At 31.5% G+C, this 60948-nt stretch overlaps 2 protein-coding genes, 2 long non-coding RNA genes and 2 pseudogenes across 5 annotated transcripts; 4 read left to right on the top strand and 2 right to left on the bottom strand.

The window, feature by feature from the left end:
* Positions 1-5697: 5697 nt before the first annotated feature.
* LOC119370477 (uncharacterized) lies at positions 5698-9410 on the top strand (annotated as a pseudogene). Its single transcript, XR_016322112.1, has 5 exons — positions 5698-6052; positions 6141-6296; positions 6462-6527; positions 7167-7319; positions 7434-9410. The product of XR_016322112.1 is annotated as an uncharacterized LOC119370477 (transcript).
* Positions 9411-12504: 3094 nt separating this feature from the next.
* On the top strand, positions 12505-13976 carry LOC149494361 (uncharacterized). The gene is made up of 2 exons (XM_089725476.1): positions 12505-13537; positions 13891-13976. The coding sequence occupies exons 1-2, from the start codon at positions 12505-12507 to the stop codon at positions 13974-13976; spliced, it is 1119 nt and encodes a 372-aa protein (XP_089581602.1).
* A 1040-nt stretch (positions 13977-15016) lies between these two features.
* On the bottom strand, positions 15017-17017 carry LOC149494360 (uncharacterized). The gene is made up of 3 exons (XR_016322029.1): positions 16640-17017; positions 15942-16011; positions 15017-15236 (listed from the first exon to the last, which is right to left on the bottom strand). It is a non-coding gene; the product is annotated as an uncharacterized LOC149494360 (long non-coding RNA).
* A 5475-nt stretch (positions 17018-22492) lies between these two features.
* On the top strand, positions 22493-24023 carry LOC149494359 (uncharacterized). Its single transcript, XM_089724959.1, has one exon. It carries the CDS (start codon positions 22659-22661, stop codon positions 24021-24023), a length of 1365 nt encoding a protein of 454 aa, XP_089581085.1. The 5' UTR covers positions 22493-22658.
* Positions 24024-40546: 16523 nt separating this feature from the next.
* Positions 40547-43067, top strand: LOC149494358 (cuscuta receptor 1-like; annotated as a pseudogene).
* A 6827-nt stretch (positions 43068-49894) lies between these two features.
* On the bottom strand, positions 49895-51806 carry LOC119370500 (uncharacterized). Its single transcript, XR_005178006.2, has 3 exons — positions 51389-51806; positions 50358-50474; positions 49895-50156 (listed from the first exon to the last, which is right to left on the bottom strand). It is a non-coding gene; the product is annotated as an uncharacterized LOC119370500 (long non-coding RNA).
* Between the last annotated feature and the right edge of the window lie 9142 nt (positions 51807-60948).

Here is a 60948-nt window from a genome sequence, read left to right as displayed (position 1 = left end):
TATATTATACAGGGATTTCTTTCGATCCAACCCATAAAAGAAACTGAAAAGTTCCTATTCATGGGAAACAGAATGAAGGCACGAATAGAAGGAATTGGGACTTATAGATTGATCCTGGACACTGGTTATTATCTGGATCTTGAAAAGTGTCTCTACGTTCCTAAATGTGCCAGAAATCTAGTTTCTGTAGGGAGGTTGGATAATTTTGGTTTCAGTTTTAAGATTTGTAATGGTGTTTTTTCATTATACAAACTTAAGTACTATTATGGTTCTGGTACTTTGATTGATAGTTTGTATCGTTTTAATCTTGATGCTGAATTTATTGAATCCTGTTTAATGTTGAACACAATATAGGTATTAAACGTAGTGCACATAATGAATGTTCTGCTTTCTTGTGGCATCAAAGGTTAGGTCACATATCCAAAGAAAGGATTTTGAGGTTAGTGAAAGGTGGAATCTTACCTCAATTGGATTTCACTGACTGGGATGTGTGTATAGATTGCATTAAAGGTAAGCAAACTAAGCACATATTAAAGAATCCAGCCACAAGAAGCAGTGAATTGCTTGAACTTATACACACTGATATATGTGGCCCTTTTGATGTTCCCTCTTGGGGTGGTGAAAAAATATTTTATTACCTTTATCGATGATTTCTCACGGTACGGTTATGTATATTTACTGCATGAAAAGACTCAATCAGTGGATGTCCTTGAGATATTCATTAATGAGGTAGAAAGGCAGTTAAATAGAAAAGTTAAAGTGGTGAGATCTGATAGAGGTGGTGAATATTATGGTAAATTTAATGAAAATGGACAATGTCCAGGTCCATTTGCAAAGTTCCTTGAAAGTCGTGGCATTTGTGGGCAATACACAATGCCAGGTACACCTCAACAGAATGGTGTAGCTGAAAGGCGGAATCGTACTCTTATGGAAATGGTTAGGAGTATGCTAAATAATTGTATTGTACGTTTATCATTATGGATGTATGCATTAAAGACTGCTGCATATTTACTTAATAGGGTTCCTAGTAAGGCAGTTCACTAAGACCCCTTATGAACTGTGGACGGGAAGGAAACCTAGTCTGAGGCATCTTCATGTTTGGGGTTGCCCAGCGGAAGTAAGGATATATAATCCACATGAAAAGAAGCTTGATGCTAGAACGGTTAGTGGATTTTCATAGGATATCCTGAAAAGTCAAAGGGTACAGATTTTATTGTCCTAATCATAGTACGAGAATTGTTGAGTCTGGTAATGCTCGGTTTATTGAAAATGGCCAAATTAGTGGGAGTAGTGAACCACGTAAGGTGAATGTGCAAGAGATTCAGATTGAAAATCCAACTCAGATGGATTTTCCTAATGTCTCTTCTTCGGTTGTTGTTCCACTTGTTGTATCACGGTTTAACAACATGGTTGAACAACAAAACAACATTCCAAACCCACAAAATGACCATATAAATGATGAACCAGCAAATAATGAACAATTCATGAATGATCAAGTGGTTTCATAAGAAATAGCATTACGAAGGTCACAAAGGCAAAGAAGACCAGCTATTTCTAGTGATTATGTGGTTTACTCACTTGAGCATGGATGTGAATTGAGCATTGATAAGGATCCAGTCTCTTTCCAGAAAGCCATGGAATGTGATAATTCTGAAAAGTGGTTTAATGCCATGAAGGAAGAAATGCAATCAATGAGTGACAATCAAGTCTGGGATTTAGTCGAGTTGCCTGAGGGGTCAAAACAAGTTGGTTGTAAATGGGTTTTTAAGACCAAACGGGACTCTAAGGGCGACATGAAAGATATAAGGCCAGACTTGTTGCTAAAGGTTACACTCAGAAGGATGGCATTGATTATAAAGAGACATTTTCTCCAATTTCCAAAAAGGACTCTTTAAGAATTATTTTGGCTTTGGTGGCTCATTATGATCTAGAGCTTCACCAAATGGATGTAAAGACAGCCTTTCTTAATGGTGACTTAGAGGAGGAAGTATATATGGACCAACCAGAGGGGTTTGTGGTCACAGGAAAGGAAAACTTAGTGTGTAAGTTAAAGAAGTCAATATATGGACTTAAGCAAGCTTCCCGTCAATGGTATCTTAATTTCAATAATACCATCACTTCATATGGTTTTATAGAAAACACTGTTGATCGGTGTATTTATATGAAGGTCAGTGGGAGCAAGCTCATTATGTTAGTCCTATATGTTGATGACATTCTTCTTGCTGCAAATGATGTTGGGTTGTTGCATGATGTAAAGGGTTTTCTCTTTAAGAACTTTGAAATGAAAGATATGGGAGAGGCATCCTTTGTGATTGGAATAGAAATATTCCGTGATAGATCACAAGGACTGTTAGGATTGTCTCAAAGAGCTTACATTGATAAGGTATTAGAGAGATTCAGAATGGAAAAATGCTCCGCAGGATTAGTTCCAATTCAGAAAGGAGATAGGTTCAGCGAAATGCAATGTCCTAAAAATGATTTGGAACGTAAAGAGATGGAGTCTATTCCATATGCGTCAGTGGTTGGGAGCTTAATGTATGTTCAGACATGTACTCGACCGGATATTAGTTTCGCCGTAGGAATGTTAGGGCGATATCAAAGTAATCCCGGGATGGACCATTGGAAAGCTGCAAAGAAAGTACTTAGATATTTACAAGGTACTAAGGATCATATACTCACTTATAGAAAGTCCAGCCATCTAAAAGTGGTGGGATACTCGGATTCAGACTATGCCGGTTGTGTAGATTCGAGAAAGTCTACATTTGGCTACTTGTTTCTTCTAGCTGGAGGAGCAGAATCATGGAAAAGTGGAAAGCAGTCTGTCATTGCTACTTCCACTATGGAGGCTGAATTTGTGGCATGCTTTGAGGCCACTGTTCATGCATTGTGGTTGCGGAACTTTATCTCAGGTCTAGGCATTGTCGACAGTATAGCTAGACCGTTGAGAATTTACTGTGATAATTCCGCAGCTGTCTTCTTCTCTAAGAATGATAGGTACTCTAAGGGTGCAAAGCACATGGATTTAAAGTACCTATCTGTGAAAGAAGAAGTGCAAAAACACAAAGTGTCAATTGAGCATATCGGTACTGATCTGATGATAGCGGATCTGCTAACTAAAGGCTTACCGCCCAAAATCTTCATTGGCCATGTTGATAGGATGGGCATTATAGATAAGTCCTTGTTAGCATGATGTTTAAACTTGTATATATATATATATATATATATATATATATATATATATATATACATATGGTTGTTTTGCTCATATTATTGTGACACTTGGGAATTCAATTAAAGATGTGTTTTGCTTATTTATGTGTTATCCACATTATAGATGTATACAATAATGGTTTGAGTGAGATAACAATAACAGTTGAGTGTAACAATGTATTGTTTGTTGAATAGTTTCTCCATTAAAGTTTTATGAATTGAAGTGATCTGTGATATATGGAAGGAATCATGTCGATTAATGACTTGTGACCGCCATAATCCGATCATCTTAATTCTAATTAAGGTAAACATGATAGATTCAAGAAATGCACATGGGCCAAATGGGAGATTGTTAGATTATTTAATAATCTATATGTGGCCCATGTGATTAAAGGGCTGGTTCTAATTAAGGTGGCCCAAGATGATGATTATTGGGCTTAATGGATAAAAGCTAGTTAGGGTTTTAATACCCTTCCTCTGCCTTATAAAAGACAAAGGAATCAACAGATTAGGGTTAACACAGAAACAAGAGAGTGTGACGGCTACCTCAAACACATACGGAGATAGTTTGTTTGAGAGAGCTCATAAAAGAAACTCCCGCAGCTGTTGATTATTCTCTGACCATTAAGAGAGCACTTACGGACAAAAGGCCAGAGTGAAGAAACGTAGATTTGCTGTTACGGTGACAATCGAATTGCCCCAACGAGGTAACCCATAACATAGATCTGCCGTTATGGATCAAGATACGCTTCCGATTATTGTATATTCTTGTCAAACAAATTCTATGAACAATAGATCTGGGCTATATTAAAGATTATTTAACAAGAAGATATATGCATTTATTGATTAATTGGGTCTAAAAAATGAAAAAGTATGGAAATAAATCAAATTAATGAAAAAAATTACCAATTAATATTTTTGTATATAAATCAATGGTACATCAATTTTATATATTAAAAAATTAACTATTCAAATTATTTATAATTATGTTTTTTTTTTAAAAACGCAATGAAAAACTCATATTAAGTTTTTTTATATAATTAAAAAAATTAATTTAAGAAATTTTTTAAATAAATAATTATTTAAGTTATGGCAAGAATGTAATTAAAGAATAATAAAAGGGTTAAGTGAAAAAGTGGATAAAATAATATAAGAAGAATATTAAAAATTTTATATTTTAAAAATTTATTATTAAACATAAGAAATGCATAAAATAATAAATCGTAATAGTCACCTATGACTAGTAGTGATGGTCGACTCTAGCTGGTAGCAATGATAGTGGCCGATGACTGGTGATGGTGACTACCGTTAATTAATAAATTAAAAAAGATTATAATAAGTTTACCAATATACTAAAAATGTTTTCCACCCTTGAAAATGAAATGTCATTTTCTTAAAATGGTAATTTTCCTTTGAGAAGGAAAATATTTTCTATTGACTAATTTTCCTGAGCAGCCCAAATATGAAAAAAATCTGAAAAATATTTTTTAGACAAATTATATCTCGAAAACAAATAGAGCCTTGATATTCCTTTTCATTTAAGACCTATTAAATATTTACTTTTTGCTACCACAGCTTAGATAATTATAGTAAACTTTTCATTGTTAATTAGCGGTAGCCCCATACTTAGGTATTTAGAGATTTACATGTTTTTCTATAGAAATAATGTGAATGGAAGACTTAAAATTAAAGGAAGACTTCTTTGTTATTATGACAACTATAAGTCAAGTAAACCAAATAATACTTTTGCTTGACCTATATCAACAATTGACATTGCAACCACTTAAATATTGACTACATTAACCAATCAGGTAGTGGTCTAGTTGGTCTTCTCACTTTTGTGAGGAGTAGGAGCTCTTGAGTTCAAGTCCTCTCAACCATAATAATTTTAACCAATTTGGTGGGTCAAGGGGATGGCTTGTTTTCACCAATTCGGTGAGTCAAGAGGAGTTGTGTTATTTCGGCTCATAAAAGCCTCCAATGAATTAAAAAAAAATATTGAATATAAAATTTATAAATTTATTTAATTAATTTACACCTTAAATTTACAATTTACAATTTCAAAATTTGTAAAAAAAAAATTTTTTCAAAATTTGTAAATTAATTTACAATTTACACCTTAAATTTGTAAAAAAAAATTTCAAAATCAAGAACTAACGAGAGAATAGAATTTCAAAATGGAGGCCTCTCATTGATTTCTCAAATTTTAATTTTTTTCAATTTATAAAGTATATAAAAAAATTAGAATGGTTAAATTTTAGGAGTCAAAAATATTAAAAAAAAGAGTTTTTATAGAATGGTTAATTTAACTTTCTGTAATTTTTTTAATTAAAATATAAAAATGTAATTGGATGGATGGAGGAAACTTCGCTGAAGGATTCCCCAACGTGCATTTACTTTGCAACACTTTTTTCACGTCATGGACCATTTTGCTACTCCTCTCTCTATATATAACAAGCTAGAGCGAGTTGAAGATAAGTATTAAAAATGGATATAATTAAGAGGTATTGTTGGATATTAGTGATTTTATTCTTCTTAAAAGAGAGTTGTGATGGCTGTTTAGAGGAAGAAAGAGTTGCACTCTTGCAAATAAAGTCTTCCTTCAATTCTTCTTTTTTTGATTATTCTTCTTGGAGGATAGATAGTGTTGCCTGTTGTAATTGGACAGGCATTGAGTGTGATGAAATTACTAGTCGAGTTACAAAACTCGACCTTTCATTCCAGAGGGATTGGTCTTTACGGAATGATTTTTACCTAAATGCCTCTTTGTTTCTTCCATTCCAACAATTGAAGTATCTTTATTTACTAGAAAATAGTATAGCTGGCTGCGTTAAGAATGAAGGTCCTTTTATCCCCATATATTTATTATAATTATGATTCAAAATAATTAAATTTATGTACATTTTTAAAATGCTCTTTCATATATGCAGGTTTTGAAAGGTTGTCAACACTTTCTAATTTGGAATTTCTTGATTTGGGAGAGAATCCATTTAACAATAGTATCTTATCATCGATGGGTGGTCTTTCATCTTTGAAATACTTATATCTATCTGGCAATAGATTGGAAGGAATAATTAATATGCCAGGTGATAACTTCACTTTTTTTTTTTTTTTTTCCATTTTGCCTCAAATTATTAACAAGAGGCAGCAGAATCGAAGGCTTTAATTATTAATTTGAAGGACTAACTTTTTCTTTTCGTCTCAAACTATTAACAATATATATGTACACTGACATGTGTTGAGATGTGCAGAATTAAATAATTTGATAGAATTGGATATGAGTGGCAATGAAATCAAAGGCTTCAATTCTTACCATGGTACAATATATTTTTGTTTTCTTATTTACTAATATCTAACAGTTTTGATCTCTTAATTAACAACTTTCTATTATTCCTCAAAAGTGTTTTGATCTGCTTTGGGTGTTTCTTTCCTCAGGACTCTATATGATTTCAAGTAATTTAATTTAAAATTTATGTAATTCTAGTTTTACTTTCTTATTAAGCCGAATTACGTACCTCAAGACTCTATATCTAAGTGAAAGTAATTTGTTTCTCAATGCTTATTAAATATTCATTTGGTGTTTCATAAAAATAATGTGAATGCAAGACTTAGTGTTACAACAACAAGTCCATAAACCAAATGATAAGATTGCTTGACCTAGACCACAAACAAACAAACAAATATAACAGTTTTTGAAAAACAACTTATAGTAAGGGTTGATGTGACACATCACACATCACATTTTGGAAGACTTTTTTTGTAAACGATTATCTTTATACGAATATTAAATTACGTAATTTTATGGTTCTAATATGAAAATTTTTGCAATATAAGGGTTGGCTTAGCTCGAATTTTGAGAGGAAATATTTTTTTTTCTAAAAAAAAAATAATCAAGAACTAACGAGAGAATAGAATTTCAAAATGAAGGCCTCTCATTGATTTCTCAAATTTTATAGGTTTACTTAATTTCAAAAATTTGGAGTATTTGGACTTGAGTGATTCTGCTATCAACAATAGCTTTGGTCTACAAGACATTGGAATGATGAGACATCTCAAAACTTTATTATTACCTGGTTGTGGACTTACTGGACCCATACCTACTGATCAAGGTATGTTCAGCAATATCTGGCTCTCCCTTGTATCATCTCTTTCAAATAAATTAGAATTGTAACTAACCAAAGGTTTTTTTTTTTCTTTTTTGTTGCAAAATTTCAAATATTCAGGTCTTTGCAAATTGAAGTTTCTGCAAGAGCTAGATATAAGTCACAATTATCTCAATGGTAGTTTGCCATGGTGTCTAGCAAATTTGACATCCCTCAAAAGATTCTCTCTCTCTAATAATAGCTTTATTGGAGACATTGCTTCATCTCCTCTTAGGAGATTAACATCCCTTGAATATCTAGATCTCTCTGATAATCTCTTCCAAATCCCAATCTCACTCTCTCTATTTTTCAACCATTCAAATCTCAATTTTTTGGATTGTCAACTGAACACCATATATGCCATAACAGAGGCTCATAATTTCACTCCAAAGTTTCAGTTAGAGATTCTCTACTTGTCTGGCCATGGATATGGTAGTGGAGAAATTCCCAAGTTCCTCTATCATTAGTATAATCTGCAATATGTTGATCTATCAAACAATAAAATAAGAGGAGAGTTTCCATTCTGGTTATTAGGCAACAACACAAAACTAAACGTACTTAATTTGGCCAACAATTCTCTTTTAGGGCCATTCCAGTTACCTATTCATTCTCCTCCGAATTTGCAAGTCTTGGATATTTCTGACAATAGTCTGTATGGATCCATCCCAAAAAAAATCGGGACACATTTGTCAAAATTAGTGGATTTAAACATGAGGGGAAATGATTTGATTGGGAATATTCCCCCTTCATTTGGAAACATGAGCTTTTTGGAAAGTTTGGACTTATCTGACAATAGATTGTCAGGAAGTATACCTGAGCAATTGATCGTAGGTTGTATCTCATTATATGAACTCAAACTTTCAAACAACACTTTGCAAGGACAGATATTTTCCAAAAATGTTAATTTGGAATCTCTTGAATGGTTACAATTAGATGGCAATTTATCTAATGCAACTTCATTGAGTATATTGGATGTCAGTGATAACCATCTCTCTGGAAGCATCCCAAAATGGATGGGAAATATGTCTTCTCTTGAAATTTTAGATCTTTCACTAAACAATATTTCTGGAAGCTTACCATCCAATTTTTGCCCTTCGAAAATAGAAGAAATTCACTTGTCAAAAAATAAACTGCAAGGATCTTTGAGTGATGTATTTAATGTTGACTCTCCATTACTTATGTTAGATCTTAGCCACAATAACTTAATAGGAAAAATTCCAATGAGGATTGCCAACAATTCTAATTTGAGGTACATTCAGTTAAGTAGCAATCATTTGGAGGGTGGAATTCCAACTCAGTTATGCAACTTATATAACTTAAGCTTGATTGATCTCTCTCATAATAATCTTTCTGGTCCTATTCTCCCTTGTCTGAGACTTAGTAGTGATTGGTCTAAACAACATGAATTTGAAAATGCTTCCTTTATCATTAGGGTTCTTCCTCGTGACTCACAACCTTTGGAGTTTACAAACAAGAATGGATTCTATTCTTATCAACCAAGCACACTCCAATATTTCTCGGGGACTGATCTTTCTTGTAATAATTTTTCTGGAGAGATTCCATTTGAAATTGGAGATCTTGATACAATTCAAATGTTAAATCTATCACACAATAGTTTGACCGGATCAATTCCACAAACATTTTCAAATTTGAGGCAAATCGAGAGCTTAGATCTTTCTTACAACAATTTGGAGGGGGAAATTCCTTCTCAAATTACTCAATTACATTTTTTAGAAGTTTTCAGTGTAGCACACAACAACTTATCTGGTAAGACACCTACAAGAGTTGCACAATTTGGAACATTTGATGAAGGCAGCTATGAGGGAAATCCTTTCCTCTGTGGATGGCCACTGCCAAAAGCTTGTTATGCAACAATACCTTCATCACCAAAGCTTGATATCCACCAATTGTTATTACTTTCTTGTTGACAATATTCCTTACTTATTTAAGTTTGGAGTTTCATAAGATTGTATATTATGTTTCTACATTGTCTATGGTTCATAATTCATAGTGTAACTCTTATGAATAATGAAATGTAAGGTAAATTATAAATTTAAATTGCATTTTTTTTTAGAATAACAAATTTAAACTATGTTTCTTTATTTTCTTTTAAACATATTGGAGAGGTAAATAGATTTTGCAAAAATAAAACTTATATTTTAAATATGACTAGTATTTAAAAATGTGTGGTGCATGTTTGTAAGTACTCATTATTAATTTAATAATTTTTTTACAATTTTTATTATTTACCAAGAATTATGTTCATTATTATTTTATTTTTTAAAAAATAAATTTAATATAATAATTAATAACAAATAACATTGATAATATATAATAATATTAATATTAAATAAAATTAATATATTAACAATTGATGATAATAATAAATCGTTCGATGAATGTTCGGGGTACACTTGATACCGAAATCCTCAATAATGAAAGTATATATATATATATATATATATATATATATATATATATATATATATATATATATATATATACTTCTACAATAGGACATAATTTAAAATTTTTAATTGGTACACTATTAAATTTAAATTTTCTATTTTATTAAATTTATAATTATTTTGTATGCTTTATTTTATTTATTAAAATAAGAAACCAGTGTAACCAATCAAATTGAATTACTTTTATTTTTTCAACTAATGATATCAAAAGCTTTAAAGATATTTTTGTCGATCCATAAATTTAGTATGAATATTTTTATCAATTCTAATATTTCTCTTCTTATTTCGACTTTTATATAATCCCTTTATTCCATTTTAATTGCAATATTTGATATTTTCAAAACAATTAAGAAAATGATTGGAATATATTGATTTTCTAAAAATATATAGTAGAATACCTAAATTGGCCTTCTTAAATTAAAAACTCTCCATCTTTTTTTAGATAAATAGGAGGCCCAATGGACCGAAATAATGTTGTGGGCTATTTCATCTCCCTGTTCACTTTTTTTTTTTTTTTTATGATTTTATAATTCAAATACCCTCTTAGCACTCGTAATTCTCTCTGCTTTTCTAAGGGTGGATTTTAATCAAACACTTGATGGGCAGAAAATTATAAAAATCCAAAAGATCTCTTTTAAATTTTTTGTGGTCTGTATTGTTGTGAGCTTCTGATTGAGTTGGAAGACCCTTAGAGGAATCATATCACTTGCTATTACATTTTGTATGTATAATGTCAATTTGATTTAAAATAGGAAAATGAGTAAACAAAGAAATATAGAGTAAATGTAAAATGTTTTAACCAGTGAACCAATTGTTGCTTAATGGAAGAAAGTTGCAGAAAACCAAATTCTGTTTGGATTTATTTTTAAATATAGTTTTAAAACTTTTTTTTATAATCACAAAATTTTCTTTTAACCGGAGAAGGTGTCCAGTTTATTTTTTAATTTATTTAAATTTCATAGAAAATGAAAACATAAAGGAAAAAGTTAAATTTTTGGATGGAAGGAAGTGTTCAATGGGACAATATTAATTTTATAAATTAAATTCCAATTTTATAAAGATTGTTCATTAAATTTCAATGTTAATTATTATTGAGAGGTGAAATGGGATATCCGATAAGGATCTCTTCTCCCTTAATTAAAGATATCAAGATCGAGCCCTCGATATAGAATTCCTTTAAGCACTTATGGAAAGAGATATGAATATGGATTGCATACTAAATGATTAAAAACCAAAAAGACTCAATTCCGGATTGATCTCTAAAGTTTAACTCTATTTAATCATTCATCTAAAATAATATTATTTTCACATTTAAGTGAGAGACTAAACATTAACTCAATACTAAATGAGAAACTAGGTAATATCATGAAAAAGGCATACATAAACTCAGTGTATGACCCATTTATATACCAAATCAATTACAAAGTCTTTTGGCTCAAATAAAATATTTCTGATCATACATTAAAAAAAAATAGTAATATTTTTTTAAAAATCATTTTTTGATTAGCTTGTATATTGGACCGCTCATATGCTGGGTGTAGACAAATATTTTTCTAGTATCACTATATTAAATCTAAAGGATTTATTTGGTAAACACATTGATTTATCCTTAAATTTTTAAATTTAAAGTAGTGTATTAAAAAAAAATAGAGAGAAAAGTAATTAATTTTGACAAAATATAGGGACAATATTATAATTTTCCCCATATTAAAGCACCAAGATTAGGGTAGTACTTTCATTTGAGCAAACTAGATAACTTATCATTTAAATTTAATTTTTATAGAAAAAAAGAATATACCAAACGTTTTGCATGTACTATACGAGATGCAGAGGAGAACCTCCTATACTCGTTAAGGACCAGCACCTTTATTCGTGAAGGACCAGACCCTGGGCCACCAATTTCGGTAAGGCAACTCTTTGAACACTTCTCAGACTTTATTTTAAATTCAGGAGTCTCCCAATGAGGCTTCCAGCTATTCGAAATATCATTAGGGATGTATTTAGGCTTTTTCTTTCACCGTTTACCAAGCATGCCCCTATAGCGTTTGTTAAGGATTAATTGTAAATAGAACTCTATTAGGAGTTAGATTCCTAATAGGTTTATAGTATCTTGTATGTGTATATATATGTGTCCCTATTGATGAATCAAATACAGAAAAATATTTTCCCACATTAAATCTACATGGTATCAGAGCATGTGGCTCTTTAAACTTGACTTTTGCCGTTTGCATAGAAAATTCCGGCGTTCCCTCAAAATCCGGTCACCGGATTTCCTGCGCGTGGTGGCTGTCAGTGTTGGTGACTGTTCTAGGGTCACTTTTTTGTCTCACCGCCCACTCCAAGAGTTGCTCCAGCTGCCGACCGGTCTTCCCCCAAAATCCGGTCACCGGATTCCCTGCGCGTGGGCCTCACGCGCCGATACAAAGTTCTGCTACAGTACCACGCGCCGGCGCGTGGCGGCGCGTCCGGCTGTTTCCGGCGATCTGAAATTGTTTTCTGGCTTCGTTTTTCTGTCAGCAGTCTACTCAGGTGGTTGTTTTTCCGATCCGGCGAAGTTTTGGTAGGGGCGTATTCAGTTCTATCAATTTGGCGTTTCAGGTTACCTTTCGCTCCTGTTTGCATTGAAAGATTTTTTTTGGTGTCTATTTCTGCTTTGCTGGTAGGGGATTTAGTTTTTATTAATAATGGAACCTCCACCTACAGATTCTAAAACTACTATTACTGAATTGATCCCAGCAACGAATAAGGTCACAGAACATAATTTGAAAGGAACTAATTATTTAGATTGGAGTAAGACAATTCGAATTTATTTGCGAAGTGTTGAAAAAGATGATCATCTAATTGATGATCCACCAACTGATGTCACTAGGCAACGTTGGCTCAGGGAAGATGCTAAGTTATTCCTATTGATTCGCAATTCTATTGACAGTGAAGTGGTTGGATTAATCAATCATTGTGAGTTTGTTAAAGAATTAATGGAATATCTTGAATTCTTGTATTCGGGAAAAGGTAATCTGTCTCGTATGTATGAGGTCTGCAAAGGATTTTATCGGGCTGACCAGCGAGATAAGCCCCTTACAGCTTATTTCATGGAATTTAAAAAGATTTACGAGGAACTTAATGTTTTATTGCCTTTTAGTCCCGATGTTAAGGTTCAACAAACGCAGCGAGAACAAATGGCTGTGATGAGTTTTCTTGCAGGTCTTGCTCCAGTTTTTGAAACTGCCAAATCACAAGTTCTTTCAGGCAGTGATGTTACTTCTCTTCAAGAGACTTTTGCTAGCTTGCTACGTACTGAAGGTTCTCATACACCTTCCCCTTCTGATAATAGTGCCCTTGTGAGTCGTAATCAGGTAGCTAGACAGCCAGGAAACAGAGGAAGAGGAGGAAATAACCGTAGTAATGGACCAATCACTCGGGAGACAAGCATTCTTATCTGTCATTACTGTCATGAACCTGGTCACACTAAACAGTATTGCAAGAAACTCATAAATAAGCCACCAAGGGTAAATATGGCACATCAAGATTATGCAGTTACTTCTTCTGACAACAATGTAACAATTTCTGCTGCGGAGTATGCTGAGCTCTCTAGATACCGTTCCTCTAAGTCTACTGATTCCTCAATTGCTGCTGCTGCCAACTCAGGTACTCCTTCTTGTCTTATGTCTACCTCATCAGAGTGGGTCATTGATTCTGGTTGCACCGATCACATGATAGGTAACCCTAGTCTCTTATCCTCATTAAAAGAACCTAAACAATTTAATCGTCATGTTACTCTAGCTGATGGGTCCACATCTCCTGTCAAGTGTATTGGCACCGCCAATCCCATTCCATCTCTTCCATTGTCTTCTGTTTTTTGTTTGCCTCGTTTTTCGTTTAATCTATTATCTGTTAGCAAAATTACTCGTATGCTGAATTGTTGTGTCAAATTTTATCCTACATATTGTGTGTTTCAGGATCTTTTGACGAAGCGGATTATTGGTAGAGGACGTGAGTCTGGTGGCCTTTATCTTCTAGATGAACACGTTTCATTATCTCTGGCTTGTGCTGGTGCTCTATCTCCTCTTGAGGTTCATTGTCGTTTGGGTCATCCGTCATTGTCTACTTTAAAGAAGTTGTGTCCGCAGTTTCAGTCTTTATCAAGTTTAGAATGTGAATCTTGTCAATTTGCCAAACATCATCTTTTACCTTTAGTTCCTCGAGTCAATAAACGGGTTTCATCCCCTTTTGAGTTAGTTCATTCTGATGTTTGGGGTCCATGTCCTGTTATTTCTAAAACTGGCTTTCGGTATTTTGTAACTTTTGTGGATGATTATTCTCGAGTTACTTGGTTATTTTTAATGAAAACTCGTTCTAAGATATTCTCTATTTTCTGTTCTTTTTGTGCTGAAATTAAAACTCAATTTAATACTTCTGTTCGCATATTGCACAGTGATAATGCTAAAGAATACTTTCAAACTTTTTTAAACAAAAAATAAATTCAGTTGAAAAAATTTTTTTAAAAAAATAATTATGTTCAAGTCTTTAAAAAAATAAATTTAATTGAAGTATTTTTTAATTTTTTAGGTGTATTTTTTAATTTTTTATGTTCAAATATATATATTTTTTAAACCGGTCTTCAAAATTTAAAATTTAAAATTATGCGATTCGCCGGAAAGCCGATCGGAACCGTCTGTTTTGTCACCGGATCGGAACCGGAACCGGACGGTTCCAAACCGGAACCGAAACCGGACCTTTTCGGTTCGGTTCTGGTTCCAGTTCTGGAACCAGAACTGCCAGTTCCGGAACCGTGGCCACCCCTAGATATAATGCATGATGGTCTATTGTATATGATCTCGGAGATATATGCATCAGATAGTATAGTGATGATTATAAATCTTATGTTGACCCTTGATGAGTTATGTCACGACCCGATACCATGAGCCAGACCGGCATTAGGGTCCGAGTAAGCTTAAGGCCTCCAAGGTCCGTAGTAAACCTAAACTACAAAATCCATACACGCCAAGCAAAGTCTTAAGAGCAGTAAACCCATATTAATTCCCATATATATATATATATATATATATATATATATATATATATATATATTCAATAATCACGTGATCTTGGCCCAATCTCAAACATCTCAAATAAAATGTAGTTCAGGCCTACTAGTATTATACCTCATTCATAATATGGGCTACTGGTTCATATGTGTCAGATAAATAATTAGGACATTCATAGATTAGCATACCTATTAATATAATATTGAAGATACATAAATCCTACAACTGCAGAGTTCAATAATAGCTAGAAGTAGTGAAGTTCTTACATATGACAATACATAAACTAGATAATTACAAAATTAGAAATTTACTTCTATAGCCCTACGGAGAAGATTGCAGAGCTTCAGTTGGATCGATAGGGATTCTACTTCCTGACAAGTTAAATAAAGAAGAGTGAGTTTTGCAACTCAGTGAATAATAATAAATAATGCATATTGCAGACATTCACGCATAATGCATCCTAAAATACTGAAGTGAACACACAACCAGTCAAGCATATGGCACAACATCAGCACTCACAGGTAATTTCACCTTCAAATAATCAAACAAGTGGAAATTAATCAGCGGCGCCACAGAAAACCCTGACGAGCCATCCTCTCACATGGCCCGCCCTCTCAAACGTGTGCACCAGGGAGCCGATCCCCATACATGGCCAACCGGTCTAATCCTCACTTGACCAGCCCTCTCTTTTTTTTATATGCTCTTTTCTTTTCCGTGCCAATAGGCAGCCACCTATGGTTTTTCCAATCATATATCATCAGATGCACACTGGGGCGTCAATCTCCCCATACATGGCCGACAGTATCGAAGACCGCTCTTACAGACCCATGGTAGCCCACTTTATCCCAATTCCACACAAACCAACCACAGCAAGTTCACAGCACAAATAATCAAACATAAAAGTATGATTATATATTAATATTAACATAATAATTATGATATAAATGCATATAATAATATATTAATAATAACATGATAATATAAAAATGAATATTAAGTTATCATTTATATACATTTCTTATAAAGTAAATGATATGCGTATGCAATGATGGTATGCACTATTTATCATTACTCACAGTGATAGAGAAAAGAAGGTGCTCTATCTGAAATTTTGACTTGAAGGAGCAGTAAATGGATCCAGACGATCTAAAGAATTTAAAAATACAAGGAAAGAATTACATCAGACAAAGGACTAATTTAAATAAGAAATTAAGGAATTAATCTAATAAACTATCTACATGTCTAACTGCAAAAACTAAACTAATTTCTACCAAAATTTTGGCAACACTCCCCTCAAAAATTGGACTATCCACATGTTTAAATATCAATAATTTTATCAAATATTTATTCAATCCACACAGCCCATCTGTCGGGCAACTAATAAAGCCAGATTTCCATCCTCCTTTAATAGTTACATCAATTGTTATAGATATACATATACCTACATAAGCATGAATGTATGAACAGCTCCCACTATTAATTCTTATTCAATATTCTTAATTTTCTATCAAGACAACAATATACATTCAATCTAATCTACCTTAAATCCACACTTTAATTCCATTAATATTATTATCAAAATTCCTCAATTAAATTTGTTTGGTGCTAATTTAAATTGGCTTTAATTAATTAAAGTCTTCTAATCGAATCAACACTTTTTAATATATTGGGTAATACCATAATTAAATTAAATTGACTAGCCACAAAATGCTAGAAATTAATTAATTTCTAGGAAGTAACCAAAATTAATTCCAATACCCAAGTACCACACTACCAGAATTTTGCTTGACCGGAGGCAGTGGTGGTGCTCGCCGGAACGAAGAGAGAGAAAGCTCAGAGCCACTGAAGTCGCTGAAGTTGATTGAAATAGAGCCGTTGCTCACCTGAGCTGCTGTGCTCACTAGAGTCGTGAGCAGGAGAGAGCGACGTCGAGCGGTGGTAGCTGGAGACGACGTGGTTGGCCGGCTATGGGCTGGTGTCACCGGAAAGTCGATGAGGAGTCCCGACTCTTCCTGCGACTACTGCTCTCGACAGAAGCGAACGGAGAGAGAGAAGGAACGATCGGAGATGCGCGGTGAGGAGGCGACGGCGGCAGGGAGATGGTGGCAGAGGGTGGGTCGCCGGTGATCGAAAAAATGAAAGGGGAGGGAGAGAGGAGTGAGGTCGGCGCTGGAAATAAGGGTTTTTCTAAAATGTGTTTGGGTGGGTTTTGGGGACTGATTTGGTTTGATCCAGGTTTGGTTTGGTCCAAATCATGATTCTTGTGTGGTTTTCGATATCCAATCGGTTTTTATTCAGGTTTTCAATTAATTACGGGGTTGATTGAACTATATAAATTAAATATTTGCATTTAACTGGTCAAATAAATTCGTAGGGTGTTAATTTATTAAAATTTTAAATGAAAAATTTTGAAGATAAAATTTCGGGTTGTTTCAAGTTATTATGGGATCATTTATTAAAAATTCTTGAATGTTATATTTGAGGCGATTCATTTATTAGAAAATATAACGAGTAATGAATTATTGATTTTGTAATTGATGCTGAGTATTATGTTGGAGAAATTGATTTGGAAATCATAATTGGTTTGTGGTGGATTTATAGAAGTGTTAAAATGATTTTCCTGATATTGGGATATTTATAATATAGAAAAGCTCTTGCAATCCTTTCGTAGTATTTTCTGAGAAATTTTCTAAGTCATATTTTGGAGACTCATAAATTTATGGATTTTCAGATATAATGTGGTAGGAAGGCTTTAGTCTAAAATATATGTAGTGGCTCTAAACTTATTATCCAGTCTTACAGGACTGGATAATGGGTGTTACATCCCCTCTTTGGAAAATATTGTTTGCATCAACTTTTTTAAAAATATTATAACTAATTTCTTAAAGCATGTGTTATGTTGGATTCTTAATGATGGTCTAAAGATCAAATTTTAGATTGACATTTGGATTGATGATATATCTCTTAAATTTATTTTTCCTAGATTATTTAGGTTGGCCTTAAATAAAAAAGTTTGTATGAGAAATTATGATTTTTTCTCCAGCGGTATTCGGCTTTAGGGGCTGGTGTTGCCGAGTGAACTTGAAGTTTTGAAGATGAGCAGTGGCAACAACTCAAAATACTACTTGAAACCATATTATTTGGAAATTTGATTGGAGAGATAAACTCTCGGTAAATAATTTTTATTCTTTATTAAATTTTAATGTCGTTGTTCAACCTACTGTGGATTTCAATCTGAAAGCTTTATGGTCTTCTTTTGTTCCATCTAAAATAGCAATTTTTGTTTGAAAAGCATTATCTTCAAAAAATTCCTTATAGAATTAATTTGTTCAACCAAAAATTGATATCAAATTTGAAGGCCTGCAGATGTCCTTTATGTGAGAAAACTATTCAATCTGTGGATCATTGCTTCCAAGGGTGTCTTTCAGTGAAAGGTTTAGTGCTTAATTTTTAAATGGTGGAACATTTCTACAACTTTACCAAAATCCTTTAAGGATCTAAGTCGGCAATACCATAATCTAATAAACTCTAATGGAATTTGTGTAGTTTGGATGTTAATCTTTTTTTGTTGCTTCTGGACTTTGTGGGTTAGGTAAAATTAAACTCTTTTCTCTTGTGACACCCAAATTTGTAAGGATGTAGTAGATAGTATTAAATTTAGAAGTTTTTAGCTTTTGAAATCCAAATTTCCCTCTCTTTTGTATGACTTGAAGGATTGGTATTGTTAACCTTTATTGGTTTCTTGTAGCAGATGACATCTTAAGAATATTAAATCAACGATGAAATCTAACTTCTCTTGGGTCCGTCGAACTTCTCTTGGGTCCGTCGAATGGTACTTGTTTGAAATTCAATATAGATCGTATAGCAAAAGGTAAATCAGGCCCTACGGATTTTGGAGGTATTGTAAGAAATTCAAGAGGAGAGATAAAATGTGTCTTTATTTTTTTCAACAAACCGAGATTATTGCCTCTAATTAGACTGAAGTTCTTGCTGTTATTAGGGTTGTGGTTTCATTTTCTCATATATGATTCAAAAAATGTTGTTTCTGGGTTACAAATAAGGACAAAAAGCCCTTAAAGTGGTGGTATTTATTTAATAGATTTGGTACTCTTTGTGCCTCTATTTATTCTGTTAAATTCATCCATGTTTTAGGAAGCAAAATTGGTTTGTAGATGCCAGGCTATAAAGGGGGTCGATGCAGATCAAGATTTTCTTACTTGTAGTATAATGTGGGCAAGTTGCTCAGGATAATATATTAATTAATAAAATAAACTAAAAATTCATACTTACAATTGGAGCATTTGTTTTCTTTTTTTTTTTTTTAGAATAATATTAAGATTAAAATTAATAAGGGCCTAATGACAAAAAAAAAAAAAAAAAATCTGAACTTTGGCCTTTAACAAATTTTGCCTATCCTTTTAATTGCTACAATCGATGTCACGAAATAATTTTTTGTTAATAATTGTAGCCTCCGTCCATCAATTATTACTATTGTGCTTATGTGACAGCTAGTGAGACTCACGTCATGACATATCATTTGCTGGCTTTAAAATCCACTACCTCAAAAGTTAAAGCCTATTGAATAGAACGACGTCATTTCTTTCTTTGCCCAATTAGATAGCCTAATAATGTTTTATCTTTCTTTGCCTAATGACTCCCTTTCTCTCTTTTGTTTTTGAATCCCTAAGTCTTTGAAATATACAGATGGTTAGTTTATAAAGGTGTGAATATTCACCCTTGATTTTGTAAGAAGGATTGAGAAAAAAAAACTTTATTAATAAAAAAAGATCATTCATGGACAAAAAATAAATTTTTTTCTTTTAAAGTTCTTTTTTTTATTTCCTGTATTGATATTTGATTGTTACTTATTTCCAGTAAATAAAGAGAATTGGTGTATCATCAATATAAATGAATGGTCACTGACTGTTTTCTTTGCTATATCATCTGTTATTTCCTTTGAAAATTATTAAACTCATAAACACTTTTTTAATATTAAATAAATAATTTTCAATTAAGTTTTTTCCCTATAAATAGATGCAAATAAATGTTTTTTTTATTTTATTATTAATATTAAAAATAAATTAATTTTTCATTATAAAAAATAAGTCCCACACGACACCTAGGGGTGGCCATTTCACGGTTTTTGGAACCAGAACTGCCGGTTCGGAATTAGTGAGAACCGAAACTGTGAGGAATCGAAATCGGAATCGAAATCGGGGGTCTGCAGTTCGGTTCCGATTTCAACTTTTAAGGAACTGTGAATCGGCGGTTCCAAGAACTATCCGGAACTGGCGGTTCCACCCAGTTTCAATAACTTTTTTTTTTTAATTTTTTTAAATATTTTTTTGAAATCTCCAAATTAACCCTCCTAATAAAAATATAATGGCTAGTTTTAAGAGTATTTGTAGAAAATTGACTTTTTGAATTTACTACAAATATCCCTTTTCATTTTGAAAAAAAATTTAGTTCAAGTCTTTTTCTAAAAAAATTAATTAAGTTCAAGCCTTTTTTTCTTTTAAAAAATAAAAGTTCAAGCTTTTTTGAAAACAAATAAATTAAGTTAAGCTTTTTTTTTTAAAACAAATAAATTAAGTTAAGCCTTTTTTTAATTTTTTCTTTAAGTTTTTTCTAAAAATTATTTCAAAAAAATGTTCCCTAAATTTTGATTTTATAATTATGCGATTCGCCGAAAAATCAATCGAAGAACCGACCGAAACCGTCGATTTAAAACCGTTAAGGAACCTGAATCGAAACCGTAACCATTCTATTTTACACCATAACTGAATCCGTTAGTTCCAGAACTAAAACCGGCGGTTCCGGAACCATGGCCACCCCTAACGTCACCTAAAGATAGTATTTTATTCACTTGCAGAGAAGGGTTTGTTAACATGTGTAAATGAGTAGAGTAATATCTATCTGGTGTACGTATATATTTATTTATTCTAGCTTTATATTTATTCAAGCTAATGCAGGGGCTCACTGCCACAAGTTGTTTACTTTGCCCTACAATCTTATTTGTTAGACAATTTAGAATTTGATTCGATTATTTCTGATTGTAAGTCTCTTTTAGAGTCTAGGCCTAATATTGTTATCAAGTGGTTTAGGAGATAAGCTAATGCAGGGGCTCACTGCCTTGCTAGGGCATCCTATTGTTATGGTCGTCTGCAAATTTGAGATAGTTCCTGCAGTGTTTGTTGGATTATTTTTTCTTAAGGTAATGGAGTTTCATTATTCTCTTTTTTTTTTTTTTTTAAAAAAAAAAAAAAAAGTCATCTAAGTAACTTGGGGTTAATGTTAAGCCATGGTTATGAGCATACCCCACTCAATACTCTTTGTAATTTGCAGTTTCATACTTAATTGCAAATGAGGGTGTTATTGCTACAAAAAGCCAAAATTGGAGTAAAATTGATTGGAAGGCAAAATAGAGTGAAATTGCAAAATCTCTGAAAGTTTAAAGTATTTTGATACATTAGGTTGACAAACCAATGAACATAAGATTTTTTTTTAAAAATTTGTTCATACTTTATTTTTTTTCTCAGGGTATGGTTAGAAATACCATCATTTCAACAAAAAAAAATTATTTCCATTAGTTTTATCCATAAATGAGCCCATAAACCAGGTCTAGGCAAATGATAAAGTGATATTTGAATACTAAATTGATGAAAAAGGACATTTTTATCAAAATTAAAAGGGAAAAATTATAATGTGTCCCTATAGAATGCCAAAATTAACTACTTTGACTCCTTTTTTCTTTAAATATACTACATTATGTTCTTATTTTACCTTCGTTATACTATAATATACTTCATTTAACTTAGTTCATTTTGGACGTTAAATGAGAAAATAAAAGCCCTTCTATAATTGTTACAAAAAAAAAAAAAAAAGAAGTTTTGTTTTTAGGTTTCCTTGATCATGATCGCCAATGCCACCTTCTTAATCAATCTGATTAACGGAAGCTCTACGAATCCTTGTTAGAGCATTCAAGTTTTATTCTTGATAGTGTTAGATGATAAACCAAGTCAGCAATGAAAAAGGAAAAAGGGCACCAAAGTCAGTTAGAGAAAATTAGTTTGTTGCAACCAATTGTACATCTAAGCAAATTAGTTAGCAGTAGCTTGTAATTTATGCGATATATAGCTGTAAATAAACATCAATGTAATTATTCTTTTTGGTTAATCAATACACATAACCAAATTCAGTTCCTTCTTTTCTCTGAAACTTCACATGGTATCAGAGCTCTTTCTCTAATTTTCTGTTGAAATAATAAACTTAATTTAAAAACTAAAAAATAAAAAAATAAAAGGAGGGACAATGATTTGATATGCACGTGATGGTGCAATATAATAATAAGAATAGACAAATTAGTAGTTGAATAATAATGTATGTGGCAGACAAAAGAAGATTGTAGTGGAAACATGGAAGCATGGGTATGGAAGCATGGAAGCATGGGTATGGAAGCATGGGCTGTTTTAGATATAAGTGTGTGGTTTTTGTTTAATGTAATGGTGGTTGTTTATAAACCACAAAATTATACGGTGTTTGCTCTATAAATAGAGTTTGTGTGTGCAGAGTATAAAAGAGAGTTTGTAAGACAAGTGCGTGTGTTTAAGAAAATATTAATGAAGTTTTATTTTGAGTGTTAGTTGATATTTCTACTATTTAGTCCTCTTCCTTTAACAAAGTGGTATCAGAGCACTTAAAAGCTCGATTCGTGAGAGTTGTGTGGTTTTTAGTCTTCTAAAAAAAAAAAAAACAATTTTTTTTTAGTGTTTGAGAGACCTCTATAACAAAAAATGAATTCCAATGGTGTTTCCTTCAATTTCCCTCAGCTTACCAAAACCAATTACAAAAATTGGTGTATAAAAATGAAAGCAATTCTTGGAGCCCAAGATGTTTGGGACATTGTCGAAAAAGGCTACGTAATCCCAGCTGAAGGTGTACAACTGTCTCAAGCTGAAAAAGACAGTTTGCATAAGAATCGCAAGAATGATCAGAAGGCACTCAGTATAATCCATCAAGGATTAGATGATGTAATGTTTGAGAAGGTGGCAGAAGCAACCACCTCCAAGCAAGCATGGGACATATTACGAGTTTCTCTTCAAGGGGAGGAGAAAGTACAAAAAGTCCGACTTCAAATGTTGAGGGGAGAGTTCGAGATGATGAAAATGAAGGAGACAGAAGCTATTGTTGATTACTCCTCACGAGTAAAATCTGTCGTTAATCAAATGCGACAGTACGGAGAAAAAATTGATGAGTCAAGAACTGTTGAAAAAATTCTACGGTCGCTACTACCAAAGTTTGACTACATAGTAGTGGCCATAGAAGAATCGCGAGATACAAGTGCAATGACCGTTGATGAAGTTGTTGGTTCATTGCAAGCACGTGAGGAAAGGTTGAATAGACAAAAAGAAGAGTCTGTAGAACAAGTCTTGGCAGCAATGACTTCGTTCAAAGAAAATGAAAATCGTCGAGATATCAGTCAATCAGGAAGAGGACGTGGTAGAGGTCGTGGAGGAAGCGAAAGAGGAAGAGGACGTAGCAGAAATCAACAATTCGAAAGAGGTGACAACAATGATGGAAATACCCAGTTCACAAGAGGCAGAGGTCGTGGACGTGGAAAAGGTCGAGGAAGAGGAAATTGGAGATCAAATAATGGAAGAGACAAAGCCAACATCCAGTGTTACAATTGCTCCAAATATGGCCATTACGCTTCAGAATGCTGGAGTCCGCCTAAGCAAGTAGAGGAAACAGCTAACAACATTCAAGAAGAGGATGTTACAGGCACCGTATTGCTAACACATGAAGGAGAAATAAATTCTGAAAATAATATGTGGTACCTAGATACTGCAGCAAGTAATCATATGACTAGCAATAAGAAGATATTTGTGGAACTTGACAAATCCATTTGTGGCAATGTAGTATTTGGAGATAAATCAGAAATCGACATTAGAGGTAAAGGAACCATTCTTATTCGGCGAAAGAACGGATGTCACCAGTTCATTGATAATGTTTATTATGTGCCTAACTTGAAAAGCAATATTTTGAGTTTGGGACAATTGTTGGAGAAAGATTATGAAGTCCATATGATGAATAGAAAGTTGTTGCTGCTGAATGAGAAAAAGGAGCTGTTAGCAAGAGTACCAATGTCAAATAAATGAATGTTTCCCTTGAATATTCAGACGGATGTTGCAAAATGCTTGAAAGTATGCGTGAAGAATTCCCATTGGCTTTGGCATTTAAGGTTTGGGCATCTCAATTTTGGAGGGCTAAAGTTACTGAGTCAAAAGAAGATGGTGCATGGATTACCACCAATTGATCAACCACATCAACTCTGTGAAGGATGTCTTGCTGGAAAACAATCCAGAACCAGTTTTCCGAAGGAGTCCATTTCAAGAGCAAAAGCACCACTCGAGCTCATTCATGCAGATGTTTGTGGACCAATAACTCCAATATCACTTGGTAATAACAAATATTTCTTATTATTTGTTGATGATTATAGCAGAAAGACGTGGGTTTATTTTTTGAAGGAAAAATCAGAAGTCTTTGGAGCATTTAAAAAATTCAAAGCTATTGTTGAGAAAGAAAGCGGGAAGTATATCAAAGCACTCAGATCCGACAGAGGAGGAGAGTTCACATCAAATGAATTCAACAAATTTTGTGAAGACAATGGCATTCGTCATTTTCTGACAGTTCCAAGATCTCCCCAACAAAATGGTGTCGTGGAAAGAAAGAACAGAACGGTGCTTAACATGACAAGAAGCATGTTGAAGAGCAAGAACTTACCAAAGGAGCTGTGGGCAGAAGCTGTTGATTGTGCAGTCTATATTTTGAACCGGTCTCCAACTACCAGTGTTCTAGATTTAACACCGCAAGAAGCATGGAGTGGAAGAAAGCCAAGTGTTTCTCACTTACGTGTTTTTGGAAGTATTGCATATGTTCATGTGCCAGATGAAGAAAGAAGGAAGCTTGATGACAAAAGTAGAAAGTATTTGTTTGTGGGCTATTCTGAACAATCAAAAGGATACAAGATGTTCGATCCTGATTCTGGAAAGATGATCATTAGCAGAGATGTGACTATTGATGAAGAAGCATGTTGGGATTGGAGTAATGAAAAGAAGAAGAGTTATAGTTTTTATCCATTCTCTATGGATGAAAACAATGACAATGATCCAGAGGTAACAATTGCTACACCAGAAACTAATACTCCTCTTTCAGGTGATTTTGTTGGAGAAGAAGAAAACCAAAGTGAAAGTCCCAGAGAAAGGCCACTAAAGCTAAGACGGGTTGAAGATCTTTATGATGTAACAAGAAATCTCAGTGAAGAATTAACTCTTTATTGTCATTTTGTTGATAGTGAACCAATTGATGCAGAAGAAGCAATGAAAGATATGCGATGGAGAAAAGCCATGGAGGAAGAGATTCAAGCAATCGAAAAGAACAAGACGTGGGAGCTTACCTTACTTCCAGCGGGAGAAAAACCCATTGGTGTTAAATGGGTGTTCAAGACGAAGAAAGATGCAGCAGGTGAAATTGTGAGACACAAGGCGAGGCTGGTAGCAAAAGGATTCAGTCAAAGAGCTGGCATCGACTATAATGAAGTTTTTGCTCCAGTTGCTAGATTGGAAACGATCAGATTGGTGATCTCAATTGCTGCACAAAACAGGTGGAACATTCATCAGATGGATGTGAAATCAGCTTTTTTGAATGGATACTTAGAGGAAGAAATTTATATTCAACAACCACCTGGTTTCATTACCAAAGGGCATGAAGATAAAGTGTTAAAGTTGAAGAAAGCACTTTATGGGCTCAAGCAAGCACCAAGAGCCTGGAATAGCCGAATTGATAAATACTTTCAAGAGAATGGTTTCTCTAAATGTCCACATGAATATGCCTTGTATGTAAAAATGAAAAATGAAGACATAATGATTGTTTGTCTATATGTGGATGATTTAATTTTCACAAGGAGTAATCAGCAGATGTTTGAAGAATTCAAGAAGGCGATGGCTCGTGAGTTTGAAATGACTGATATTGGCCTCATGTCATATTACCTTGGCATTGAAGTGAAGCAGAATGATGATGGAATTTTCATTTCTCAAAGTGGCTTTGCAAAGGAGGTTTTGAAGAAGTTCAAAATGGAGAATTCCAATCCTGTCAAAACACCGGTTGAATGCAGTTTAAAGTTGACTAAAGATGAAAATGGTGTGAAAGTGAATCCGACAATTTTTCGAAGCCTGGTTGGAAGTCTTAGATATCTGACGTGCACAAGGCCAGACATCCTATATGCAGTTGGATTGGTGAGTAGATATATGGAAGTGCCAATGGAGTCTCATTGGAATGCAGCAAAAAGAATACTCCGTTATTTAAAAGGTACAATCAATTTTGGCCTACACTACTCAATTTCTGATGAATTTAAATTAGTTGGGTACAGTGATAGTGATTGGGCCGGTGACAAGGATGATCGAAAAAGCACGACAGGTTTTGTATTTTTCGTGGGTAATACGGCATTCACTTGGAGTTCCAAGAAGCAACCCATTGTGACTTTGTCAACTTGTGAGGCTGAATATGTTGCTGCGACAGCATGTGTATGTCATGCAATATGGCTGAGAAGATTACTGAAGGAATTGAAGATGGCTCAACATGATCCAACCAAAATTTTTGTAGATAATAAATCTGCATTGGCGTTGGCAAAGAATCCAGTATTCCATGATCGAAGCAAGCATATTGATACGAGGTATCATTTCATCAGGGAAAGCATCGAGCAAAATGAAGTAATACTAAAGTATGTCAAAAACTCAAGATCAAGTTGCTGACATTTTTACGAAGCCGCTTAAATACGACATGTTCATTCAGTTGCGAGCATTATTGGGAATTACCGAAAATTAAGTTTAAGAGGGGATGTTGAAATAATAAACTTAATTTAAAAACTAAAAAATAAAAAAATAAAAGGAGGGACAATGATTTGATATGCACATGATGGTGCAATATAATAATAAGAATAGACAAATTAGTAGTTGAATAATAATGTATGTGGCAGACAAAAGAAGATTGTAGTGGAAACATGGAAGCATGGGTATGGAAGCATGGAAGCATGGGTATGGAAGCATGGGCTGTTTTAGATATAAGTGTGTGGTTTTTGTTTAATGTAATGGTGGTTGTTTATAAACCACAAAATTATACGGTGTTTGCTCTATAAATAGAGTTTGTGTGTGCAGAGTATAAAAGAGAGTTTGTAAGATAAGTGCGTGTGTTTAAGAAAATATTAATGAAGTTTTATTTTGAGTGTTAGTTGATATTTCTACTATTTAGTCCTCTTCCTTTAACATTTTCTTCCGCTTCCTTTGATTTTCTTTCTCTTTCTCGCTTGCCAAACACCATCTGGTTAGCCATTTCCTAGATTTTGCTTGATTAATCTTTGATTTCTCTACAAATTAACAGATTTAATCTGTCAATTTGATTTTATTTGACTAATTCACTCGATGACGACTCCAACTTTGCATCCAACACAAGATCCAATGCATCACTTTCATCTCCATCCAAATGAGAATCTAGACTTGTTCTGGTTTCACCGATTTTGACAAGAGTAAATTATCATACTGGTCTCGTGCTATGAAGATGGCGCTTCTTTGCAAGAACAAATTGAAGTTCGTTGATGGAAGTCTTATAATACCTGCTGTCGAAGATCCGCTTTATCCTGTTTGGGAATGATGCAACACTATGGTACTCTCTTGGCTCATTCATTCTTTATCGCCTTCACTTACATGAAGTGTCTTATGGTTAGACAAAGCTATTGAGGTTTGGAATGATCTCAAAGAAAGGTTTTCACAGGAGATATTGTTAGAATTTCTGACTCACAGGAGGAGATTTATGCTCTTAAACAAGGAGAGAAGTCAGTTGTTGAGTATTTCACAGAACTGAAAATCTTATGGGATGAACTTCTTAATTTTAGAGCTCTACCTGTTTGTATGTGTTAGAATCCTTGTACTTGTGGAATTATGAACAGAATTAAGCAATATCAAGAGAATGATCATGTTATTAGATTTCTCAAAGGCTTGAATGATCAATTCAACACAGTTAAATCACAGATTTTGTTACTTGATCCTCTCCCAGCAATAGATAATAAGGTTTTTCCTCTAGTTCTGCAACAAGAAAGACAGATTAACGATGGCTCTTTTCATAGTATCCATGACTCAACTCTATCAGAAGCCAAAGCATTTGTAAATAAGAGATTTCCTACTGATGCTAAAAGCTTTCCTAAGCCAAAACAATCTTTCCAAATGTTTAATTACAAAGGATCTACTGCTGATAATAGGTTTTGCACCTACTGTGGTCAATCTAGACACACAATTGATACCTGTTACAAGAAGCATGAGTTTCCACCTGGTTATGGCTCTAAACAGAAGCTTCATATAGTATATGCGAATAATGTTACTAATAATGCATATTTCTGCTCTGCATCTCGAGACAATGGTTATTCAGTGAATTTTGCAAATCAAGAAGCCTTGGGATTGAGCACAAATGAGGCATTGACCTGAGATCAGTATAGCCATTTGCTTAAATTGCTGCAAACAATTCGTGCGAGAGTCCAGGCCTTACCAACTCAGCAGTAGCACTTGATTTTCCAACAGTAGATCTAACTAAATCAGTGACCAACAAACATTCAGTCACTAATATGGTTTCTTTTACTGCACCAGAGAACGTATCAAGTAATAATTTTGTTCTTGCTTGTTGTGCTGTTGTGGATCAGTGGGTCGTTGACATAAGTGCCACTGACCACATTACCTTTAGTCTCAAACTTTTCACTACTTATCGCCATATAAAACCAATACCAGTCATCTTACCTAATGGAACTAGAGTCCACGCTTTAATTTCTAGTACCGTCAGTATATCAGAATTTTTAATTCTTTATGATGTCCTTTACATACCTCAGTTTACCTTTAATCAGTTTACCTCTAACTTGCTTTCTGTTTCTAAACTTATCAAAGTTATCTTTTATTGTTTCTCCGTTTATGCTCAATATTGTCATATACAGAACCGAAACACTTGGAGACTGATTGGTATAGCTCAAGTAAAAGAGGGACTATATGTGCTTAATCCTGCTCACTCCAACAAGCAACAACCACTTTCTCTTCCAAACTAATGATAGCAATAACCACTTAGGCCATCCTTCTCTTACTAGAATAAAAGCTTTACAAAGCTTAGATTCTAATATTTCATACAAAGCAAATGAATGTTGTGATGTTTGTCACTTTGCAAAACAAAAGGCTTTGCCATTTTCTGTAAGCAACTCAGTTTCTACTAATGCTTTTGATCTTATACAAGTTGATATATGGGGTCCTTTATCTACTCCTTTCATTCACAATCACAAATATTTATTAACCATAGTAGATGATTGCACTAAACATACATGGTTGTATCTTTTACAAACTAAATCTCAAGCTAGATCATCTCTTCAATCCTTTTTCCATTTAGTTGAGACCTAATTTAACACTACAATCAAAACTGTTAGGAGTGATAATGGCTATGAGTTTTATATGCCTGAATTTTATGCTTCAAAAGGCACCAATCACTAAACCTCATGTGTTGCTGCTATTCAACAAAACGGCATTGTGAAGCACAAACGCCAACATATTTTGAATGTGGCAAGGGCTTTGTTATTTAAGTCTAACCTGTCCAAAATCTATTCGTCTTATACTGTTATACATGCTGTGTATTTGATCAATAGACTACCTACACCTCTTCTCAAAAATAAATCTCCATTTCAGCTGCTGTATAAAGTTCCTCCCTCTTTTGATGATCTTAAAGTCTTTAGCTCACTATGCTTTGCTAATACACTTCCTACAAACAGATCTAAATTGGACCCCTAGAGCAAGAAAATGTATTTTCTTAGAATTCAAACCTGGTACCAAAGGTCTTTTACTTCTTGACCTTCAAACCTGCACCATTTTCATTTCAAGAAATGTTTCATTTTATAAGACCATTTTTCATTGCATTCTTCAAATTTTCCTGCATCTGTTTCTTTGCCTACTAACTTTACTATACCAGATTTAGATCTTTCTTATCCTAATCCTAATGCTTCACCTCCACCTGCTCCCTCCACTTTAATTTTACCTATTCCTAGGCAATCAAACAGAACCAGAAGACCTCCAACTTACCTACAGGATTATCATTGTAGTCTCTCCTCTATTGCAGATTCCTCTCAGTCCTTCAAGCGATCAAAATGTATTTCTTATCCTTTTTCTTCTGCCATCTCTTATTCTAAACTGACCCCTCGCTATTTGGCATATATTTTGAATATTACCATTGATAAAGAACCCACAACATATAAACAAGCACTTAAGTTTGATTATTGGAGAGAAGCAATGAAAATTGAACTTTTGGCCCTTGAATAAAATAATACTTGGACTATGATAGATTTGCCTCAAGGGAAACAACCAAGTATGTCTACTTAATAAGTCACTTAATGGCTTGAAGCAGGCTAGTAGGCAATGGTTTTCAAATCTCTCTACTGCATTGGATTCTTTGGGTTGTAAACATTCTCAATATGATTCCTCTTTATTTTTTAAGAAGACATCTACTTCTGTCACACTACTTTTAGTGTATGCAGATGATATCATCATGACTAGAGCAGATTTAATTGAAATTAACAAAGTTGATAAGTGTTATTTTTATAGTATTTTTATTGTAATTTTGATTAAAATTTCTATTACTTTTAATTTATTTAAATTAATTTTTATGTAATATTGATATGTTTTTATTTAAAAGCTTCCTTGAAACACAACTCACTTGATTTTGAGGAAAAATGCAGGGTTTTGCAAGAAAAGGATAAAAATGAGGTAAAAATTCATTAAGCACGCCTGTGCTACAGTAGCCGTGCTACAGCTACAGTGCCCGTGCTACAATGCCCGTGCTAATCAGCACGCCCGTGCTAATCAGCACGTTATTGCATAAGACTTCCAGAGGCGCGCACGCCCCAGACCGTGCTACAGTGCACGCCCGTGCCAAGCAAGGAATCCTAAACTTAGTCAAAAGTTGCCAACCAACTTCCACCAATTTATGGAGCTAATCTTAGACAACTTTCCTCACATGCAAACCAAGGTCCAATCTATGCACATGGAAGAGACAAGATTGAGAGAAATTTAAGGCCTAATGAGAACTTTATTCCCTAAACAAGGTGGAATTTATTCCCTAAACAATGTAGAATTTCTCTCCCAAGAAGTCTATATAAAGAGAGGAAGGGCACATCCCATCCCATGTTCTACATCTCTTCTCCCATCTCTCATAGCTTGTATATAGTTTTGTTTCTCTTTAGAAGTTAGGCTCTCTAGAGTTGTGCAAAGTTCAAGGAAGCCATCCAAGCAATCCCTCTCTATTTCTTACTTCTAAACTCTTAATCTTGTTTATTTCTTTCATTATCCTTATTGATTATGAAATATTTATCAAGTATTGTTGAGTTTTATTTAAGTACTATATGTAACTAAACTCTTATACTAGGGGGTTTGATGTAGCTTAATCTCTTTTTCAATTTATGCAATTAGATTTATTTTTCCTTATTCAAGTTATGATTTATTAATGATCTTAATGCTTCTAGGCAGAATTTTCCCCTAGATTGATTTATTTCAATTATCACTATCGGAAGAAGGATATTTGATAAGAAAATGTTAATAAAACACATTAGAATAACAACTTGATGCAGAAGCTATATGGTTTGACTCATGGGGGGTTTTTATGATTTATCAACCTTAAATTGTAAATTCTTAAACAACTACTTGTAGCGATTCGTACACTTGCGAAATAAGCTGTCAAAAGTCAAGTATTTTTTAGATACTACTTTCAAGATCAAAGGTTTGGGAGAACATTTTTTTTTTTTTTTTTTTTTTTTTTTTTTGGGTCTTGAGGTGGCTCGATCCCCAAATAGTCTTGTTCTTTATCAAAGAAAATATACCTTGGATATTGAGAACTTAAATTTCTTTTTGTTTGTTGTTTTGTTATTGAGAAATGCATGGAAGATGAAAAGAAAATTATTTCGTCTATTCAAATCTCTTGATGTGTGGCTTCCATTTCTGGGTTTCCTTTTTTAATTGCATTGATTTTATTTCCTTTTCTTCTTTTGATTTTCCTATTTTGCTTCCTTTGATTTTTTTTTTTTCTGGTTTCCATTTAAGTTCACTTCAATTGTAATAGTTAATAATAAAAGAAGAAAATTTGATCCGGTTTTAATTAAAGACTAAGAAAATTAATAATTAAAAAGGAAAATAACAAAAATAATTTTGAAAAGTGAAGGAAAGTTGATGGAGATGAATCAGATGGATCTAATTATTAAATTAGAACATTAATGATAAAAAGTATATTAATTACACTGATAAATCATGCACTGAAAGGTTAAGTCAAACCACTTTCACTTTTCAAATATTTTGGTAGTCTTGACATGTTGCTAGACAATGTATTTGACCTTTAAATATTAATTAAATAATTTAATTTATATTTATCGTCAACATATTTGGAACGTAGAAGATCACACATATAAGAATGGAAATGAGAAAGTGAAAACGAGAAATCGAATCAAGTATGACTTGATTATAAATTAATTTTAGGATATTAAGGGCAAAATTGTAATACTTTATATTTAATTACAATTTGACCTAAATTATTAAGTATTGACTTAATTAATTTATGTTAAAATTTATTAAGATAAATTTTAGATTAAATAAACATAATATTTTAATTATGATTTATTTATTTAAATAGTTAAATAAATAAATAAAATTGGTTAAATTTAAAATCGTAATGCTATATGCATTATGATTTATTTATTTAAATTGTTTAAATAAATAAATAGACACATATATATTTTAGTTATAATTTATTTATTTAAAAGGTTTAAATAAATAATTATAATTTATTTATTGATGATCTAAGGTTTTCAGACAGTCTAAAACAGTAGTTGTTGCTTATAGTCACAAAACTAAACATAGAACGTAATATAGTTAACACCATCATACACTCTAACCTCTCAACCCTCTAAAATAATTTTAGAGTTTTTCGATTATCCATTCGTGTGGATGTTACTAGAGACCGGATACTTGGACGGCTTGTGGTTTGCAATAACCTAGCCGCATAGATTGAAGTTTCGAAGAATATGCAAAAGAGGTATTCTTCTAAATAATTTTGAATGTTTTAATCGTTTAAACTTATCCTTATTGGTATAATTATTTTATTATAATTATATTATTTCGCTACGTAGTATTGATATTGAAACTCAACAGTGATATCAGAATAATGTTTAAAAGTTTAAGGTAAAAAGAATGTTAATTATTGCAACAACCTAGCCGCATAGATTAAGTTTGGAAGAATATGCAAAAGAGGTATTCTTCTAAATAATTTTGAATGTTTTAATCGTTTAAATGCATCCTTATTGGTATAATTATTTTATTATAATTATTATTTCGCTACGTAGTATTGATATTGAAACTCAATAGTGGTATCAGAATAATCGTTTAAAAGTTTAAGGTAAATAGAATGTTAATTATTGAGATTAATTTCGAATTAATTCATATGCTGAGATTTGATATTTGATAAAATTAAATCTAGTGTTCTTTAAAATTTTCACAGATTTGTTTTCAATTTATTTTGATTTAATTAAAAAAAAAGAAATTGAAAAAGGAAAATTTTATCGAAGAACACTGATGTTTATGTCGTCGCCGTTGCCGGACCGCCTGCCACCGAGAGCCGCGGGCGGCAGGGCTGCGTCTCGCTCGCCTGGACCCGCGCCGCTTCCCCGCAAGTGCTCTGGTGCGGAACGGCAGCCTTCTCTCTGTTTCGTTTTAATTGAAAAAAAAAAAATTTTGAAACCCCGTTTTGCCGGCGAAGCAGAGCCGTCTCAGCCAAGGCAGAGAAGGACCACGGTGTTCCGACCACCGAGGCACTGTCTCTGGCCGAGATAGCATCGTCGAAGTCCCTGGCCATGGCTGAAGCGTTGATGCTGCGGCGGCGAGGGTTTTCAGTTGAAACCACGATCTGATTTTGAGAAGATGACAGCACAATTGCGTTTTGGTCCCTTCAGGTTTTCCACTGGGTCCGAAATTTTTTTTAATTTGTTTCAATTAAGTCCTGAAATTAGTTTTAATTGGATATTTTAATTAATTTGGAATTAATTAAATTATCAGGTTATTAAAATTAATTTTCGGTAAATTAAAATATATATTTTAGAGTATTTTCTAATTTTTTTAAAAATAAAATTAAAAGAGTTTAATTTGTAATAAAATCATTTTGTGAACTTATTCCTAATTGGATTAGGGAATAAATTAAATTGTTTAATTGTTTAGTAATTCTAATATGATTAGAATTAGTAAAATTGATTTACGAAACAATTTCGTAAATTCTAAAATTAGTTTTAATAAGATTTGATATATGAATAAATTTGTTTTATTCATAAATTGATATTGAAAAATATCAAAAATGAAATTTTAATAGTTAAAATTTTATTTTCAGCACATGAGACCAATAATTAATATATATTTATATTAGATAATATTTAAATGCATTTAATATGATTATTATGCATGATGGGTTATTATGAACATTAGAAAGACCTATGTGATTGGTTTTGTTATATTTAGTTGAATGGTTTATGTGATTTTAAATAGAGCATGTGTGTCCTAATTCTCTTTTATTTTGGGTTGTAAAATTTCTTATTTATTTCGTTCAATTATGTAATAGTTAGATAATTAGAATATGTAGATAGGATATCATTTTGTAACCCAAGAAGAAAAGAAAAATTGAAGAAATTGCGTGGAGCATTGAAAAGTCTGAGTCAAGGAGCTGCTATTGAGCCTTATGAAGATCTAAGAAGCTACTACCTAGGATTTTTGACCATCTAATTTTCTCAATGGTCCAAGGAAATTAGTTTTAAAAATGTCCATAATCATCCAATTAGAATGGCATGCTAAGGGTGTATGTTATGTATGTATGATATATGATATGACCATCATGCCAAAGCATGAAACCTGCGATTAAATTTTAATTAAAAATCCCTTAATAAAATTTTAAGTACATATTAACAATATGATTGATTGCCATCCATTGTTATAACATGAAAACCAAAGCTCTATTACTTTTGGCTTGTTGGGAAAATCCAAGGTCATTTTTAATGGAACATGTTTGATGCTATCAAATAATCTGAACAATGGTTTTACTTAACTAATTTATATGATTTGGATGAGAAAACTCATGATCATATAATATTAGGGCAAAGGTTTGGCGAAACATATTTGATATGCTTAGACAAAGAGTTGTCACTTAACTGATCTAAGAGTCATATAAAGATGTGATTGATAAATTGTGTTATCTACCTAAATTAATTCAATATAACTTGTTGGAAAAATCCAAGGTTATATGGGTTAATTGGGATTTTAAGCCTACTAGGTGATCTAAACGCTGGATTTCCCGAATTAATAGAAAGGGCTATTAATTTGAATAAAATATTGAGAGACGCAAATTAAAATGAAAGACTTTATTTAATTTAGTATTGCATGAAATTAATACTTGATATCTCTATATTTGTAGATCAATTATCACCATGAGTAATAACCTATGCTTGCATAGCTTATCTGATGTAAATAAATTGACTGGACCAAACTTTATTGAGTGGTATCGTAATCAGATAATTGTTCTCAAGCAAGAACAGAGGTTATATTGTCCTTGACAAGATCAAACTTGACATTCCCGCTGATGATGCTACTGAAGAAGAAAGGAATAACTTCATTTGTCATACTGATGACGATGAACATGCGACATGTGTGATGTTAGAAAGCATGTGTTCTCAAGTTCAAAAGGGCTTCTTGGCCATTTGGGTCGCAAAACGTAGCTGGCCTCATCCAATCTCAAGTAAAAGTTAAAATGCCTAGCTTGATTTAACTTGGTCCCAACAGTGTTCGAGTGTGGGCTCCGGCCGGACTTATTGCAGTCGTTTTGTTTCTAGAAAATAAGTTACAGAAAATATTTTTCTTTCTTACAAAAAGATTTTTTAAATAATTCATTTTTATTGTTTGATTGTAATAATAAAAATTAGTTAAAAAATATTAAAAAATTTTAATTTATAAGACCATAAAATATTTATAGTTATAGAAATTTTGAATTTTAAAAATTTATTATTAAATATAATGCATAAAATAATAAATTGTAATAGTCACCGATTATCAACAGTAGTGGCTACTGTTGATTAATAAATTAAAAAAAAATTATTTATTAGATTATAATAAGTTTATCAATGTCTACAAAATGTTTTTCACTCTTAAAAATGGAAAATCATTTTTCTTAAAATGACATAGTTTTCCTTTGACCTATTTCATTAACTGATTTTTCTGAACACCCAAATATCGAAAAATCTAAAAAATATTTTACACACAAGTTATTCCTCAAAAAAAAAAAAAAAAAATGGTGCCGAAAATAATTTGCAGAAAAATATTCTTCACAATTTTCCATTGTTTATGGCATTTAGAAAAATAAGTCAATGAAATATTTTACTGGTGAAAGGAAAATTAGGTCATTTTTTAGGAAAATGACTTCCCATTTTTAAGAGTGTAAAATATTTTTCAGACTTTAACAAACTTATTTTGATCTTATAAATTATTTTCCTGAAAATAAGTCATTTGAAAAATATATATTTTTCTTGAAAAATATTTTTCAAAGTTAAATTATTTTTCGAAAACAAACGGAGGCTTAATATTCCTTTTCATTTAAAACCTAATAGATTTTTTTTTTTTTTTTGAGAAATACACCTAGTAGATATTTACTTTTATTATTACCAGCTGGAAAATCTAAATAAATCAATCAATTTTAACACTTAATTAATTAATGTTTAAATAAACAAATTCAACAATACTTTTGCTTGAGTTAAGTTCTTTTAGAGATTGAGCTTTTTATTAGATTTTTCTTTTCTTACTTCATTTAATTTTTTAGATTCATTATTAAAAGTGAGCCAAGTCATTCTATTCAGCCGGCCCTTTATAAAATATGTCATCAATTATAAGCATTTATGAATGGTACACATTACATTATTAAAATATGCAATGTGTATATTACTGACTACTTTACGCAATGTATAAGTTATATAAATCTTTTTATTATAAATATCTCCATGCCTCTTTCGAGTACGAGATTAATCTCATTTTAGTGTTAGCAGTTGTCTTTTTTTTATATATATAAGTATTTTTTTTTCATAAATTGAATCACAGATTTTTTCCACGAAATTAATATGTACATAACATTGTACAGCTAACACTATTATACTAAAAATTGAGATAAATAAATTCTTTACTTTTGAAAAATTATTTTGCATAGGAAACTTTCTTGATAGAAACTGCAAAGTGCTTTGAACAATCCAATTTCCACAACGCGGGTCCACTGTCAGTTTGCAATGTCCAGCAACAATGGCTATTATGCTAAAATTGAGAGAATTAAAAATTTTGATTTACATAACTATTTTGTATAGGAAACTTCTTTGAAAGCAATTGCAACGATCTTTGAACTCTTTGATTTTAACAACATGGTTCCATTGCCAATACAACAATTTGCCACGATCTTACAGAAAACTAAAGTCCTGTTTGGTAATAACTTTTAATTAACTTTTAATGTTTTGATCAAGTCAAAAATCTAACATAGCTTTTATAATAGTTTTAAGAGACCTAGAGAGCTTTTTATGGATATTTGCTAATCAATTGCAACTCCAAAATAATTAATAGTAACTCTAACATTTTTGAGAGATGCAAGATTTGAAATCATAGCTTCATGTATAGATGTCTTTGAAGCAGACAAAAAACCATCTCATTATTTTTTTTATAAATAATGCGGAAACGGACAGGAAAACAATATTATTAAAAATATAGGAAATGAAAACATGAGAGAATGTGTAATTATGAAAAATATAGGGTTATATTTATAAATGTAAAAGATAAGTTATTATGTATCATTATATATATTCAACAACAAGTCAAGTTCAATCGACATTTAATCATATTCAAAAGAATTACATGTTCCACACTGATAAAAAAATCATGCTTTGTGAATTTATATTTATTTATGTATTTATTTTAATTAAAAAAAATGAGTTTTTGAGAGTTTCTAGTTCATGAAAACGTATATTCGAGAGGAAAAATATGTTTCCAAACGACTCAATTTGCAGAAACATCCCGAAAATATTTTCGAGGAGTTTCCAAGCGTTTCTATGTAGGAAACGTTTCCAAAATGCAGAAATGGCATTCAAAGAAAGTTTCCATACAACATAGATTGGTAGCTAATGACTGATTGGTGGATTAAATATTATTATATAGATAGGCTGTATGGACACTTTAAAAGGTTTAAATACTCTAATTATACCTGTATCAAACACTGATATATCTCTAGTATAGAAACATTAGCTTTTAGCATTTCGATTTATAATTTTGAATGGCTAAAGGCTAGGTGCCTGTTGGGCAACACTCTAACTGTTTTAATAGCTGGTAGCTGTTTAAAATAAAAATATTTGGTAAAAATAATTGTTTGATTAGCTATTTAATTTAAAATGATAAAAAGGACACTTGAATATTGAGTTAGAATTTTAACTTATAAATATAGAAGTGAACTCAATATATAAAAAAGAGAGGAAGTTCTATTTTTGACTTTAGCTAGATACATGTTTAAATCTTTGAACTTATCGGGTTTTACTTTTATTATGTCCATGAACTTTTGTTTATTGACATTAAACTCCTTCAAATTTCTTTTTTTTTTTTTAAGTTAAGCTCTTATGTTTATTAACTAGGGGTTAGAGAGTAATAATCATATATGTTAAATATATGTTGATGGGAAAACTTAATCAAAGTATTAAATCCATGAAATTCTATTTTTGACATTAGCGTATTGGATTCGCCATTTACTCTAAATCAATTTAAGGCTTAATCTTTATATAAATAAAAGTTAAAGGGCTTAATGCCAACAAATAAAAGTTCAAAGGCTTAATGATCACAACTCAATAAATTTGGAGGCTTAAACATGAGTCCTAACTTTCACTGCATCTAATACATATATAAATATTATAATTAAGAGTTGAAAATGGTTTTAAAATTGTGGAATTTAAACATTCTTGATTTATTTTCATTTATTAATTTGCCGAATGGAACTTCAATCATTTAATTAAAATCTTTAAAATGTAAAGCTTTTTCTAAGGTATCCCGCCGGCTCTCTCTATAGAAAAAAAAAAAAAAATCTAAAATCCTTCTTTTCTTTTTTCATGGGCAACCATCGGTAAAATATCACCAGTGGTCACCCCTTATCTTTCTCTTTTTTTTTTTTTTTTTTTTTCGAATAATCTTCAGATTTGTATCTTTTGATACAGATATGAGTTATTGTTCTCTATATTTTGGGATTAAGGTTACCCATATTTTAAAATTTTGTTCTTAGATCTAGTCGTTTGATAATTTCTGAGTTTTGTTATCACCATTATGGTAATTTTGTTTGTGATATTTTATTTTTTGGGCAGTTATGTACAAAGAAGTGCAGATATCCGTTTTGATAGAATGAAGAATTTTGAAGATAACCATATCAGACTTGTAGAAAAACCATGAAGTCGAACAGTGACCATGAATCGCCATCAAATGGAGTGAGCGATCGCCTACAATACACGTATTATACTCTGTCAACTTGATCGGATACTTCAAATCAAGATTGTCTTTTTTAATTTTTTGTATGAGTGGTTTATTATTAGACCTACTTTACAAAAATACTTTCCTCTCTTAAAAATAAAAAGTCATTTTCTTAAAAACTTGTGTCGTTTTCCTTGCACTAAGAAAATATTTTCTATTGACTGATTTTCCTGAACACTCCAAATGTCGAAAAATTTAAAAAATATTTTTTAAGTAGTTACTTTTAAAAAACAACCGTAGTCTTGATATTCCTTTTCATTTAAAACCTATTATTAGGTATTTATTTTTGCTACTATCAGCTTCTAGAAAATCAAAATAAACTTATTATTAGGTCTTACGTGTTTTCCATAGAAATAATGTGAATGCAAGACTTAACGTTAAAAGAAGACTTCTTTTTTGTTAGAAAAGTACACTTTTGTTACAACAATAAGTCCATAAACCAAATAACAAGATTGCTTGACCTAGACCACAAACAAACAAATATATAAGTTTTTGACACATCACACATCACATTTTGGAAGACTTTTTCTGCCAACGATTATCTTTATAACGAATGTTAAATTATGTAATTCTATGGTTCTAATATAAAAGTTTTTGCAATATAAGGGTTGGCTTAGCTCCAATTTTGAGAGGAAATATTTTTTTTTTCTAAAAAAAAAAAATCAAGAACTATTGAGAGAATAGAATTTCAAAATGGAGGCATCTCATTGATTTCTCAAGTTTTAATTTTTTTTTCAATTTATAAAGTATCTAAAAAAATTAGAATGGTTAAATTTTAGAAGTCAAAAATATTCAAAAAGAGTTTTTATAGAATGGTTAATTTAACTTTCTTTAATTTTTTTATTAAAATATAAAAATGTAATTGGATGGATGGAAGAAATTTCGCTGAAGGATTCTCCAACATGCATTTACTTTGCAACACCTTTTTCACGTCATGGACCATTTTGCTACTCCTCTCTATATATAACAAGCTAGAACGAGTTGAAGATAGGTATTAAAAATGGATATAATGAAGAGGAATTGTTGGATATTAGTGATTTTATTATTCTTAAAAGAGAGTTCTGATGGCTGTTTAGAGGAAGAAAGAGTTGCACTCTTGCAAATAAAGTCTTCCTTCAATTCTTCTTTTTTTCGTTATTCTTGGAGGATAGATAGTGTTGCCTGTTGTAATTGGGAAGGCATTGAGTGCGATGAAATTACTAGTCGAGTTACAAAACTCGACCTTTCATTGTAGAGGGATTGGCCTCCACAGAATGATTTTTACTTAAATGCCTCTTTGTTTCTTCCATTCCAACAATTGAAGTATCTTGATTTATTTACGTGGAAATGGTATAGTTGGTTGCGTTAAGAATGAAGGTCATTTTATCTCCGTATATTTATCATTAATTATGATTCAAAATAATTAAATTTATGTACATTTTTAAAATGCTCTTTCATAAATGCAGGTTTTGAAAGGTTATCAACACTTTCCAATTTGGAACTCCTTGATTTGGGATATAATCGATTTAACAATACTATCTTATAATCGCTGGATGGTCTTTCATCTTTGAAATACTTGTATCTATCTGACAATAGATTGAAAGGAATAATTAATATGCCAGGTGATAATTTCACTTTTTTTTCTTTCCATTTTGCCTCAAACTATTAACAAGAGGCAGCAGAATCAAAGGCTTTAATTATTAATTTGAAGGACTAACTTTTTGATTTCATCTCAAACTATTAACAGTATATATGAATGTCATTTGTACACTGACGTGTGTTGAGATGTGCAGAATTAAATAATTTGATAGCATTGGATATGGATGGCAATGAATATTAACATCCCTTGAATATCTAGATCTCTTTGATAATCTCTTCCATATCCCAATCTCACTCTCTCTATTTTTCAACCATTCAAATCTCAATTTTTTGGATTGTCAACAGAACACCATATATGCCATAACAGAGGCTCATAATTTCACTCCAAAGTTTTAGTTAGAGACTCTCCACTTGTCTGGTCATGGATATGGTAGTGTAGAAATTCCCAAGTTCCTCTATTATCAGTATAATCTGCGATATGTTGATCTATCAAACAATAAAATAAGAGGAGAGTTACAATTCTGGTTATTAGGCAACAACACAAAACTAGAGGAACTTCATTTGGCCAACAATTCTCTTTTTGGGCCATTCCAGTTACCTATTCATTCTCTTCCGAATTTGTCATTCTTGGATATTTCTGACAATAGTCTGTATGGATCCATCCCAAAAAAAAATTGGTATACATTTGTCAAGATTAATAGATTTAAACATGAGGGGAAATGGTTTGAATGGAAATATTCCCCCTTCATTTGGAAATATGAGCTTTTTGGAAAGTTTGGACTTATCTGACAATAGATTGTCAGGAAGTATACCTGAGCAATTGATCGTAGGTTGTATCTCATTATATGAACTCAAACTTTCAAAGAACACTTTGCAAGGATCTTTGAGCGATGTATTTAATGGTAACTCTTCATTAGTTATGTTAGATCTTAGCCACAATAACTTAATAGGAAAAATTCCAATGAGGATTGCCAACAATTCTAAATTGAGGTACATTCAGTTAAGTAGTAATCATTTGGAGGGTAGAATTCCAACTCAATTATGCAACTTGTATAACTTAAGCTTGATTGATCTCTCTCATAATAATCTTTCTGGTCATATTCTCCCTTGTCTGAGACTCAGGATTGCTTAGTCTCAAGAATATGAATTTCCAATTGAAAATATTGCCTTTTTCCCTATGGCTCTTCCTCCTGACTCACAACCTTTGGAGTTTACAAACAAGAATGCATTCTATTCTTATCAATCAAGCACACTACAATATTTCTCAGGGATTGATCTTTCTTGTAATAATTTTTTTGGAGAGATTCCATTTGAAATTGGAGATCTTGATACAATTCAAATGTTAAATCTATCACACAATAGTTTGCCTGGATCAATTGCACAAACATTTCAAATTTGAGGCAAATCGAGAGCTTAGATCTTTCTTACAACAATTTGGAGGGGGAAATTCCTTCTCAAATCACTCAATTATATTCTTTAGAAGTTTTCAGTGTAGCACACAATAACTTATCTGGAAAGACATCTACAAGAGTTGCACAATTTGGAACATTTGATGAAGGCAGCTATGAGGGAAATCCTTTCCTCTGTGGATTGCAACTGCGAAAAGCTTGCAATGCAACAATAACTTCATCACCAATGCCCGTAAATTCAATTGAAGACATTAGTGGGTTCATCGACATGGATATTTTCAATGTGAGCTTTGTGGTATCTTACATCATAGTTTTGTTGGGAATAATTGCAGTTTTATATATAAATCCATATTGGCGACAAGCTTGGTTTTACTATGTAGAGTTGATATCCACCAATTGGTATTACTTTCTTGTTGACAATATTCCTTACTTATTTAAGTTTGGAGTTTCATAAGATTGTATATTATGTTTCTACATTGTCTATGGTTCATAATTCATAGTGTAACTCTTATGAATAATGAAATGTAAGGTAAATTATAAATTTAAATTGCATTTTTTTTAGAATAACAAATTTAAACTATGTTTCTTTATTTTCTTTTAAACATATTGGAGAGGTAAATAGATTTTGCAAAAATAAAACTTATATTTTAAATATGACTAGTATTTAAAAATGTATGGTGCATGTTTGTAAGTACTCATTATTAATTTAATAATTTTTTTACAATTTTTATTATTTATCAAGAATTATGTTCATTATTATTTTAATTTTTTTAAAATAAATTTAATATAATAATTAATAACAAATAACATTGATAATATATAATAATTTAATATTAAATAAAATTAATATATTAACAATTGATGATAATAATAAATCGTTCGATGAATGTTCGGGGTACACTTGATACCAAAATCCTTAATAATGAAAGTTATATAAACTTCTACAATAGGACATAATTTAAAATTTTTAATTGGTACACTATTAAATTTATAATTATTTTATATGCTTTATTTTATTTATTAAAATAATAAACCAGTGTAACCAATCAAATTGAATTACTTTTATTTTTTCAACTAATGATATCAAAAGCTTTAAAGATATTTTTATTGATCCATAAATTTAGTATGAATATTTTTATCAATTCCAATATTTCTCTTCTTATTTCCACTTTTATATACTCCCTTCATTCCACTTTAATTGCAAATATTTCATCTTTTCAAAACAATTAAGAAAATGATTGGAACACATTGATTTTTTAAAATAAATAGTAGAACACCTAAATTGGCCTTCTTAAATTAAAAACTCTCCATCTTTTTTTGGATACATAGGAGGCTCAATGGACCGAAATAATATTGCGTGGGCTACACAGCAGGGGGCAAAAAAATTCTCCATTTAATTTTACTACAAAGTCAATGCTAATTTTATCTCGTATTAAAGGGAAAATAATAAACTTATCTTTATATTATGCCAAAATTAATTACTTTGTCCTCTTGTTTTTTAAAATACACTATTTTGTCCTCATATATTAATTTCGTCCAACTATTTCGTGATTCCATCAATATTTTCATTTCTTGCTGTTTAATTTAAAAGAAAAGACTAAAATATCTCTTTGTCAATTGTTCATTTCTCTTCCCTTCACTTCCTGTTCATTCTCTCTCTCCCTGTTCACTTTTTTTTTTTTTTTTTTATGATTTTATAATTCAAATACCATCTTAGTACTCATAATTCTCTCTGCTTTTCTAAGGGTGGATTTTAATCGAACACTTGATGGGTAGAAAATTATAAAAATCTAAAAAATCTCTTTTAAATTTTTTTGTGGTCTGTGTTGTTGTGATCTTCTGATTGAGTTGGAAGAGCCTTAGAGGAATCATATCACTTGCTATTACATTTTGTATGTATAAATGTCAATTTGATTTAAAATAGGAAAATGAGTAAACAAAGAAAAATAGAGTAAATGTAAAATGTTTTAACCAATTGTTGCTTATTGGAATAGAGTTGCAGAAAAGCGAATTCTGTTTAGATTTATTTTTAAATATAGTTTTAAAACTTTTTTTATAATCACAAAATTTTCTTTTAATCGGAGAAGATGTTCTTTATTTTTACGTATAGTTTTTACATGTTCTTTTAATTTATTTTTTACTTTATTTAAATTTGGTAGAAAATGCAAACTTAACGGAAAAAGTTAAATTTTTTGATGAAAGAAGTGCACAATGGTAAAAGATATAGGGATAAAATATAGGGACAAGATTATAATTTTGACAAAATAGAGAGACAAGATTATAATTTCCCATATTAAAGCAACACGATTAGAGTGAAAAGCTTTTAGTTATGTGTGTGGTCAAAATTTTAATTTAACTACAATTAAAGTAATGATAAAAAAGAGAAAAATAAATATAAAAATAAAAATAAATTATACCTAATAAATATGTATAAAATTGAAAACAAATTGTCATGACCCATCTCTGCGGACCGAACCGACACTAGGACCTGGGTGAACTTAAGACCCTCGAAGCCCGTAGTAAGCCTATATTAGTTAAACTCATTTTCTATTCGTAAATATGGCTTCAGACCCAATAATTTATTTCACCAATATCTAAAAAATACAATCCATAATATTAATATATGTTCTTTTATTATCCAATTACAACTCATCTGGAATACAATTGCGGAACTCTACTTTTACATATACATCATTATTTCGATCATTAACAGTCTTCTATAATAAGTGTTTCAACTCCATATGGCTTTCCTTTCTTTCTATTACCTGAAAAAAAAATGTAGGCAGGGGTGTGAGCGTCAAACTCAATGAGTAGGGTTAGATAACTCTCTCACCCCACACAATCACCCATATGATATCATAAGTCATTTTAGTCCTCCGACTATTTATATGATCATGCAGTTTATCACACAAATGGCAATACAATAGCAATCACAATAATTATCATCTTCATGTAATCACATCACGTGAAAATTAGTCAGTGGCGTCATTGAAACCCTCGACGAGCTGTACTCTCACATGGCCCATCCTCTCAGACGTGTGCACCCGGGGAGCCAATCCCCCATACGTGGCCGACCAGTCTAATCCTCACATGACCAGTCCTCTCATTGTTTTTCCATTCTCTCTTTTCTTTTCCATACCAACAGGGGGCAACCCGGTCGTCTCCATCAAATCTAGATCCGCCGGCGCACACAACAGGAGGCCAAACTGCGGGCTACCATAAAATCCAGATTATTAGGTGCGCGCAATAAGAAGCCACCCTGTGGTTTCTATATAATCCATGGTATTAGGTGCACACAGGGGCGCCGATCTCCCATTTTCCTGGCCGTCGATCCAATTTTATAATTTCATCATAATCAGGATCCATGATTTATCGACCGTCCTCACAAACCCATGGTGACCCACTTCATCCCAATTCCACACAAACAAGGCGCAACAATATCACAACACAAGTAATCAAATAATTTTTAATATCAACAAATAGTGCAGCACAATATGGCAATTCAACAAAATAATGCATGATAACATTTAGCCGTGAATGCGTGAATGCATGAATGCAGGCGGATGATGCAAATTATCTAACACTACTCACTGTTCTTTATTGTCCTCTAAAAAGACTGCCTTTATAACTGCATGCTTCCAGCCTTTGTCCTCGCATTTCGAAATTTTATAAACCTCTAAAATAAACAAGAAAATTCTATATAAGAATTCTAATTCGAAAAATTGTATTTCACATTCGTTTATTAGTTTTGGTTACCAGTCATTTAATTCACTTATTAACTTAAACTATATATATATATATTAATATATATTGGGTTTTCTTATTTATATATTTATTCTAATTTATCACCTTTAAATAAAAGGTTTAGTTATTCGTTAAGTAATATTTTATAATAATACTAATAAGAATACTAATATTAATAATAATAATAATATTAATAATAATAATACGATTGATAATATAATATTAATAGCAATAATAATTTTAGTCGTACTACTTATTAAGGATTTCTTTAGTAAGTGTTTCACCGAAAATTCGACAGCATTTTCTCTATAAACTGTACTACCAGATTTTATATTTTTCACATGTCAACACACAGCCCATCCATCGGGCAATTCACATTAACCGATCCCGTTCACTATAACCATCATTATTGTCATCCATCATACACACATAGGCACTTGATAATCCTACCACCAATTAATTTTTAATTTCCATAATATCATTAATTACTTATCTATACCATAAATTATAATTTCTCCTATTTATACTTCTTAAAATTCCGAAAATTAACGTATATAATTATTAGCTAAAATTCTTATTTCAATATCAATATTATAACTAATATTCATGAACTACACATAATATTCAATTTAATCCACTTAAATACTCGATTAATTCATTAATTCATTAAATTCAGGATTTATTCGAAAATTGCGAATTGAGCCTTAGAGTGTACCGATCGAAAATCAGATTTTATTTCCGTGATCCGCGCGAAGAGGAGATCATTCTGCCTCGACGGAGTCTCGCCGGACCGCCGCCGTGCACGGTGGCCGGAAAGTCGCGGATGCTTAGAAAATTGCAAGGTTACCACCACCCGACTCCAATTTTCGTGAGGAGTCCAAATCTACCATCAATTTGTTGAGCCAGTGGCTCGTTTGGCCAGAACGAGTGTCACAGTTCTCTCCACACCGCCGTCCATGGTGGTTTCTCAAAACTCAGGCGAAATCGCAAATCGGTGGAGGGGAAATGTTCGTGTGGAGGAGAGGAGTTGATCGAGATCATCCCCGGCACCTGAAGTCGACGGAATTGGCGAGATTTGCCAGAAAATTGAAGAGCGGTGCTGTCAGCACAAACAAGCTCGATCCGCGCCGCTGGGGTTCCATCCGCGTGAGAGGAGGCCGGAAACGTGACCTGCAGTGCCAGGCGAGTCAACCGCCACCTCGTTCTCGCTGAACAGTGTCCGGAAACGAGAAGGAGAGGGAGTCGTGCGACTGAAGAAAAAGAAGAAGAAGAGGAAAAATTCGGGGAGTTTGACAAATTCATACATATAAAAGCTCAAATAAAGAGAAGATTCAGCGCTCTTTCTTTATCCAACTTTCTATTTTTCTTTCTTAGGAATTTTTAAAATTTTATTACAGTTTTTTATTATAATTGGAAAATTTAAATATTTTAATTATTAATTTATTATAAATTATCCATATTAAATTATTTAAATTATGGAACCTTATCTATATATATATATAACTTAATTACCTAAAATACTTTATTTGAATTACTTAAATTATAAATTACCTAAAATTTAACTTAAATCAAAACCCATGGTATAGTAAAATTTATAGCAAAATTTAGCTTAAATCAAAATTTAACTTAAATCAAAACAAACAGTATAGTAAAATTTATGGCACGGTACTTTCTTTTTTATTACTTTGGTTTTTATTTTTTTCTTTTATTTGTTGTTCTAAATTTTATTTATAGGTTTTTATACGGAAAGTGTTCTAAATTAACACAATATTTTATTTTCTATATAACTTTTCGTAAAATATATATCATAGGTTTTTTAAATATATTTTTAAAGTTTAATAGCTATGTATAGATTATTATGAATTTGAAAATTTTAAACTATTTTTATGTTATTTAATTATCATATTTAAGGTAATTACATTTAGATAATTACAATTTTAAAATTTTGTTTATCTTTATTTATATAAATATTTATACATTTATTTTCTTTTTTCATTATTACTGCTAAATTCTCTAATACCTTCTGTTGCTTTATTTCTCAGGCTTACACTGATCTTTTTGAATTTTCTTTTGCCGGAGTCCCGATTTTTCAAACTATAGAATCTTCTTCAACATTTTCCTATTTGCCCAAGTATGCTTATAAAGATCTTATTTTCACAGGCTATATCTCCTTTATAATTTTTAAAATCCACCTAACAGTGCTTGAATTAATCCACCTAGCAGTTGCACTATGAAGCCTTGGGCGAATTTTGTTATCCTTAGCTTTATTATGTTAGGAATTTACGCATTTTATTTACAATTATCTATCTTAAAATACGGTATTTGAGTTGTTATTAAATTATATATTCTAACTAAAATCTAGCTTCAATTAGTTTTTTTTTTTAATTGAATACAAATTATAGTATATATGACACTACAACTTTTAATGGTTTCTTCTCCTTTTTTAGTAATTCGCATTACACATAATTTTGCAGCTCATCCGTAAATTTTACAAGCATTTACGGTCTGTTTTCTTTCTCTCTGCCTTTTTTATTTTATTTTTATTATTTACCTGCATTGCCTACAATTTTCCTTTGACCAAAAATACTAATTAATAAAATTTTATGCATTTTATTCTATGTCAATAAATGCTAAATGTCCCTAATTCAGTATCATTTTACTAGAATAAATGCTAAACGCTCAAAATGGTGTTTTTATTTTTTATTTTTTTATGTAAGTTTCTTCATACCTTTTCACTCGCCATTCTTCTTTTCTTATTTCGCTAATTTTCTAATTAAATTAAGCCCGACAAAGGCTTAATCATTTTCTAATTAAATTTAAAAGTATGACTATGACAAAACGCTACAGCCGTTAATATATCAATTTCAAACAATACTATAGCAATTATGCTAAAAAAATGAATTAGAAACTTCACATTCTTCACCCGATCTATTTGGGATACGATTGAAACAAGTGCTGGTTGTTCATCATCTGAGCTCATGTTTCCATGATTTAGATTTCTTGGTACACGTATTTCTGATGATGAAATAGGTCCAAGATGGAGTTGACTAAAACTGCTAAGCCGAAGAGTCTTATAAGCGAGTAGTCGTACGGTTTAAAGGCTAGGATGAAACAGGACACCGTTGACACAGTAGATTGTGGACTAACAGGGTCGTGGTCAAGTGACATGGATGGGCTTAATAAGCCTCAGCACCATTTGACAGCAAATTGGACATGCTTAGGCACTATCCATGGATGGCCAAACAATTTCAAGCCGAAGCACTTTTATTTTACAAGGGTACAAAAAATTTTTTTAAGAAAGGATACAACCATATTTTATGCAGAAGCTCAAAACATCACTTTGGGCTTCAACATACAAATTGGACGCCTCATACTTATTTAGCTCATGTGGAATCCAATAAAGCCATTAGAGTTGATTTGTTGGACCCACGTCTCTTATCTGCAGTACCCAGACGTGGGATTACTGAACAATGCAATCTTCAGAAACAAAACAAACAAATAGCTAATGCTTCTAATCATGATTCCAGATTTTGAACTTTTTTTCTTCTTTAAATTATAACACCAACAAATATATTTGTATTAAACAAACATCAAAGTATAAATTCAACCAAGTACCAATGCAATCTTCAGAATTTATTGAACCAAAAACTATAAACCAGTCAAATCCAAAAGAAACAACTTCAAACCAGTACAACCACTTCAAGCATACCGTAAACATTTAGTGACCAAGTCTAAGAACAAAAGGGATTCAATGATGCCAGCCTAATCTAGTCTTTATTTCTTCTTTAGGCTGCTCCAATCTATTAATAAAGATGGTCCTTCTCATTCATAAGTTGCAAACTTGGATTGATAGTAGCTTGAGTTGACAAGATTTTTTATTTTTAACCTGCCAATATGAATATCATTGTCAAATATTAGTATAAATCACAACCATTCATCAATGATGTTTTGTATCAAATCAAGAAGAAATGATGCTAAGATTCATTTTTGTAACAGGATCTCATATTTTTTGTTCCAACTATAATTTAGGAATCTAATAAGTAAAAAAACTATAGAATGAAAATTATTGGCTCACCAAAATTCTTACCACCAGTATGAGCTAAGGCCTCAATCAATGGCACACAATGAAGAATGATTGAGCAACGCATATGGCAACTCCACAATTAGCTTTACCATACCCTCAGTAAGACAGCTGAATACTCTCCTATCAAGCAGAATACAAATTTAACATCCATTCACTATATCAATGAAATTTACATCCACCATTTACGTAAAAATTAAATAAATCCATTCTTGTATCTCATTGTTATGTATACATGCCAGTTAGAAAAAGACACCAGAACAATTAAAACCATGGTAAAATAGCATATAAGTGAGCAATCATCTTTCAAAGAGATCAAAACTAAACATTTGACAAAATATACTTTTATCCGCCTAATAACATGTAAGAGATAAATTTCTTGCTACTTTTGGGGTTCAAGAACAATGAATTATGAATATGATTTTATTTTTCTTTAATTCAGAAATCGAAAAGAACAAAGCAATCATGAAATCACAGACATAAGAGAACTATGGGAGCCTCACTAACAGAATTCAACAACTATCACCATAATGAAAATCGAGTTTAAACATCACTAAGCAACAAAATAAATTCATTTATTTTGTGAAAAGAACACAAACCCCCAGGTATATCAACATCAGTAAGGTTCGTTTAATCGAAGAGGAAAGTCATTTGCCTCATATTTGGTCGCTTATTGGCATCTAAATCTATACATCAAAGACAAACCAGCAAGGTTCGTTTGAAAGCTCTTGGAAAAGACATCATAAGATCCGTTTCTAAGCTTATAATTAGCATATAAAATCCGTCTCTAATTCGTTTCTAAATCTGTTGCTATTTACCTGTTTATCTATCTCTCTCCAAACATTACCATATTTCCACATTTATAAATATTCTAATCTTGTCATATTTCTAATAAAATTAATTTAAAATTAAATAAAGAAAGTTAACATAATATTGACAACAGAAATTGTCTCAAATAGAAATAACAATATGTCTTAAACGTACTATTAAATATGTTAATACAAAGCGAGTAAAGTCAACTTAGATGATATCATCACCGTAAATATCAGCGTGAGTATCTGAAGAAGAGTGCGATCCAGAATGCTCTGAAGTATGAACTGGTGGAGCCATACGTGTCAAATGATTGCGAACAAGCTCTGCAACTTGTTGTTGTAACTGTTGCTGCAACTTTTCTTGCATAATTTGTTGTTGCTGTTAGAACTCTTGTTGATATCGCATCTCCAACTCTTTCATTCATTAGTCTAATATCTTCTTAATTCGAGCATCAATATTTTCACCAGCTTGTTCTTGAAGGCGAGATGTAGCAGAAGAGCTAGAGGTGCTGGAATGACCAAAGAAAAGTGATGCCTACGAACGGAGACTATACACTTGCTACTTCTTCATACCACCAACTTCTTGTAGATATATCTGAGTAGCATCAACTGGGCGTGGTTCACTGGACCCCTCTTCAGCTTGAGATTCAATTTCAACTCTAGATACAACAGCCTCCAGAAAGTAATGATAACATATATAATGATCAGTACTTGCACTTCCATTATTGAAATATAAGGAAAATAATTATAATTTTGGACGTGTCAACTTACAAATGTTTTCTTGGCGATTCCTAGTAATAGGGTCTGAATACTGGTTGTTTATATATAAAAAAAGAAAAAAAAACTATTCCTATGACTATAAATTTTATTAGAATAAATAATACAAAATCCAAGAGAAACCTCCTTAATTCTCATCAAATTAGACAAAAATAACCGAGGGTCTAGAGACTTCTATAAATTGAACCGAAACTCAACTTAAAACATAGCAATTGAACCAAATTGCCTTTAAAAGGCTAATCATAAACTTTGGTTGTTTGGCATAACTATTGGTGCCAACCCAAAGAGTCTATCTACTTGGTTTGTTATAATTGAAAAGGTTGAAGCAAAACTTTCCCACTGAAAAGCTAGACATTTTCGATGGGTGGAAAAATAACTTTATTTATATGTATTTTATCTTTTTTACCTCTCCATTTTACATATGAATTTAGAGCCTCACAAAATATACTCATAAACTAGAATCTATTCAGAGAAGATTTTTATGCGTAAAGGCCTCGACAGTGAAAAGCCTCTAAACTGGATAGCGTGGATGTTGTAACTAGGGAGAAAAAGCATTATGGGTTAGATATTCAGGTGTTCAAAAATAAGAACAGAACCCTTTTAGGCAAATGGTGGTGCTGGTTCAAATTTGAAAAACATCTTCTTTGGAAACATATTTTGATTTCCATGTATGGGCAAGAGGCTTCCTTAAAACCAATTGTGCAATTCTCAACATAGAGACGTGTAACATTCTGATTTTCATAACATGTTATTTTCATGCATTTCAGTATTTTTAGAGTCTAATTACGCATTAGCATGATTTATTATAAATTATGGATGATTTATGATTATTTAGGTGAATTATAATGCCATAGGGGCATTTTCATAATTTGTCATGTTATTAGACCGTGTTTTGGTAATATAGTGTATTTTATGTTAGACAGTCATATATTATATCATGCATATGTGTAATGTTAAATTCCAGCATTTAGATTGAAAAAGACCAATTAAATCTCAACTTTTTTTAATGAGAAAAAAAAAGTTAAAAGACAAACAAAAGTCACATGCCACTACAAAATAAAAATACAGTCTCACACCTTATCCTTATGTAATCTCACACGATAAAAGTGTAACACCCTTTATCCTATGTACAAGCATCCTAAATCAAAGGTTGCACACTACAACTCTACACCTAAATACATGGGATTACACCTCATGCACACATATGCTCCAAGCATGTGAAAAATAATATCACATGGTAAAATATCCTAAAACTTGGCATGTGATGAGGGAAAAAGCCCTAAGAAAATATTTATACACACCATCAAACTTGTACCCAAATAGTACCTCCTCTCTCCTCTCATCTCTCTTATTTTCTCTCAACTTTCTCTCAAAACAAACACCTTGGCCCAACCATTTTTCTCCCATTTTCACCCATCAGCACTTGTTATCTTCTCATGAAATTTGGATTTGTTAATATCCTCAAGAAGATCTTTAAGTTGATGTAAATTTTGTTGCAAGATTCCAAGTAAATCAAGGTGAAACCCTCACTTAACTCTCTACCTCTTTCTCTTTCCTCTTTCTTTTATTTTTCTTTTAAATCTAAGGCTAAAATCATGCATAATATGTCACATTCACTATGTTTTACAATAAAATTCATGTTCATGATTTAGCTGGTAAAAATCTCCTCTTTCTTGATTATAAGAGGTGAATTCTCCAAAAAGTAAAGGAAAGGAAATTTTGGAGGGTTGATTTGTTAAGGATTGTATATTTTCAACGTTTTAGAGATTTTTAGGTTATAACTGTTTGATTTCTGTAAAATATGGTTCAGGTTCTTATTTTTATGCCATGTATGTTTAGATCCATGCTTAAGCTTGCTTATTTTTGCATTATCGTGAAGTTATATGATTTTTATGCTCTTTCATTTATGTTGATTTTTCAGTTATTAAGCTTATAATCTTTGAATACATGAGTTGATTATACTATGTGTCAAGTTTGGTGAGATTTGGAGTATATATGATATAATTTTGAGTTAGCCAAACTATCTACTTGGAGATTTATTGTGATTTTATTTTTAATTGTTGTATATGTGTATTTATATTTGTATTTTGATGGTTAATGATGATTATCATGGCTTTTATTGAATTAAAATGTTAGTTTTATGCTAGTCGGCCAACCATATGAGGAGTAAAATGAAATTTTACAAGACTTTGTGGGTTATCTAGAACATTTCCAAGGACTTGTTGACACTTTTCCTATGATTGGAGGATTATTGCACAATTTGACTAACTAATGGGCTATTAAGGATTTAATCATGTAAATAAAGGATTTAATTAAAAATGTTACCATCTAAATTATGGACATGTGACATTTGTACAATTAAGTATATTAATGTAATTGGGACCTTAAAAATGGATTAAATGTGGACTATGGTTAATTAATTAGATCATACATCTATTTATTCCAAGTGAGACTCAAATTTATAATTAATAAAAACTCTAGAGCTATGTTTTGTTGGATGTAATGCAATGCAATTTAATCAAAGATGTAATGCAATGAAAAATGTAATGGAATGTAATGTAATTAAGATTCCATTACTATGTTTGGTAATGTAATTGAGAAAATTTATGTTTATGTTTGGTAATGTAATGTAATCACCATTTCATTTTTATGTTTTTTTGTAAATATGTAATATAATATAATCAAAACACTATCACCACCAAACATATCGCCATCACTCCTTCGCCACTCCACCACCACCACCACAACCATCACTCTACCACCATCATCACCAACACATCCACCACTCCACCACCACCTCAAACACTACTCCACCACCATCAGTTCGTACTTTATTTTATTTATATGAAAATAATAAATTATAGAATTTGGTTTGACATAATAACTTATCATTTATTTGTGGAATCATATGCTCGGTATAAGTAAATTTTTTATATGAAACTAACGTCAGCAAGATGTGAATTACTACAAGTTTGATAAATAATTTATTTTATTTTATTTGGTCAAAGTAATACACAATAATTTTTTTCAAACAACAAGTTTGATAAATGAGTTTCAAATTGCTAACTTCTAAGCACAGCCTATCTATTTTTTAAAAGAATAGAAATTTATTCAATTTTCATGTGGATTTAGAAACAATAATCAATATTATTTGAATAATAAATTTATACCCTTGTATAAATTTTTTTATTTTCGTGCTGCTTTGTTTGTAATTAGCTCAATACCAATATTCAATTTAAAAAATTCATTATTTTAATTTTCAACTTATTATTGGTTCGTTAAAAAAGAGAGTAAATCAAACTTGATTATTTTAATTAAATTCAAATGAGTTTTTAAAACCATTTTAAATTTACTTATGGCATTTTAGCAAATATAATATTATCAGTAAATTTTCGTAAATCATAAAACCAAAACCAAAATTCTTGTGATTAGAAATTTCGTAAATGAGAAAAATGTTTCATTATTAATATGTTGAATATTGTCAATTGAGTGGACTGTTAGGATTAAATTTTACTAACAGTGATTACCACTTACTATTTTTACATATTCAAATGCATAAATGAAATGTAAATCTAAATACATATGTGGTGGAGTGGTTGAGGTGGGTGGTGATGGTGATGGTGATGGTGATAGTAGTGGTGGTGGTTGAGGTGAAGTTGAGGGTGGTGGTGGTGGTGATGGTCGCGGTGGTGATGGTGGTGAATTAGTGGTGGTGGTTGAGGTGGTGGTGGAGTGGTGCAGGTGATGGTCGTGGCGGTGGATTAGTGGTGGTGGTTGAGGTGGTGGTGGTGGTAGTGGATTAGTGGTTGTGGTGGAGAGGTGGTGGTGGTGGTAGAGCAGTGGTGGTGGAGCGGTGGTGGTGGTAGTGGTGGAGCGGTGGTGGTGGTAAGGGTGGTGGATTAGTGGTGGTTGAGGTGGTGGTGAGGCTAGTAGAGCGGTGGTGGTGGAACGGTGATGGTGGTTATGGTGGTGAGGTGGTAGTGTTAAATAGCCTTGAATGGTAAAGTTTTTATTGCGGTAACTTGATGCAATTAGTATTACATTTGCTTGTAATGGACAATACATGTGTTTTTTTATGTAATATTCATCACATCAATTTAAGTAATAAAGCTTACATATGGGTTTATGAGGACGGTCCTAGAAATGATGAAAATATGAGATTTGACCGTCGGCCAGGTGGGATTGTAAACAATGAACCTCTGGGTGATAAAGATCTGGACCCCTAACTTCGCCCCAAAAGCTAGCTCGTAGGGGAAGGACTGAACCCAGCCTTATACACTAGCCCAGGATGTACTCCGCGGGCGATGTGAGACGCATCATCCCCACCCCCATAAGACCCGATTGCCTCAGTCGGCGTTCTGACGAACCCCATGAGACACCGACCCTACGAAGCCAAAGCTCTGATACCAAATGATAAGGATCTGGACCCCTAACTTCGCCTCAAAAGCTAGCTCGTAGGGAAAGGACTGAACCCAGCCTTATACACTAGCCCAGGATGTACTCCGCGGGCGATGTGGGATGCATCACTAGGGATATTTAATTATTCACTTATGTGATAGTATTAATTAGTTAGCCCTTATTATAAATGTAATGTATTACAGATTGGGCCCTGTTTATGAAATATTTAAGATGTTAAGTTCAGGGCCGAGATATAATATAAATTTGAGGTTTATTGTGCGTGGTATTATGGATTAAGTGTTTGGAATCCGTTTTGAGATGGTTGAATTTTAGTAGTTCAGGCTTGCTACGGGCCTCGAAGGCCTTAAGCATACTTGAGCTCTGGTGCCGGTCCGGCCCATGGTGATGGGTCGTGACACATACTCATAAAAAAAATCATGCTTTGTGAATTTATATTTATTTATGTATTAATTCTAATTAAAGAAATGAGTTTTTGAGAGTTTCTAGTTTACGGAAATGTATCTACGAGAGGGATAATGTGTTTCCACATTACTCAATTTACAGAAACATCCCCAAAACGTTTTCAAAGAGTTTCCAAGCGTTTCCACGTGGGAATCGTTTCCAAAATGCGGAACGACATTCAAAGAAAGTTTCCATACGACATGGATTGGCAGCTAATGACTAGTGATTGGTGGATTAAATATTATTATCTAGATAGGTTGTATGAACACTTTAAAAGGTTTAACATACTCTTATTATATTCCCGTATCAAACACCAATATATCTCTAGTATAGAAACATCAACTTTTAGCATTTTATAATTTTCAATGGCTAACGGTTAGATGCTGTTTTAGTAGCTATTAGTTGTTTAAAGTAAAAACATTTGGTAAGAATAATTATTTGATTAGCTATTGAATTTAAAATGATAAAAAAAGGACACTTGAATATTGAGTTAGAATTTTAACTTATAAATATAGAAGTGAACTCAATATATAAAAAAGAGAGGAAGTTTTACTTTTATTATGTCCATGAACTTTTGTTTATTGACATTAAACTCCTTCAAATTTCTTTTTTTTTTTTTTTTTAAATTAAGCTCTTATATTTATTAACTAGGGGTTAGAGAGTAATAATCATATATGTTAAATACATGTTGATGGGAAAACTTAATCAAAGTATTAAATCCATGAAATTCTATTTTTGACATTAGCGTATTGGATTCTCCATTTACTCTAAATCAATTGAAGGCTTAATCTTTTTATAAATAAAAGTTAAAGGGCTTAATGCCAACAAATAAAAGTTCAAGGCTTAATGATCAGAACTCAATAAATTTGGAGGCTTAAACATGAGTCCTTACTTTCACTGCATCTAATACATATATAAATATTATAATTAAGAGTTGAAAATGGTTTTAAAATTGTGGAATTTAAACATTCTTGATTTATTTTCATTTATTAATTTGCCGAATACAACTTCAATCATTTAATTAAAATCTTTAAAATTTAAAACTTTTTCTAAGGTATCCCGCCGCCTCTCTCTAAGGAAAAAAAAAAAAAAAATCTAAAACCCTTCTTTTCTTTTTTCATGGGTGGCCATCGGTAAAATATCGCCTGTGGTTACTCTCTGTCTTTCTTTTTTTTTTTTTCTTTTTTCGAATAATCCTCAGATTTGTGTCTTATGATACAAATCTGAGTTATTGTTTCCCATATTTTGATATTATTGTTACCCATATTTTTTAGGATTTTATTCTTAGATCTAGTCGTTTGAGAGTTTCTGAGTTTTATTATCACCATTATGGTGATTTTGTTTAAGGTATTTTATTATTTGGACAGTTATGTAGAAAAAAGTGTAGATCTCCTTTTTGATAGAAGGAAGAATTTTGAAGATAATCATATCAGACTTGTAGAAAAACCATGAAGTTGAACAATGGTCATGAATCGCCACCAAGTGAAGTGAGCGATTGCCTACAACACATGTATTATGCTCTGTCAACTTGATCATATACTTCAAACCAAGATTGTCTTTTTTAATTTTTTATATGAGTGGTTTATTATTAGACTTACATTACAAAAATATAGAAATATATTGATATGTATTCCATATATCTTTACAGATTCTTCTTAATAAAATTTCTAGTTTGATTTCCTCTCAAAAAAACTTCTTCTGATGTAGGAGATCTATAAACCGCTTATATAAACTATAATTAAGTGGCTAAAAGTAAAATCAATCATATGGTACATGTAAATAAATAATTAATTTATTGAAAGATACATACCCCTAATCTTTCATATGTAACCTTTTAAATAATATATTATTGTATCGTATTCCAACTGAAACATTATTTGAGTTATATATAATTTTCATGCACATTATATTTTGTATTTCAAGTAGTAATAAGTTATAAAATGTAATGTCATATTTAAATATTCATGGAAGTAATAAGTTATTATTAAAATATAAGAAGAAACGCGTAAAAATAATAAATAGTGATAGTGATCAATGATCCATGATGTGACCAATGTTGGCCGTCACGATTATTATGGCGGATGGTGATCAGTGGCTAGTGATAGTGGTTGCTATTGATTAATAAATTAAAAAAATATATATTTATAAGATTATAATAAGTTTATCAATGTCCAGAAAATATTTTCCTCCCTTAAAAACAAAAAGTCATTTTTCTTAAAAACTTATATAGTTTTTTTTCGCCAGGAAAATATTTTCTATTGACTGATTTTACTGAACACTCCAAACGTCGAAAAATTAAAAAACAATATTTTTTAAGTAATTACTTTTAAAAAACAACCTAGCCTTGATATTCCTTTTCATTTAAAACCTATTATTAGGTATTTACTTTTGCTACTACCAGCTTCTGGAAAATCAAAATAAACCTATTATTAGGTATTACGTGTTTTCCATAGAAATAATGTGAATGCAAGACTTAACGTTAAAGGAAGACTTCTTTTTGTTAGAAAACTACACTTTTGTTGCAACAATAAGTCCATAAACCAAATGATACGATTGCTTGACCTAGACCACAAACAAACAAACAAACAAATATAAAAGTTTTTGAAAAACAATACAACATAACTTATAGTAAGGGTTGGTGTGACACATCACACATCACATTTTTGAAGTCTTTTTCTACAAGACTTAATGTTAAAGGAAGACTTCTTTTTTGTTAGAAAAGTACACTTTGTTACAACAATAAGTCCATAAACCAAATAATACGATTGCCTGAGCTAGACCACAAACAAATTTTTCCCTCGTTTCCCATTTTGTTTCCTTGTTTTCTTTTTTTAGATATTCCAAAATGTTTGCAAGTTTTTTAAATTTATATATGTAAATAATTATTTTTTTCATGATAACTTGTATGATTCTTCATTAAATGAAAAACTTTTATTAATATCTAAATGAGTTAAGGATTAAAAAGAAAAAAATAACTTTTGTTGACTAAATTCTTAATATACGTGTTTTGTCAAATCATGTAAACAAAATGGAACGGAGGGAGTATAATTTATGTTTGAAACGCGTTAGAGTCGCCCAACAAGTGACATCCAATGATGCAATGACTTGGACTACTGACCGCATTGAATGTAATATTTATAAACTTGTTTAATAAATTTATAATTTTAAAATCATCCATTTTAATTTTTGATTTATCAAAATGAAAAGTAAAAATGATTTTGTTTGATTATTTTTTAAAATTATATTTGATTAGATCAAATGAGCATATAATCCTAGCGCGACGCGCCGGTTAATTCTAAATGTAATTTAAAGTTGTGTCTTGATATAATAGAATTTGACATTTTATAATAAAAGTTTATATATGATACTTCATATTTGTTGACTTCATACATAATAATTTAACTTATAAACAACATTATAAATACAAGATTGACATTAGCATATACATGTAATTATGTAATAAACCATAATATTATATGTGCAGTTTGATAATGCTACTTCTAGTAGAGTTTTATCAAAATATTTGTTATGACACAAATATATAGATTTTCAATCAAATAAGGTTAAAAATTCATATATGTTTGTTTTTGTCTTAGTTAGTGCAACTTTATTTTAAATTTTTCAACAATACAATTTTATTGTCAACCTATAATAATTTTAAAATATTTTTTAAAAAATAAAAATAAAAATTAATAAAATTATTAATGAAATTAATTTCATCATTAATTTATTATTTAAATAATCACCAAAGGTAATTTATATTTGTGATTAGTTGAAAAATAAATATATGAAATACTATATACAATAAGTTACATTTATACTAAATAAAATTTAATATTTTATATTTATAAAGTTTTTAAATGTGAATATATGCAAAATGAGATTTGTTTTTAATGTGAATCTATTAGATATATAATATTTCTCAAATGAAAATGGGCAATTTGTATTAATTAAATTAAAACTAATTTTTATTAATTTTTTTATCTTTGAAATTTTAATTTGAGTCAATTTAGACAAAAAAAGTCAAAAAAAATATAAATTTACATAGATATTATTCTTGGGTTTAAATAATATATCTAATATTATTATTTTTATTGGTTTAACTAACAAAAGAATAAATAAACATGACTTTAAAAATATTATTATTA

This window comes from Jatropha curcas, chromosome 8 (genome assembly GCF_041381405.1).
Source record: "Jatropha curcas cultivar XTBG-Jc1 chromosome 8, XTBG_Jcur_1.0, whole genome shotgun sequence".
Classification (NCBI taxonomy): domain Eukaryota; kingdom Viridiplantae; phylum Streptophyta; class Magnoliopsida; order Malpighiales; family Euphorbiaceae; genus Jatropha; species Jatropha curcas.
The sequence above is the reverse complement of the archived record's forward strand: the minus strand, read 5'-3'. Positions and strand labels throughout refer to the sequence as shown.

What these genes read in the sequence shown, in the direction of transcription:
- LOC149494361 (XM_089725476.1), top strand. Translation starts at nt 12,505, where the DNA reads ATGGAACCTCCACCTACAGATTCTAAAACTACTATTACTGAATTGATC. An exon ending in TTGCACCGATCACATGATAG is followed by an intron (nt 13,538 to 13,890) that starts GTAACCCTAGTC and finishes TCTCCTCTTGAG; the next exon opens with GTTCATTGTCGTTTGGGTCA.
- LOC149494359 (XM_089724959.1), top strand. Translation starts at nt 22,659, where the DNA reads ATGAATTCCAATGGTGTTTCCTTCAATTTCCCTCAGCTTACCAAAACC.